This window comes from Erithacus rubecula (genome assembly GCF_903797595.1).
Source record: "Erithacus rubecula genome assembly, chromosome: 4".
NCBI lineage: Eukaryota > Metazoa > Chordata > Aves > Passeriformes > Muscicapidae > Erithacus > Erithacus rubecula.
In genome coordinates this window covers 5,125,485-5,188,724 of record NC_136686.1, presented here as the reverse complement: position 1 = coordinate 5,188,724, position 63,240 = coordinate 5,125,485, and the positions used below count along the sequence as shown (strand labels likewise).

Genomic DNA, 63,240 nt, shown 5'->3' with positions numbered 1-63,240 from the left:
GCTCCGAGCGCCGGTCCGGCCGCACCCGGGAGGAGCATCCACCCAGCGAGCGGAGCTGCGCCGATCCGCCGCTATTTATGGGCGGGGCCCGCACAGGTGTGAGGGGCGGGGCCTCACGGGTGGGAGGGGCCGCACAGGTGCGCGGGGCCCCAGCGCGGCTGCGCGGGGCGGGGCCCAGAGGATTTAAGCCCCGGGAACGGGATTAGGAGCCGTGTGTCCGTCAGCGCGCGGAGCGGGAGGCTGCCCCGGCCAGAGCTCCATATTTCTTTCTTTTTTTTTTTTTTTTTTTTTTTTTTTTTTTTCCTTTTGTTTTCTTCTTTATTTCTTTTTTTCTGCACCCCTTCTTCTACCCTCTCTTCCTCCGCTCCCCCACCACCTACACCTACCCGCCCCCCCCTCTAGCCTCCCCCTCCCTCTCCCCCAAATTCTGCCTTCCGTTTCCCCCGGCCCGGTCCCCCCCGGCCCCTCTCCCTATTCCTCTACACACCCCAACGCTGCCCTATTCCTCCATCCTCTCCCTCCTTCCATCCTTCCTTCTCCCGCGGCTCCCCCCGTCCTCTCTCCCTGCTTCTCTTCCCCCTCCACACCCACCTTCAGTCCTCCTCCTCCTCCCACGATTCCTTCCCACCCCGGCTCCTCCTGCTCCCTCTCCACGATACCTTCCCCCCACACCTTCCTCCTCCTTCCCGCCAGCCCCTCCCCTGCTGCCCGCACACCCCGATCCCCCCCCCGTCCTCTGTCCCTGTCACCCTTCCCCGACCACCCCCTCTGTCCCCCCATTCCCGTGTTCCATCCCCCGCTCTCTTTTTTCCTCCGCAGCCGCGGGGCTCGGGGTGCCGGCGGATAAAGCCCAGAGGGCCGGAGCCCGGCGCCCCCTGCCCCGCTGGATCCCCCACACGGGCCGGGACCCGCTCGGCGGGACCCCCCATTCCGGTCCAACACAGCGCCCGACACCGCCGGGGCTCCGGCTCTCCCTACATCACACTGGGGTCAGGGAGGGAACGCCCCCCTCCTTCGGGGGGGGTCCGGGGGTGAGGGTAGGTTGGGGGGACCCCCTCCTCAGGAGGGGTCGGGGTGAGTGGGAGGGGGTTTGGGGGGGCTCCCTCCTTAGGAGGGGGGCCCGTGTGTGGGGTGGGGGTTAGGGTAGGAGGGGGTCCTGGGGAGGGGCGGAGGGGGGCGGGTTGGGTGGGGTGGGCAGGAGGGGAGGGGCCGTTCGTTTGTGCGACGATTTTTTTTTTTCACGCTGTAGAGTGACGTGACCCTCTCTGCTTCCCCCCCACCCCCTCTCCCCCCTGGCCCCGTCCGGAGGAGGTGGTCCCGGGGAGGGGGCGGGGCCAGGAGGGCGAACGCCCCCCCTCGGCCCCTCTCCCTCCCCCGGAGGCGGCCCCCGACCCCCCCCAGGGACCCCCTCCTAAGGAGGGGACCCCCTCCCACCCCCCGCCCCCCTCCGGAGCAGGGGGCCCTCCCTGACCCCAGTGTGATGTAGGGAGAGCCGGAGCCCCGGCGGTGTCGGGCGCTGTGTTGGACCGGAATGGGGGGTCCCGCCCCGTGTGGGGGATCCAGCGGGGCAGGGGGCGCCGGGCTCCGGCCCTCTGGGCTTTATTCGCCGGCACCCCGAGCCCCGCGGCTGCGGAGAAAAAAAGATAGGGGAGGACGGGGAGAGATTGGGGTGAAGAGAGGCAGGGAGGAGGTCGGGGGGGGAAAGGAAAGGAAATAATGGGAAAACTCTCTGGATCAGGGAGTGTCCCAAAGAGCTGCAGTGCCCAGCAGAGCCCTTCCATAGTGTTCTGTGGATCTGCAGTGCCCGGCATTCCTGGCTGGAATTTGGAGGTGACAGCACAACCCCTCTGTGCTGTTCCTGTGTCTCTGGCACTGCTCCCCATCCCTGCCCAGGGTTTGGGGGTTCCAGCACAGCCCCCAGCACATCCCACTGCTCCCTCAAGTCCCCTTTAACCAGGATCCTTTTCTGGGCTAGGGGCGCCCAAACCCAGTGGCTGTAACCAATTTTGGGACATCTCCCCTCTCCCCTCCTCACTGAATTCCCGCTGCCAAAACCCAGCCTGAGGCTCAGCTCCCCATCCCCTCAGTGTCCCCAGGGAACTGCACTTGGATTTCCCAATCCAGCAGGGCAGCAGTGCTGCTCTCCTCACTGTGCATCTTGACTGCAGGAACTGCTTCAGAAAGAATTCAAAGACAGTCAGAGAATGAAGAGACAATAAGGAAGAGCTGCCAGCTCCACCAAGAGCTGCTCAAACCCCTTCTCAGTGATTTAATTAATTAATCAATGCAAACGAACCAAACAACATTGATACAGTTTTATTATTTTTAATGGAGTTCTAGAAAAACATTGCAGATTATAAAAGAACATTTTTAACCCCAAAACTCTTCTAGGAGATGTACAAGGCAGGGCTGCACTGCACCCCCAAACTGAGAATTGGGAGAGAAAACAAATCCAGACTGACATTCCTGGGAGATTGGTGCAGCTTCTGCCAGCCAGAACAATCCTTTTATCTATGGCTCTGGTCCCCGCTTCATCCCTAGGGAAGGGATCTCTCCTCTCCTGGAGCAGTGGAGGAGGAAGACTGGAAGCAATTTGGGAAATGGGTTGCAACTCATCCTGTGCACACACTAAGGGAGAGAATGAGGAAAAACAGAATAACAAAAATCCCCAAACCCCATCCAATCAAGAAGCTTTTTCCAAAACAAAATGGGGAATTGATGTAGACGAAACATTTTGTGGATTCCTGTCTGCTCATGCAAAAAAACCCAACAAAACCACATGGGGAAACAAAAGGAAAGAGTCAGAGAAGAGACAATCTCTTTCTATGGTTTTGATGAGTCTGTTGAGTTTTCACTTAAGTCAATGTAAGATGTCCTTCACTTGAAATGTCTCTGATTTGAAATAAAAAATCACTTATTGGGCTGTGTTAAACCCCAGCCTGCTCCCTCAGCCTGCTGCCTTTGCTGCTGGGCACCCACCTCCAGACTGCAGGAACCCCCTGAACCCAGGAGAGGTCCTCAGATCCTGCTGCCAGATCCTGCAAAAGCAGCAGCTTCCACTGAGAGAAGAGAGGTAAAAGCATTAAACAGCATTTCCATGGATGCTTAGAAAACTTGGGGGAAAAAGCCTCTTGCTACTGAATTGCTGCATCAGCTCTTCTCTCTATCAACCAAATTTGGTCAGAGCAGCTGTTCACCCTGAGCTTTCCCTGGCACTGAGTGCCACTGAGTGTCTGTGGAATTGTGAGCAGCAGAACAAGGAATGGCCTCAGCTCTTCTGTTTCACCACTACTCATCAAAAGAATCCAGTCTCACATGCATGGATGTGCAAAAAGTCCTGACTTCTGCAGAAGCACAGCCTGTTTTAGGTGACCTTCAGCCTCAGACCTGATTCACAATGACAGCTGGGCTCCTCTGGCTGGAGCTGGACAGCAGAGGTGTGAAAACACAGGCAGCTACACCAACACTTACAGTCTCCTGTGCTGAGGAGTCACTCAGCTCATTCTTCCACTGCAAAATCCTTCTAAAAAATATCTTGAATGGCTCTGGAATTACTTCTCCCAGCAGTAGGACAAACTGATGTGGAGCAGATCAGTGACAGCATTAAAGCAAGAGCACAAGATTCTGTTCACAGCTTACTTGGGGAAGGAGAGCACAGGACACAGAAGTAATCCTCATTCTGATGTTTAAACATTTTTTCTTTCAAATGAACCATCAGAAATAAACTCAATGAAATATAAAGTATTAAAAAACCCTATTTCCTGCTTCCCTTATATGCAGTATCCTTATAGGATTTTAAGAGGCAAGCTTAACTTGCATGGTTCTGCTGCTGCTGCTGTTTTTGAGAAAAGTCAATTGTGGAATGGTGGGAAAAAGGAATTAAGGAAAGAAGAGCTGCAACCAAACACAGCTGGTGACCAATGCCAAGTCTCCCTCAGAAACTTGCCACAAAAGCATTTATACATACATATGTTTGTACTTTAACATCTAGGAGTGGTTTGCAACAATGTATAAAACCAGGACACAATTACTGAAGTGTAGCTGATGTTACAAATTGTAACAACAGAGGAACCATGAGAGGAGACAGAACTTCACCTCCTTACCCTCCCCTGCCCTAATTTAAGCATCTGCATCCACCCTCAGAGGTCTGAATATGTAACCCAGACACTGGAGGAGCATCTGTCTGCAACTTTGGATGCTTTTTGTGTATCACAACTCCAAAAAGTTGATCTTAATTATTTGTAATAAATTTATGTGTACACTCAAATGAAGAATGCTTTGAAAGCCAAAAACTGCTACCTATAACTAGGGAAAACCAAAACATGTCCTGAGCACTAAATTTTTTTGTTACATTACCAAAATCATCTCTATAGGATGGGAAAGGAGGTAGGAAAGCAAATCTTTTATTGCAAAGCTTTACCATTAGGCAGAACAAATGGTCATCTTGGAACTCTCTTAAGAAAGGTAATTTTTGATGAATAAATTTAATAAATCTAAACCAAACAGCCACATGAACAGGTTACCAGAAGTGGGAATTAGATTATGAGGCAGATAGAAATTAAATCCCAAATACAGTTACACTGTTAACTGTATTTAACAGTATCTCAGTTCAGTAGTTTATTTTCTACCCCAACTTTAGTGTTTAGATTTCTAAATCACTACAGCAATTTAATAAGAAAGCAAGTTTAATTACCTGAAACTAAAATTAAAAGCTAATTTTACCAGACCACTCTATAGACAAAAAACAGATGACAGTGTTTAGAAAGCTGGATACTAATGACCACACATAGAAATTGAATTCAAAACTGAGTTTATATCAATTGTTTTTATTAGATATCAGCAGTTTACAAATTTGAATTAAGAAAATTACAGAACAGAATTAACTTGAATTCATTCTTGGTTGTAAAGTTTTTTCTTTAAGATCATAATAATCTTTATGCAGGATGTCATCAGCAATAAATTCTAGACTGTCTAAAACACAGCCCCACTATTTCCTTTTTCAGTAATTGATAATTTATCAAAAATCTAAGATTGTGCTAAACATTTTAACAAGTATTTAATTAACTACTCTATTAGGCCCTTAGTATATTTCAAGTTTTTTTTTTTCAATTTTTACACAATACAGAATTTTTAAAAGCACTTAAGGATTCCATATTGCAATTTTTTTTGTAACTTTCAAAACTAGGAATAAATAGACAGTCCCCACAACAAGGTGAAATCCACTATTCAGTATTACCACATTTTGACTTGTCCACACTTCACATCTAAGCACAGAACCTTCTAGCTGGAATACTGTTTTAAACCACTAATTCCCCACCATTTAATGCACATCAATTTATGACTTCAAGAGCTTTTACTTCCTGGCAAGCACAGGTTTAATTTAAATGTGTATTCTGCTACAGCCTACTAAAAACCACCACCTCCTTTCTCATTCCTGCCTCAGACAGAGCCAGTAATGAAATAAAGCTCCCAGCTTATCTAACAATAAGGTTGTTAAGAAATAAAGACTGGAGAGGAAGAAAAAAAGAAAAAAGTATATGCAATGTAACAAGTTGCTGCAAGATTTCTGCTCTGTTAAGATGAAACAGCACTAAGAGGCTGAGTCAGAAATTTGCACTAAGAAACAGGTAAAAATATCATCAGTCTTAAGGCAACCTTCATTTGAATCAGCAGAGTGATTATTGTGTGCCTGAAGAAGAATCCTTCTTGAGCTTCAGGAACCATATCGATCCTAGAAAAGCAAAAACAGCAAACCAGGTATGAGTGGGTTCCCATGGAAAGAAATCAGTTTTACTTCCATTTGTGCAATGAAGGGCAGCTGAATTCTTCAAGACTTTCAGAAAATTGACCAGTGCTTCCCAGAACTGGAGTTGAGGGCTGAATTTCAGGATAATCAGCCCGATTTTCCAACACCTGAGAGCTCCCAAGGAATTGCCAAGTGACTGGAGCACAAACCATGCTGAACACTGAGGCCAGGATGGCTTATTTTGTGCAAAAACAAGGTCAATGAAAGAGCCCAAGAACACAAAAGTTGGGCTGGATGATCACTGCAGATCCCTTCTAACCAAACTATTCCATCCCGAGTTAGGAATAGTGATGAGTTTAAAAACAGAGTGACAACAAATAAATTTAATTATGGGATTTTTTGTTTTAATTGAAAAAAAATTATTCTAATGATCATGAGCTAGCAGGTAAGATTTATTTTTTTAAATTATAAAGATTTACTGTCTACTTTGAGAGGTCTACAGAGCTCAAAACCAAATTCATTCTTTTCTCTCTTAAGATAATTCAGTGGCAGGATCCATGGTACTAAATCCCTACAGAAAGACCTCAACTGCTGGTTAATAGATTGGGACATTTTTTACTCACCTGTATAGATGTCATGACTCCATTAGCAAGGACAGAAAGTTTTCCAGCCACGGATTTCACTCCTTGTTTAAACTGAGCTATATCAGGAGCTGAAGGCAAGACATTGGTAATATTGTAGCTTCCTAAAAGGAGAACACACATGGAAGAAACAGAATTTTATATTAAAATCAACCTTTTTCTTTTCCTCCCTGAAATACAGTGTATGACTAGGAGCACTAGACAGATCTCAATGTCTTAAATGCATCTTCCTTTGGATTGTTTTCAGGTTTTCCTAATTGCACCTGAGGGTGTCATCCTCTACACTCTACATTTCCACTAAGGAATTCATGTTGGGATAGCAGATGACCTGTTCTGTACTTCCAGTCTGTGACAAGCTTGTTTTGTATCCTCAACAGCTGTTACCCCTTGCAATTAAAAGATGAATGCATTTCAGAGGTGGCTGAAGTGATGAACTCTATTTGTGTGCATGCACAGAGGGGTGATTTCCATGCTGTATGAACACTTGTATTTTGCCTTCCTACACCTGAGGCTTGGAAAAATCCACAGAAATTACAGTAAATGTAAATAAATTAGGTTTTAAAACTCCAGAACAATGCTGGCAGTCTGGCCTTCCTTAAAGTCAATATATAGTTTGGACAGAGTTAGCTCTGCTGTTATGTGAAGTACAGTTCTAAAGGTAACAGAAATCAAAGATAATTAATGAACTACTCTAATTGCACTCTAAACTAATTGCATGCTACATATTAACACGCTAACAATTACCATCATCCACTCATTGGTGAAAATAATGAAAATAATCCCAGCAAATACAGGATTTGTGCCTTTGACAGTATCCAAGTGAACCAGAATCACAGAACTGTGATCACAGAGTCAATCATTGAATGGCCTGGGTTGGAAAGACCCTCTAAGATCATCCCATTCCAGCCCCTGCCATGGGCAGGGACACCTTCCACTATCCCAGGTTGCTCAGAGCCCCATCCAGCCTGGCCTTGGGCACTGCCAGGGATGGGGCAGTCACAGCTGCTCTGGGCACCCTGTGCCAGGGCCACACCACCCTCACAGGGAACAATTTCTCCCAAGTATCCAATCTAACCCTGCTCTCTGTCAGTGTGAAGCCACTGCCCCTTGTCCTGTCACTCCAGGCCCTTGTCAGGAGTCTCTCTCCATCTTTCCTGTGGCTCCCTTCAGGCACTGGAAGGCCACAGTGAGGTCACCCCAAAGATCCTGGGAATAAATGTGGCTCCATGGAGTAACCATCCCAAACCAGATCATTTTCCAAATGGAGACTCCTTTTAGTCTTTCAAATGGGGTGGAAGAGGAAGAGAGAGGAAGAGAGGGAACCTGTAGGTCCCCTGTCCTGCCTCTTTAGCAGGCTGAGACAGACAATCCTGGAGATCATTGGTTTCCCCTAAGATAAGAGGCTGGTTTGTAGCACAGATGCCTTGTCACATTCAGAGAACTTCCCACTCCAATCCTTCAGCCCAGCATGGGTTTATAGATATTATAGATCCTCTTCACAAATTATCTTCAAGATTTCCCTCAGACAACCCTATTTCCGAGCTGTTATTTGGTCTTCTTATAATCTATTCCACTCATCAAATGCTTCAGGCATTTTTGTTGCTAAAATCAGTCACAGAAATACAATTTGCAGCTATAAATAACCTGAGAAGCTCTAACCACTTCTCAGCCACAAGAATTCTCTCATCATTTGCTGGTTAAGTTTGGTTGGTCTGAAAAAGTTCCTGTAAACTTTGCAGGAAAGCAACTGCTTTTCTTGTGGTTTCCTTCCAAATCAGCACCTTCAAGTCAGCCACATGACTTTCATAAGCATCAGCTTTGAAATAATGCAAAAAGGCATTTTCCTGCAGGCCCCTCTTTGGTTAAAAACCTCCCTACAGCATTCTGTACACAAGCAAGGAGCCCACACTGTTCTACCCTGACATCTCACAGTGCTCACAAAAACAACCTCAGATGCAAAGCATGTTTTGGTGGTTTTGCTGACAGTGTCCTGATTATGTTTATTTTATGGAACTAATGATAGTCAGGGCATTAATTCCACACCAGACAAACTGTCAGTGCAGTAGATTTCTCCAAGAAGGGTGACCCCTCAGTTTTTGGGGTGGGTGGTGTAGCAGAAACAGGCAGGAAAGGAAGTTTCTGTACATTTGATATAGTGTGAATTTATGACACTATGTTGCAAGTGCTCTTTCAAGTGGTTAAAACAACTTACTGTGATTTCTGCTTGGTATCTTCTTCCCTTCTGAACTTTTTCTTTTCACATTTCAAATTCCTAAACCCTGGTTTTACTTAAGCAGCTGGTAACAGGAGTTGCTTCTCTGCTAACCAGTGTATTCAAACTTTCAGGGGAACAAAACTAAACTGTCACACGTTCTGGGGTTTTCCCCTCCTACTTTTCCAAAGTAAAATCAGATGCTGGACATTGTTTGTTATTCCAGCCTATCTGAATAATTACTCACAGATTTCAAGTTCTTCAGTAACTCTTCTTTTTCCAATTAGTTAAGGAAACTGAACTGATTAAGCATATAGAATATTCCACTATTTGCCACCTTTTCCACTGCACATTATTGCACAATCCAAAAAGTGTTGGAAAGAAAACATGAGACATTTTCAGTACCCTAAGGGGGTTCTTTTCACTCAGTCTAATCTTCCTCCCTTTCTGATTTGATCAACTACACTCTCCAATGTGAGGGGCTCCAACAAATCTTTGAAACAGACAATCCAAGTGAAGATCTTCCTTAATGATTTTGCAAGGCCAGAGGTAGAAGCAAATATCCCACTGAATGGGTATGCCAGGCAACAGATGACATGGGAATTTCAAGTCCACTAACATTTTATTAATGATTTTTCCTAGATCCTCTATTATTAGGAGAACTAATAAGCTACTTATAGTAACTCATCAAAAATACTACCTGAGAGTCCATTTAGGTGTTACCTCATTGGAAAACATTAGTTTTCCTTTGATAAATGCTATTTACAAAATAGTTTGTTATTTGCTGAACTTAGAGAATCAAAACAGAAAACTTGAAATTCAAGGGGTTAACTTTTACACCATGATAGACCTGCCCTGCCTGTTGGATTATCAGCATTTTGCTTGCAGAACACAGTGATGATGGCTGTGGTTAGAAGCAGAGGCTGCATTCCCACATGCTCCAGTTTCTCTCTCTGTTTGATATGTACCTGTTGGTTGTTTTCTCTGGTCTTCAAACAAGTCAGCTGAACTGATGGATGTGCTTCCAGAAAGCCTTTCTAGCCGAGCCCTTGCTTCATACTGGAAAAGAATTGAGAATAAAAGGATGTTATCAGCTTGCTGCCACCTTCTGAAGTCATGTCAGATAATCTGAGATTACATTTAGAACTGAAGTGGACCATGCTGAAAGCTGTGCCCATTTCAGTTTTCACATCACTTACACTCAATTTGTCACCATCCCATTTCTGAGTTACCCAAGAGTGACATTTATCACTGCAACCCCAAGGGTCCCACTCTCTGTTAGTTAACCTACAGCTGCTGAAAAACTATGCAACCATTAAAACAACAAAACTAAAAACAACAAAACAAAACAACTAAAAAATGTGAAACAGAGGGTGAAGCATTGCATTTTACATTCTGCTGACCCTTCTAACCACATGACTCTTTTAAGTCAATTTTTCCAAGTGCCTGCAAACATTAATTATATTTTTAATAAGTATTTGCACTGCTAGTTTTCCATTAAAAATCTCACCTCCAAAATGCAGCACAATACTATATCTTTTTTTCTAGGCAGATTCAACTCCATGCAATTCACTGAGTAATTTATTTACTTAGTTAACTTTGTAACATTAATGATGTTTTCATGTAGCAAACACACCACAGGACATTTCAGCAGCAGTTTGTTGGCATCAGTTTGAGAATCTAGAACAAATTAAGCCTGATTCTATAAAAAAAATCTATCAAAAAGGAGTGCTGAATCATAGTCTACCAGGAAAGAAGAATGATGATGGAGGTGTATGGTCAACTGCAATTGCTTAAAATTAAATTCTAAATGATCAGAAATTTGTACATTTCCATCAAACAGATAATCAAAGGGATAAAATTCTATAAGCTCACTAATTGTACCAATTTTAACTATTTACTGCCTTCTCTCTCACTCACAAGAATACAATTTTTACAATCAAAGAATATTTTAACATTTAAAAATACTTCTCACTGTTTCCTACTTACATCAGCCTGATCTTGCCTTCCAAAGTACATGTCTGATGAAATGGCTTTGACATTGCCAAATTTTTTCTGTGCCTCATCTGTGTTTGCAGGAGGTTCATATTCAGGCTTACGCCGAGATGCAGGCCTGGAAAGAAAACAAAATAAAATAAAATAAAATACATCAGGGAGAGAAACCTCATTCAGATTGTGCCAGAATGAAAGGAATCAAACAAGAAGCACTGAAGTGCTCCAACTGTAGCACAGGTAAATGAAAAATATGATTTAAAGTAGAAAGAAGAGAGGCAGACACATCAACCAAGCACATCCCCCCTTCCTTCTTACGTTTTCTACTTGGTTACAAAGATAAACATACAGATAAAATAAAAAATACAGATAAAAATAAAGATTTTTTAAAATTATTATTATTATTATTATCACAATCAGGCCTGTTGTTTGTGTCTCCCAAATTTTCACTCATTTGCTAACAAGGTTTCTTTTGATTCATCCCACAATAAACAAAGCAGGTATGTGCTCAGAACAGGGCAAATATTTGAGTTTCTCCCCACATCTTTTGTCTACTTCCTCTTTTGCTGAAAGTGTTTGGGAATTACCTCCAGTGCATGAACTGAATAGCTCTGAGCACAACAGACAGTGCTTAAAATATAAAGAAGAAATTCAGTTTTCAAAAGAAATTCAGTCAGGAAATCACTGGACTGCTGATGGAAGCTCTGGCCAAATTCTCCTTCCACTGACTGAAGAAAATCCCAGTACTATGACCAAGACTCAAACCACATTAAAACCTGGGCATTCTGGACAAAAATCAGTTCATTTTTCTTGGTGTACCTGTCTGCAAATCCCGTGCTTTTTGAAGTTAACAATGTATCAATGTCTTTACTATTATTTTCTTTCTTCCAAAAATCATCTGAATTGTCATCCCATTTAGAGAAAGTGCTGCTCCTCAAATCTGAAGAATCATAGTACCTAGAATAAAAGAGAGAAAAACCTATTGAAAAGTCAGAACTTTGCTGATTTATTGAAAAGTGGCAATATATTTATATGTTGTTAGATAATGACTGCTATAAGCAAATATGTTTTCACCAAAATTACAGTTGTCAGTGAGTAATCTGGATTTCACAATACTGCTTTAGAAAATTTGTACAGTTGAATCCAACAGCTCAGAATAGGCAGGAAAGCCTTTATTTCTGGTTCTGTATTTTTGTAAATCCAAATATTAAGAACTTGTAGGTTTTGCAGGACATTTTATTAAATGCTACAAACTCGTTTGAAAGTGAGTCTGAATTTAGTCAGGCAATTTTTTCTTCAAAACTGTGGGGAAAACACAAAATAAAGAAAAGGGGAAAAAATGAAGCATCTCTGTCAATTCTGTTACATGATTTGATTTTTTCCCCTTTTGATTACTTACACATATCTCAGCATATGTGGAAAGTATTAAAAAAAAAAAAGCAACACCAAAACCTATTAAAATGCCAAAGATTAAAATTTTGTGCTTGAAGAAATTTACCTCAAGTTTGGCTATGACCAGGATGGGGAGAAAGATGATCAAAACCACAGGGGCATAAGAGAATGAAACCATTCAGTAGAACAATTTAGGATATTAAAATATCTGAATTTTGTGAAAAATACTCTTAAAAAAGCAAGTTCTCCATGTCTGTACTGCAGCAAAGTCTCAGCACTGAGCATGGAAAAGATGATGGACAGATCTGGAATGAACTTCTACAAAAATCAGGAGCCTCTCTCCTGAAGTTCCTGAAAAAAAGGTTTCTTTTTTTTCCTGACAAAAAGAAACCACAGCAATTTTATAAATTCCATAATAACAAACCCACAAGGTGTTTTTAAGGATTTGAAGTTTTCCAGTCTCACAATGCCACCAAAACCATGGCATTGGGCAGGGCCTGCATGAGCTGATTTGAGTAAAAGTGTTTATTTTCAGATTTTTGTGGCTTTGCAAAATAGTTCTTCAGTATTTGGGGTGGGGGAGAGAAAGAAAAACTGCATTTAACTGAAAACAGTTTTTTATGTTGTGACATTAATACAGATTTTATGAACTGTAGCAAAAGCAAAATATTAAAATTGAGGACTTTTAGAGGCTTTAATTTGATGTCTAAACCTTGAGACCATTACCTTGCTTAATTCACTTATCAGCACTCTAACACCCAGTATGATTATTTTGCTTTTGGGCATACACTAAGATGATGCTAAAGCCACTATTTCAAAGTCACAGCTTGAAATAAAAGATAATAACACCCTTAACAAGTCCAAATCTGACTGTTCTTTCTTTAAAGAGAATGAACTTGTGTATCAACTCCAACTAAATCCTCCCAGCTCCAACCAGAAAAACAAGAGCAGGGAACAGTCAGGTTACAATTTATCCTCTCATCATTGAATTGCAACACATTAAAAAGCCTCCTCCATAATTCATCCTTTGCCTGCTGGTAGCTGATGAATAATTTGAGAGCAGTAACAGTTCTTTTCAGGGAACAAACAAGGCAAGCACTGAAATGTTGTGTTTTATTTTACAAGACTGCTGGCACTTTCCTTGGACCCACGTTTGTGTTTCTGCTGCAGTGATTACACTACAAAATAGTGACACAAAAACCTTTGTGCTTTTATTTGCCTGTCTACCAGCAATTAGATACAATTTCTCATGTTGCTGTGGCACAGATTCAATAAAGGCAGTTTATGAAAGCAACACCTGCTTGTATCTCTCAGTCCAGAAACAGCTGGTTCATTGCAATTAGCACCTCTGAGATGTAATTATTTTTCTTCTCCCAAGAGCAATATTTTATAGTGTGCATTGCATTCATCCTCTGATAACAAATGTTTCAATTACTTTTCTCTTCCATTTTATGTTCAGATACATAAAGGTCTCTGAAATAGGAACACACCCAGCACAACACCTCAAAAAGATTGAAGATTTTGCATTTGGCATGCAGAGAATGATGCAACTGTAGTACATCTAATATCAGATTTCAAGGCTTGTTTAATTTGAAGACAATACCACAAGAAAGAAAGAAAAAAGGAATGAACAAAACTCATTCTGACAAAAAATTCACCGGATTTGGAATACTGCAAATAAAAGTTTATATGGAACTGTCTGTGCAAGCAGAAACCAGAATCTGGACAAGATAAAATCTACAAACACAGAGTTCAGACCACTTTCCCAACAAAGCTACCTCCCCTTCTTCCCAAATCCATCTGTCACTGAGGCAAATCCAACTTTTCCACAACTTTTCTGATTCAGATTTCCCTAGAAAACATGCTGGGCGTGTACACAGGTTCCAACTGCCTTCATCTCAGCTTTCAAAAATACTGTGCATATTATTATGGAACTTGCACATACTTCTGGGCTCATCCAAAACCAAAAGCTTACAGAATACCTTGAGCTAGAAGAGAAGTAAGAGTCTTCCACATCATCCACATACTTCTTCTTTGGCTTTGCAATTGTAGGTGTTTCCTGCTCTATTGTTTGCATATCTGAGGCAACTGAGTGGGAGATGTTACTGGGGACAGGAAGAAAACAAGCATGTAAAGAAACGACAAAACTCACACCCTGGAAGAAAAAAAAAATAGTCAAAGCCCAAATCTAGTTTCTGAAGCTTGTTGAGAAAGCTCAAGCTATACAGACATTTAAGGGAAGAGGAATTAAAAGAAAGGAAACCCTTGGAAAACTGTTCTCTCAAGTAGGGACAGGACTTCTGAACACAAAGCCTGTTCTGACAGCTGGAAAACACAATCTAGGCTGACCTCTGTCTGCCAGGTTAGAACTTAATCTATCAGAAGCTTCCCCTTGACAAAGAGATTTTTTGCTGATATTGCTCAAGTTTTCATAACATGCTCAAGTCCATTTCTTCATTTCCTGTGTAAAATGAGAGATAAGTGCATAAACCACACACCACACAGTTTCCAGAACTTCACATACCTCCTGTTGCTGCCCAATCCCATGCCAAGCCTCTCCAGTTCTGTTTTCTTCTTACCAGAGAGGTTCAAGGTTTCTTCTCTTGCTTTAATATCAAGATCTTTGTAGGCCAACCTTAGTGATGACACTCTGTAAAAAAACACAGTTGCCAGAGAAATGTCCAATGCTACAATGAATGATCAGCCCAGGAACATTAGGAGAAAATTAACAATATTTATTGTAGCACTGTATTTTCTAATGTCTTCCCTTCAGGCACATCTGGGCCCAGGTAAGTCTCCATCCCTTACCTCTAAACCATCTTTTTCCAGTCACACCAGTGCAGCAGAGGATGAGGTTTTACATCTTGATTACAGAATTGCAGTAATACTGCTTAAATTTAATTTGTCAGGTCAAAAGGAATAAAATTTTTATTAATTTTAATGAGCAACTCAGCAATATTTTAAATCTTAAGTCTCAAATGGCATGAAGTACAAATGAACTATCAGAAGAAAGGCATATGAGATTTAGGATGCTGCAGGTAGATGTGCTGCAAAGCAGAAATGAAAAACTGATTAACATCTACTCAGCACTTCAGGCAGTAAGATTAGCAGCCCTTCTCAGGAAATCTATTTTATGAACATCAAAATCTTATTTGCTGTTGATTAAAACAAACGGGAATACTGATCAAGTTTTTTAAAGTAATTTTAGCTGTTCTTATCAGTGCACAGCAAAAGATAAGGAAATTGTCTACAGATTTAAAATCACATTTAAAGTTTCATGTCTCAGAACTCTTCCTCCTTCTAAACACTGAATTACAATAGAATCCCTTCCACTCCAGCCACATAACAAAGTCATATTGAATTAATTTAGTAAATCTTATTACTCAAGCTTTTAAAATTAAAACCACCACACAAATTAGTTAGAACCAAATGCAGTTTTAGCAGAGCTCACCCTTCCTTTCATTTGGTATCTGCTGCCACCTACAGTTAAAATTCCCAAATGATAATCTCAGGGAAATACAGTTCTCTTGCCTCCATTGGGACTGGATCCACAAACACAGTGTATGTGCATCCCTTGTGTTCAAAAGCATTTTAGAGGGTTTTGCTACTGCAAAGTGCTTTTAATATAAGTTGGCTTGGATCTTTGGATTTATACATTTCTGACACAAAACCCAAGACACTACTTGGGACTTCCTTCAAAACTAAATTATACAACCAGAGACAATATTGATAAAGAATAATACTACATGAACAATCATTTTTTTTATTATTTAGTTGTTACTTCAGAGTCTCTCCACTGGTAGCTTTTGGAAATCATAAAGAACCATGATGTTGTGGTTAAAACACTTCAAATGTTTAAATCACAATCCCCTTGTGACTGGCATTTTTAAAGAAACCAAAATATTCATTTCTGCAAGGACAACACAAAAGTAATGGGGAGGAGATTATAGACCAAAAACCATGAGCAAAAGGTGATCCTTTGTAACAATTCAGAAAATTTCTTAAGAGGTTATAGGAAGGATTCTCTAGTACCTGACAGGATGTTAAGCTCTGTAACAGCATAAGTGTGCACTAACCAACTATTTAGTAGTCTAATTTTGATGACAACAAATGAAATATTAAAAACTAGAAGCACATAGAGAAATGTGCAGGAACAGCACCCTCTGTAGGGCTGAGTATTTATTAATTAAGGTGGACCAACAGATTAAATGTCTCAGACAGAATTGTTCAAAGACTTTTGGTGAAATGAAGGCAGTTCCAGTACAAATCAGTGGAAAATTCCATCAGACAATTTGAGACTTACTTAAACTTCCTCTGCTTTTACCCAGTAAGCACAAGTTGAGCTGAATATTTCCTGTGCTCTTAGAAAAACTGTTTTCAGCAGTATTGAGTACACTACACCAAAACAAAATCAACTAGGTAACTAGAATGAGATTGAAAAAATTCAAGAACCAAGAATCTTCTAAATACTTAATTTTCTCCAGTAACTCATCAACTGTATAAGTAGATATTTAATAGCCAAAAAAAGGCACTGGGAGAATTACTGCTTGGTTCATCTTAACCATGTCTATTTGGACTTTTTTTTTTTAACAAGTTTTACTGGCATATGCTAATCTATGGTAGTATTTAAAATGCTGTCAATTAGCTCATTAAATTAAGCATCATAGTTTACCATTGTATAATTAATTCATACTTACAGTGGCTCTTCCTTCTCAGTTTTCTTACTACTGTGAAGATCCTCTTGTTCCTTCCTTTTATCTACAGCTTGTGCTTGTTTTTCAATCTCATTAAAGCTTTGGCTGCTCACTTTTTGGGCTCCCAAACCACCTTTTTTGGCACCAAGCTGAAAAACAACAAACCAACAGACCCAATATTACAACTGAGACAACCAGCTCAGCTGACTCAACAGCCAGATGTGCAAGCACCAGCAAACACTACACCCTGTCTGGGAACAGTCCCTGCACAGCAAGAACAATTTGGAGCAGAGAAAATACTTCTTTCCATATTTTGGACTTGAAAATTCTGCTCCTGCTAATTGTTCTTACAAATTTAGTTAGCTTTGCAGTGAAGTCCCACAGAAAAATTCAAGTATTTGGGTTTTAGTTGTTCAGAGATTGGCAGGCTCAAATAGATATAATACATAGAACAACTCTGGTTTCTTTTGTTGCATAGGAATAATATAATAAATTTTGTTGCAATGGAACCATTATTTGATTTACAAAACATTAATGCTGCAAATATGGATGCAATGGTGCATACTCAGATGGTGGCACAGCCCTCAAACTGCTGCTCTTAGTCTCCTCTGTGTTTAATTCCTCACCTGCAACACTGCAGCAACAACAAAATTCACAATGCATTTATCTTCACTTTTTATTGCTTTAAAGCCTTTATGTAAAAGTCCAAGCCATGCACACATACATCACAAACTGTACCTGCACCTGTCAACCCAGTTCTGTTGTTCTCACTGGCAGGGAACAGATCTGCACAAACCACTCAGAATAAAAAATTCCTCTTGGGTATTGGGGTCTTCTAGTGGGAGCACAAAATCATGGGATTTAATCTAAATTATCTGCTCTAATAAACCTTTAAAATTTTCTGCCCTACATTGGCCCAAACTTAAAGGAGTGACTCCCTGCAACAAGCTGTCACCCTGATATCCCACAATTAGGGTGGCATTAGGTGACTATTAGGGTTTTTTCTTGAGTTGCAACATATCCAAAACTTCAGCTGCCTTCCCCAGTTTCCCTTTGCCTTGAACCATCACTGTGAGACACTCAATTCTCTTCATGCCTTTTTACAGAGACCAGATGCTAAAAGTCTTAAGATCCCATGCAGAAACAAGTTGGTAAACTGTCTTTAAACTATCTTGAAATAAATGACCCATAACATAGTTAAAACACTCACTGTTTACATACACTTACCCCCTTCTTAGGTTGATTTGGCTTCTTTTTTATGAAGGTGGTGCTCTCTGCAAGGATTAAATGTGCATTAGTTAACATACAATTCTTATTCATTCCAGAACTGCACAAGAAAAATTCCATAACATCAACTGCAAAATAGATTTTGCCATTTATTTTCATGTCTTTCTACACTGAGGGGCTGAGATGCTAAACAGAGCTACAGAACAGAGCTGTGAATATCTCCAAGAAAATGTGGGGGGCTACCTTTGATTGGCATCTCTTGAAAACATACAATAGGAGTAAAATTGCAGCTCAGCTGTCTGCTGCAGGTTCCTGCTAGCTGACAGAAAAGGAAAGCAGGACCTGCTCTTCTGAATCAGACTTGAGGTCCACCTGACCTCACATCCAAGATGAGTTTTTTCCTGTCTAGAAAGGCACTGGATGTGTTCAAACCCACCAGTGACACACAGAAAACATAGCTGCATCACTAGAACACCACAAGCATTATGAACAGCTCCTATTGGATGTCTGTGCACACACAAAAACCACTTTGGGCTGAAATTTGTGTGGAAAAGGGCAAACACAGAACAGAGATTCTTCCTTTAAGACAGAACTTGTGATGTGCAAACCAACCAAGAAAAGCACTTGCTTTAGGAGAACATGTTAAAGATACAAATGAGAAAAGCTGGAAGTGCATCCAGTGAAGTTTTTTTAGTCCCCAGCTCTAAAATAAAAACCCAAATAAAAACAGTGATGAAGACAATACCTGCCTAAAGTACAGAAACAGGCCCAGACAGCATTTCTTTACTACCTCTGTGCTGCTGAGAATCAACACTTTGTTATCAGAAACCTGCTCCTGCAGAACAAGCCTCACAATGACAAATCACTCTCTTTATTTCACTTTCTTCTATTTCCATCAGCTTTCTTTCCTTACTCACAGTATGATAAACTGTTCAGTGTTAAATATGAGAGGCTGGTCATTGAAGGTATTGCAATACCAACACAGGATTTCTCCTGTCCAAGTCTTTATGTTCAGATTTCTGAAAAGGGAGCAAAATCTATTTCCACAGCTCTTCCCAGGCAGGCATTCTCTGTCCAAAGGGATATTTGGGTTCCCTACACTTGCTGTTCTTTTCTGCTGCTTGCACTCATTACCTAATGCAGGCTGTGGGGATGAGCTAAGGCCATCAACACTTGGTCCATGTTCTGGTCCTAAAAGATAAGGAATATTAAGGGTTAGAATATCAGAAGGCTCTTTAGAATACATGAAGTACCAAAACACATCTCACTGTACTCAGGGTAGTGCCTGGCAGAGACACCATAATGTGCTATTTCATATTTCATAATGTGCTATCACAGCTTTCTCAGTCACTAAAGAGCAGCAGGCACCCCAAATTCTTGTGTTATTAATAATGGTTAAGTTATTTAATTAATAGCATTATTATTAGCTATTAAAGCAGGGTAAAAAGAGACTAAACTTAGAGAATATCAGAAAAATCCAACTTATTGTTAACAGAGAATCAGCTGTACCTTCACAGGATTCTGGAATGTTTTCTGAAGTTTTCTGCTGGAGAGAAACTGGTTCTGGCAACATCCACTCTGTATCCTTTGCCTTGGGAAAAAACCCCACAAAATCAAAAGTGCACAGAAAATAGAATACAGCAAATAAATATGAGCACTTAGCTAAAGACTGCCTAAGCATCACTGGTTTCTTAATACTGAATTCTTACAACTTTTAGGATTAAAACTGTACTCCGAAGGGCAGCTATTAAAATTATAATAAATGCCTCCCTTTACTAAAAACAAGCTGGTTTCAATCCACTCCTGTGCACTTTTATTTCCCATCTCAGGAATTTTGCTTACCATATGTTTACCATCAAAAACAGTAAAATGCATTTAAAGTGTGCTTTAGATTTATTCATTGTATGCAAGATGATTAACTGTCTGTGGTGGTTTGTAAAGATTTTTTTTTAATTTTTATCTCTTAAGACCTGAGCAGTTTTTTTGGAACTTGACAAGGACTAACTAGGGTTGGATTTTTAATTCTGACACATTGTTACACTAATGAGAAAGTTTGTGTGTCTTTGTGAAACACAAATGCAAAAATAAAAAATCTCAGGAAAACTAACTAATAATAAACTAATTAGTTTTTCTGTATGTTGTCAGTGTAAAAAAGAAGTGTGTTAAGACAGAAAAAGTATTCCAAAATTTTTAATCTAAGTTTTAGTCTTTTTTTAACATAATTTCTAATAATAAAGTTTTTAGTTGTACTACTTAAAGTTAAGCCTGTTTTGCCTTTCTCCTAATCCCATCTCACAACAAAAAAATTTCAAATTAACAAACCAAAACCACTACACAAAACTGATGTTTTCTACCCAATTAAACCAAAACCACAACAGTTAGATATACTCACCACACCTTCTCCCCACTAGAAGCTCTTGCACTTTCCATTTTCTACACATTTCATTTTTGATTTTGAATATCACAGTCATCCCTGGTGTCCTCCCACTCCCTTCAAATACATCCCCCTCAACAGGCAGTTTGTGACCAGGTCACAATAAATGTTATGAGAACTATTACACTTTGCTGATTGAAAACCCAATGTACAACACAGAACATTTATATCACAGCACTTCCAAACAAGAAATCCTGGCTCCAAGTGGAATTGTTCTGTCTACAAAAAACCAGATTTTCAGTCCACATTTAGCTACTATTTGGGGCATTTAGGATGCTCATCTTACAAAGTGGTTCACATCCAGGAAGAATTCTGAGACTCACAGAAGGAAAAGCAGATACACCTTAACTCCCTGACCTACCTTTTCTCTGTAAGTTTTCTTTCAGGGTTTAATCTTCACCACAGAGCTCACAGTCAACAGAAGTGTTTAGAAAGCAAACAAGAATTAGACAGGTAATTTGTACCTTGGTAGAAACATGGGATGCAAAAAAATCTTCCTCCTCTTTGCTTTGAGGTGATGCTGGTGGCATTCCACACCCATCTGTCCACAGCTGAAATTAAGGGACAGAATTTTACAGGTTAATTGCATGAATTAATGCATTTATAAAAAGACTCTGTTTTGTTTTCAGGTTAAAAATGCATTGATTTTTTTTTTCTTGTCCATATGTTTTCCTTACAAATTTTTCCAATGTCCAATAGATGATATTCCTTTTTTTAAAAATTAAATTCATACATATTTCATGTATTCCTGGTGGACCAGCCAAGAGCTCTGAGCAAATCCAGATCTCAGGGCTGGGGTCCCCAGAGTGCCACAGGACTGCAGGACAAACTCCAAGCTGTGACCTGCACTTCAACATTCCTCACAGGTAAATCTTTTCTCATGGCTCTTCCTACTCCATGCAGGAATAATGACCTCTGTCAGAAAGGTAAGTGAAGGTGCAACAAGCCCACCTCACCATACATGCAGTACATTGCATTTACTTGAACACATTTTACATCTTATGCTGTTAACTAAGTCAAAATAATTATTATCTGAGCCCAGTGATATGAATATTGTCCATAGTATGAATAATTAAGAATCATCCATTGAATTCCATGCTGTTTGATGCACAGATAAGAAAAAAATCAAGTTTTCTTGCTTTTAATTTCCACTCATCTGATCAACTTCACATGAACCAGTCACAAACTTCAACAACCTGAATTAAACAATCAAAACATGTTTTTTGTGCATAAAGAAGAGAACTGTTTTCAAACTTATCTAACATTTCAGAAATCAATTCTGGATACTTTGCTTAACTCCTGTCAGCACCTAACAATGTTTTGACAGCTTGCATGAACTGCCTCAGCATTTCTGATGGAGAACAGCAAGTCCTACACAACTTACTAATTTGCCAAATATTAGTTTTGTAGGGAAAAACCCTAAAAATACACATTATTTACCTGTTCAAAACAAACCCCACTTAAATCATACACAGTCTGTAATTAATTTCACTACAATTTTTCATGCTGTAACTCCTCTAAATATTCAATTTCAGATAAGCAAAGACAAAACCACTACACGGTTCAAGGAGAAACAGCCACATTATCTGAACACTGAAAATCTTCAAACATCAATTTGAAGTGACTTTATAGGGAAAGAAGGTGAGGTTTTTCAGGAATCTCCAGGCCTCAGGACACACACTACTCACATCAGTGCCATGCTTTCTCGTGGCCTGTGTGGCAAGAGATTTGATCTTCTCCTTGTAGAGCTGAGCAGCACGGCTGTTGTACTTGGCGTTGGTGTCATTGGTTGTGCACCCATGTTGGTGGAAAAATGCAGACTGGAAACCAGAAAATGATGTGAGGAACAGGCTTAAAAACATCTGACATAAAAATACATTGCAATGCAGCAAACTACTCTGCTCCTCTGCCTAAATTTAAATCTTTTAAATGATGGAGTCGAAGTAATCTGCTTCTTAGAAACCTTAATTCCATTCACCATAGAGATCTGATCTGAAAGCACAAGGATCCAAGGACATTTTGGATTTTCTAGCTACCTAAAACACAGCAGGAAGCTCAGGACTGCTGCTATCCAGGATTCAGCATCATCAGCCATTACAGAACACAAAAGATTGATGTCAGTCTAGCAATGCTTCTACCCATTAGTTAGTAAAACTGGGATTTGGTATTTAACTGGAAGCAAAAGGGAATGGCTTTTTAGTGCCATTAAAAGAAAAGTCTTAATTTTACTTTAAATGTCCAGACAATTTACAATCTGTTTTTTTAAGTTTCAAGTATTCAGCTTCTGAAGTAAGCCAAACCAGACCACTGAAAGTTTAGGGTGTTTGGGGAGTTGCTGAGGGTGTATTGCACCCTCTTGATACAATGTATGATAGGAAACAGTGACATCCAAGCAGGAAGACAAAACTCCACAAAATTAAACAATTAAGTTTTATTGTTATTCATCTGCTAACAGGTTTTCTAAGATTACCTGAAGACTTTTTCAGACTTTGCCATCTCTTCTTTCCAACAGCCTCAAACCCTTTACATAGCAAAACTGATACAATTTAATCAAAGCTTTTAAGCATTTGGCTAAAAAATAAACTATTCTCAACATGAAATCTCCCTCCTCTCATTAGTCAAAACTGTGATTTTCATGTACCAAGTGGCATAACAAACCTAATGAGGACATTCATAAAAAGGAAAGTAATAACTTAGCAAGGACAGGCAGAAGAAAAAGAGGGAAAAGACACTGTGTAACTGCTCAGATCTGTAAGCCTGAGATAATGACTTGCTGCATGCCCAATTAAAAAAAAAATCCTTCTTTGGAAAATACAGAAGTGTAAGATAAGTAACAATGACCCTGAACTCGGCATTTTTTGTATGTAAACAGGAAAAAAAATAGAAAACTCCTAAAGACTTAAGGAAAGATGGTTAAAACTGTCAAGGCAAAGACTATGGAAAAGCAAGCTTGGGTGAAGCTGCCTAAAGCACAAATGAAAAAATGTAAGGGATAAGCATTCAGGGAATTAAAAGAAAAGCAGAAATTGCTTTTGGAAGTTCCATGTCCTCACACTGAGTGGACCAACTTAAAGAAGCACTCTCAGTTAATTGTGGAAAAAGCTGTGAAAAGATAGCCAAAGAGCTTACAAAAGAAAACAAAAGGGGAGATTGAGAACAAGAAGTTCAACAGAACTTCAATTTATAAACAAGTTGTGTAAGTACATGAAAAGTCCAGCTGAAAAGAACAGCCAATATGAATTGGCCCAAACCATGACACTGCTAGTCTCCCTCCAGCAATGCAGCTTGTCTTATCTTCAGTGCTCAGGTGAAGTCAGATCTTGACTCCAGGGTGGCTTTTGGCAGTTCCATGGGTTTGGCATGAGCCATGGAAGGAATGATGGTCACACAAGAGGCCATGAGCTTGCTCCACAAGCCATCTTTGAGCAGCTGCTAATTAGGCATGTACTGACAAGGAATCTAATCTGGCCTTTTTAGTGATTTTCATCACTGACTTTTAAGAAAAAAAACCAAACATTTTCAGGCTACACTAAAATGGAGAAGTTGCAAGAACGGAGGATAAAATTAGCAGCCAGAAGAATTCTTAAAAAATGGGGAGGGGTGGGCTGTAACAATGAAAAAAGACTGGAAAAATAAAAATGAGCCCAGGAAGAGAGGTAGTAAGGACAAACAACATTTTCCAAGCCTACCAAGCTTCAATGTGCAAAGCAAACACTCAGGAGCACTTACAGCATTTGCATTTCCTCCAACCTGCATGCATCTCAGCTGGAACCAGGACCAATTGGAATCCAGTTCTGTAGACCTGAACACAAAAAATGTTTTTAGTGTTACCACCAATGCTATTTAAAATCACTCTGCTTCTGTTGGGTTTTTTTTTGGGGTTTTTTTGCCAAGTGTTTTTCTTCCCCCCTTTGTTTTTTGTAATCTACAGTTACTTATCAGACCCCAAAAGGCCCTGAGTCAGGAGCTGGGACATTCACCTGGAATAGGACAAGCTCAGGGTGCAGATTTATTGCATCATTGACTGCATGAGCTCTACTCAAGTATCAGAACCACAGAATAGTTTGACTTGGAAGGGCAGAACTCAGCTGCTTCAGGAAGCAAAGGTGGCAAATTGAACACAATTCCCAAGAAGCTGTGAGACACAGCAAAGCCAACACAAACACTAAGAAAGGCTGAATCAGAAGCTGAGGGAAGAATGGGTTTTCCTCTCTGAGCAGATCTGTGAACAAACAAAACCATGGGAAGATGGATTTTACTGTCCAAACACACCAGAACTCACCGAATGAAACTCAAGTGAACGCCAAGGGACCGGTGTGTCCCTGAGCAGTCGATACACAGAAACACTCCATAGGTGATGCTTGCCCAGCTGGGGTTCTTTGCTCCACAGTCAAAACACACCTTAAAGCAAACAAACATCAGTGGCAGAACCTGAGCAGAACCAGGCCTTAATCACAGGTCAGTGTAACCCCCCTGCAGTGATCCAACTCCCTTAACTCATTCTTAGGGCGTGTGTTGACATGACAACTCCACATACCCTAATTTTAGACATCTAAAGAGGAGTTACACAATCTGCCCACATAACTACAGCCTCCCCATTCCCAAAAATAGCCACTGCACACAGGTGGAGAAATCAGGTCAGAGAACCCACATCAGCCTAGTTCAAACACAGTGTTCCCAGCACTGCTGGAACAGCAAAGTGGTTAAGAAACGTTTCCCAAGGGCAGGCTCTCCTCATGCTGCACCTGTGAGCCCCAGAAGGTTATCAGCAGGACTAATGCCATCATTATCTACTTTCCTATATGGAAACCTTGACCTTCAGGGCAAGCCATGGCAATCCAGCTGTGAGAAGAAGGGCTCTGAGCACAGCCTACCCAGGCAGCCTCTGCAGATATTTGCATGATTCATCAGACACCAATTGCCACATCAGCCTTTCCACGCTGGTTAAAAAGCAACCAGGTCCACAATTACTGCATGGACAAACCCAGGAATTTCCTACCCTCTGCCACCACGCTGGATCTCTAACATTCAGCCAAAACAGCAAGAGCTGAGTCTGTGTGTGTCTCACACACTTTGCAGGCTGGCAGATGACAGCTTTCAAGTCCTTTTTCAGCTGAGTTTTGTGCTACATTGACCAAGGAAAGCAAGGACCAGGAAAAAATTACCTGATACAAATCAATTATCAAATGCAAGGAACACAACTTTAAACAGAAACAGCTATTCTGAGTTAATGCCACATGTACACATCTATTCCTGCATGACAGGACTTTATCTGATCAATGCTTTTTCAGAGGTATCTGCAAAGGCTGCAGAGTATTTTTACAGTAAAAGTATCCACCTAATGCCACCTAAAAGTGGCACCTAATAAGAAATAACTCCACAGAGAGACAAGCTTTTAGACAGAAATTGACAGCATTCCAATTTGCAACTTCATCCTTTAACATCCTCCTATAAACTTAATGCATCCTCAGATAGCAATGGAAGTTCTAGCTATATGCAGATATAAAAAAATAAAGTTTATTCCAAGCCAAGTGGGGACATATGGAACAACATAAACAAGCCACATTGCTTCCAGCACCTCCTTACCAGGCTGAACAACAAAATAAAAATAAAATGGAGATGTATTCTTGCCAGAAACTCCCTCTGTAAACCTGGATAGAGATTTTTGTCTCTATTTTTTTGTATACACACAGTCAAACAAGCTCCGAGTCTGGGCTCAGGTCATGTCACCCATCATCCTTCCAAATTAATATCAAGTACATGCCCAGGAGCAGTGTGAGGCTAAACTCAGTTCAAATTTATCAGGTACAAGCACAATTCACCAGCAGATCCAGCATTAATTTTTCCAACAACTGAACACTTTGAGGATGAGCTTCAGTTAGGGCATGAGTGGTACACACAGAAATCATGGGGAACACAGCTCCTGCACGTGCAAGTCTTGCCCTTCCCTCTCAACAGGGACCTAATGCTTAATTATAATTTATTTTTAAATTTATTTTATTATTATTGACATATCCCACTCCTGTGTGTGGAAATGGGGCATTCACTGGCATACAGCAGGAGTTAAGGCAACACAGAATGGGTGACAACAGGAGAGGTTAGAGTGAGTCCCTGGAACAAGCTCAGGTGGAAGAATGGCACAGAAGGGGAAAAAGAACAATGAGTAAGACTTCATGTATGCCATATTCTAAGAAAACACACAGCCTAAGTAGTCAGAACTCGTTTTTTTTTCTCTCAAATTCTTCGAAACAGGTCCTTAAAAACCATGAGACTCATCTTCATTTTAAATTTACTATTTCAGTCTTTTTCTTACAAGGCCAAATGAGGATGGGAACAACAAAAAAGGAGAAGATTCTACTTGCAACCAAAGCCAACAGAGCAGCCCTGGTCTCACTTCTGATACAGGAGACCAAAGCTGACTTACAGCTGGAAGTCTTGTGGAAAATCCCTGGAGTACAAATGGGAAATGAGAACCTGGAGTGGGTGGTTGAAAAAACCTCATGTTTTTAGAAAGTCAGTCATAAATATACCTGAAGATTCTCCTCTTTTCCCTTTCCTTTCCTACAGTTATGAGCACGTTGTAATTTCAACATCTTAAAGTCAATTGCATCACCTTGGCATTGGCTGCCACAGCTCAGTAGCTTCACTCACACAGGAATCCCTACCAGCCACCTCTGGAGATTATTCACAGGCAGAAAAATGGACCTTCCAGGACTGAGATGCAAGCAGGAACACACAATTTTCTTCTGAAAGCAAAGCAGAAACTGCTATTTCCATCAATGCTATGTAACAGAAATAGATGTGAGTTTCATTAACATTTAGACTAATTTTGCTAAGCTTTCTCAATTTTTAAAGTGCTTCCCACCACATAAATTTTAAGAAGAATCAGGGGAAACAATTAAAATCAATTTCACAGCCTTCCTATGAAATTGTTTCCATTTTAAAAACACACAAATTGTATTTTCTGCACAGATTAAGGTGAACTAAAATTTTTAAATATTTATTAAAAATATACTTGAAGGATATGCTTAAATAATCTAGTGCTTTCAAAGTACACTTGCATGCTTTATGTTTATTTTGTGTTGAAACACTTCACAGTGTAGATCCAGTAAGAATCACTTTGGAATAAACCAGCCAAAGACCTGAGATGTCTGTACAAGAGCAAACACAGAGATTTGGGTACAATCCACAGCAAGCAGTCAATAAATTATAAAACATCCAGCTTGCACAAAACACCTACATTAATAAAGAAATAAATAAAATATTGACATTGGCTATGAAAATGCAGAATAATGCTATTTTTGGCAGGAGCAGAAGAGGTGAGTGGGGTCAGCAAGAGCTGGGTCAGGGTTGCACAGGGAGTTTCAGCCCCACAATCTGACCCTGCCCTGGAATGGGGCACATCCACACCTGGCCATTCCCAGGCTGTGGATCCACTGCCTGAACACCAACCCAGCTGGAACTCAGGAGGCAGTGCCACACTGCCAGGGTGATCTAAACCCCAGCAGCTCCTCTTAGTCACCAGCCACTGTCCCCAGATATGCTTTCCTTCTTCTCTTGCATCAGCACTAACAGTCACAGCTGCTGATCCCGCTGGGAAGCAGCTCTGGACTCAGAGCAAAGGTAGGGACAACTCACAGCACAGCACCAGGCCAGGAATGCCAGCTGAAGGGAGGGAACTGCAGGGCTGCCCACGGGAAGGCAAGAGCACTGCTCCTTGTGGAAGTGGCACTACCCTAAAATGACTTCAGGGACACTACAAGATAGTAGAGTCCATCCTGGGGCAAAACCCGACACAAACAAAACCACACCCAAACACGCTGTAATAGCAAAACTCAGCTACTGATAAACCACCAGCACACACTCACACTGGGAGTCCAAGCACAGACAGGAATACCATCACCAACCGAAGTGGAAAAGCACAAAAAAACCAACATTTTCAGAGGAACAGATCTATGACAATAAAATAGACTTTCAGCACAGCCTGAGTGTACAAGTCATGAAAAAAGCTGAGCTGTAAAGCTCAAACACTCAAGTTACCAATATCAAGTGGCTTAAGGACTATGAACATTTTTATGGGTACAAAATACATTCTATTTAATATCTGTAACATGTTTGTTAAGTCATCAGGCAGCTGATCACCAGTCTGCTGTCATCAGGCAGTTTGACATTATGGGACACCCAAAGACACCAAGAACTCAAAACCTGATCATAAAGGGAACTAATATCGAATTAGATGTTAATTTCAAGCTAATTATTAAAACATCACTTTCAACACACTCTAACCCACTAATTAAACTGCACGTTTATTAAAATGACAATTTTTTTCCTAAGCTCACGTGCACTGAGAACTGCTGCAGAGCACCCAGAACAGTGTACATGCACTGACTAGAGCAGGCAGTTCTTCCCAGGCTCTACCCATAAACTGCACAGTTAAATCAAATTACTAAGCTTTTAATCCAGAACCTTGTTCAATATTTGCACTTCCCCGTGTCTTTCTTCCCCAACACAAAATAAAAAGACTTACAAATAAAAGGGGCAGACAGACTGCTTAAGAACACAACAGAAAGGAAACAAACAGAAAGGAAACAAACACGAGAGGAGAAACTGATGGAAACAGCTAGCTGATGGAAGAAACAACTTTTACTCCAGGAGAACAGGCAGACAGATGGACATGGGAGAGCTGTGAGATCTAAGCTGCTGTTTTGCACTTTCCCTCTGCCTTCTTAGGTCAACCAGACCGGTCATCACCGCATTGTTATCGAGCTCTCTGTGCCTGAGCCACTTCTTTGTCCTGGCAGCACACATTGTGCTTACATTGCTAGGTCAACACTGAATTTCTATGTGGCATCTGACACGGGGACACAGATACACCTGAGCAACCACAGGTACCACATCCATGGGATTAAACCTTCACAGGAACGAGGAGTCCAGCACAAGTACTCCATGCTTGCCAGGCAGGGCAGTACTTTCTCCTGTGATCCCAATACAGAAAAAGCATCACAATAGCCCCGAGTTACTCAATTTTCAGGCAGAGCGCCAATTAATTTCAGGAGCTTGTAAGAGATCTTCTCTCATCCTCCTTGTTGGGACTAGGACTTTACTTGATAAACTTTTTACCTCATTGCAAAGGCAAATTTTAAGAATATTTTTGTAGAAACTGAGCGTTCACCTCTGAGCTCTGCTTTGAGAAACCAGCTCCGTACAGTCTTAATGAATTGCGTTCAAAGAGTGGAACTCAGTTTTGGACCACGGACAGACATCCGGATTCCCATTCCCAGAAAACAAACCCAACGTGTTCCTCCGTGAGGCTAATCCCAAGTTTCCTGGTGGGTGTTTCACAGGTACACGGCAAAGCCAACACAAACAGAGCGGCTGAAGGCACTCGTGCCGACACCTGGCCAGCCCTCACTCCACACCACAGGAACACCTTGGCACCGGGGAAAAACCCACCGGAGCACGGGACGAGACTGAAAAACGACAAACTTATCACAGGATTAAAAAAAAAAAAAAAAAAAAAAAAAAAAAAAGAAATAAAAAAAGAAACACAGGCTCGGCTACGCTGCAGCTGGTTGGGAACTTGTTTATGCGCCAGCGGACCCGAGGCACCGCACGTCGCCCCCACGGGCTCATCCCCGGTACGGAGGGACGGGGCAGGCGGGGAAGAGCCCCCGCTGCCGGCTCGGCCTCCCCGGGCCTCTCCGCGCCGTGCCGGCTGCGGGCCCCGCGCCTCCCCCGCCCGCGGCCGTGCGACGTGTCACCGCGGCGGAGCCGCCCGGCCCGGCCCGCCCGGCCCCTTACCTTGTTGGTGGGCACGGAGCGCAGCCGCTTGAAGATGGCGGCGATGTCCTGCTTGCTGGGCTCGCACATGGCGCCGGCAGAAGCGGCAGGGCCGCCGGGGGAGCCGCGGGCGAGAAGGGCCGGGGCTGCCGGCGCTGCCGGGGCTGTGCCCGCGCCGCCGCTGCCGGGACGCTCCGCCCGCCGCGGCCCGGCCCCGCTGAGGGCGGCGCGGCCCCGCCCGTTACCGCGGAGCGCGGAGCGCGGAGCCCGCAGCCAGAGCCCCCGTCCTGCAGGCACAGCGGCGCTCGGCCCGCGGGGCTCCTCGGAGAGCAGCGAGCCCGACCTTCGGATGCTCCGGGCAGGGGGACTCCATGAAAAAAATCCACCTTCTGTCCAAACGCAACCTTTCCAGACTGCGTCCTCTCGTCCTGGCGCTGTCCCCTCCTGTCAGGGGCTGTGCAGAGCAATGGCCCCCCCGAGACTCTTTTCCTCCAGGTTAAACACCCCCAGCTCCCTCAGCCCCTCCTCATGAGGGCTGTGCTCCAGCTCGTTCCCTTCTCTGGACACTGCAGCCCCTCAATGTCCATCTGCAGTGACAGGCCCAGAGCTGGACACAGCACCTGGGGAGGGCTCAGCAGTGCCAGGACAGGGGGATGGACAGTCCCAGTCCTGGTGCTGTGTGGCCACACCATTGCTGACCAGCCCAGGTGCCACTGGCCTTCCTGCCCCCCTGGACAGAGCTGGGGAGCAGCAGCTCCAGCCCTTCCCTGCTGGGCTCTGCCAGCCACTCTTGCCCAGCCTGGAGCTGTGACTGACCCTTGTTGTTCCTTTGGTCTCACCCCCCCTAATCCAGCCTGTCCACATCCCACATCACGGGCTGTGGGAGTAGGACTCAGCCCCTCTCAGACCTCCAAGAAATTTTTTGACTAAACTAGGAGGCCTGACATGATTTTTTAAATTATTTTTAAGATGATGAAAAGGCCAGAAATAATAAAAAAATCATTTTTCCTGTCTCTCCTTATACTTCACAAAGGAATAGGCTACAAAGCCGATATCCATGAAATTATCATAGAATCAATTAATTTTTCCTCTTTCTCTCTACAGGTCATCACACACTGTAGAAGGCTGAGGGCTTTAGTTGTGAGGCTGTTGGCTGAAGACATTTGCAAGCAGAAGAGTAAAAGAAATGGACCTCCCTGGGGATATCAGTCACGTAGCATTCCTTTTCCTACACCTCTGAGACAGAGTTGTATTCATCTATTAAAAAAATATAAGATTATTAAAGGTAATATTGGCAAATTTAGTTCTGACATCTCACTGATTGCCTTCTGTTACCCCCATCTTGCACTATCTTCCACCACCCATCTTGTATTTTTACCAAATGTCCAGTCTCATGATTTTGTCTATGTCTTGGGTCTAATTTCTGGCTTTTTGGGTTTTATGTGCTACATTTTTATGTGAGGGCAAGGGTAAGTCTGAAAACAAAGAGGGTAAGCAGCAATATCCATGAAACAGATGTGCCATAAACAGGTTACCACACAAAAATTGACACTCATACAAATACTAAATGTTATTTTTCCTCCAGTCTGACTAACAGAAAACTGGAGGAAAACAAACCAACCAACCAACACAGAAGTGCTTTACTGAATCCCTTTATTGACTTCTGTGCATATTATTTATTATAAAGATTCCATTGCCAACAGCAGCAACATCTGAAGTAACAGGTAACTTTTGATACAAGAAATATTTTACAAATATTTGCTACACAGGCTCTTCCTACTCTAGGTCTGCAAATCCTCTGCAGCCTGTCACAAGGAAGAAATGGATAAGATCCAAAAATAATATAAAAACAGACAATAAGGTCATAATTACAAACAAATGCATTTGAACTTCAGGTGCCTCAGTTCCAGTGAAGGACTCAGTTTTAACTGAAGCTCTGGCATGTGGGGAAAAAAACCAACAAACAAATACAAAAATCAATTACTGCCCCAAGACAGTATATTGTGAGATGCTCTTCTGGACAAGTGGAGCAGAATAATTTAATTCAGGCCAATGAGGAGATGAAATTGAGACTTCTCTGCTAACAACATTTCATTTCTTGAGCCTTCAATACCCCTTTCCTACCAATCTAACTAAAGGCTGTCAGAAGAAGAAAAATCAAGTTTATAAAGCTCAGGCTTTATAAAAAAGCTCAGTGCAACCTTTCACATGCCCTGTTTGGTCCATGAGTTTTTTGTACTTGCATATAATCCAGAATCTTATCTGCATTCCACATCAGTGCAGAATCAAGTCAGATGGGAATTAAAAGATATCTCCACCTGGTCATTTTTGTTGTCTAACCTGGGCCCAAATCCACCTTTTGATGCAGGAGCTTAAGCCCATGTCTTGATACATGCACTGATGTAGTTGGATGGTTGCTGGTATTACAGGATTGAGAAAATTCCAAATAAAATTAATATATGTCTTGTCCATGTATGGAGAGGTGAGAGGTTTAACAGAGATCTGGGATGGCATAACAGGAGACTGATGGCATGTTTTCATTTTGTCTCTTCAGCCAAAATGATGTCAAATGAAACAAGCTCTTCATCCCATTTCGATGAAGCAGAACCTTCCTGTGCTGATCTATCTGGAAATAAAAGAGACAAAAGCTGCTAGAATTAGAGCACCACACTGAAGCCCAACCTCGTGGCTGCCTAAAAGCAGCAGCCTTTGGTTTGGGAGCTTCCCGTGCTGAGTGCCAAGGGATTGCATGGAATCCCAGCAGGGCTGGGAGCGCTTACCCCGTGGCAGCAGGTCAGCGGCTGTAGCACCTCACTGCCAGCAGGATGACTGCGAGGAGCAGAAACACGGCACAGAAACACAGGGCGGCCACAACCAAGCACCAGGGAGAGCTCTCCGAGCAGGTCCCTGCCCAAGGGACAGGGGACAGCGGGGTCACTGCAGGAAACTTCTGTTCTGAGTTACGGGAATATGGGAAATCATTGTGCCTCCTGCTACACACACAGCAGCTGTGTATCTATGTATGCAAACCTGTGTGTAACTATTAAAATCACACTTTCAGGGTCAGAAGAAACATTTTCCTACATTTTATCATCACAACTGTTGAGAAGAATCCTAAAGACAGGACCTCTTGCCTTTAGAGGCAGAGCACAGCCTTGCCAGCCCTGCTATGCCAGCATTTTGCCATGTGCACACACAGCACTGCCAGTGCTTCCCACTGGAATATGCCCTGGCTTTTCCTTGGAAAATGGTTGGCAGTGGTTCTGCTATCTTGTGTTAATTGTCTGAGGTTACACTACTGAAGACCCACAAGGAAAGCTAGAAAGTCCCATTCAGGCTTTAAAAAAAGATTCTAGACGTAATTTGAAATTCTGGAGACTCTTCCCAGATTACCATAATTTTCAAGCACAACAAAACACCCTTGTTTAATTGGTCTTTAAATCTCTGCCCCCATCATTTTCCTCTCCAACTTTAATCCTGACTAGGATCACTGTGTTCATTTGATCCCTATTCCTTAATACTTTCCATTTAAAATGCTTCCCAATCTAAACAAGAACCAGAACAAACATTTGGCTTCTGTGGTTTTGAAGAAGTTCCAGCTGAGAATGTGAAGGGACAGAGCTCTCCTAGCAGCATTTTTCCATATGTAGAGCATATATGGATTTTGATATTCCTTGAACAAAATTCTAAAGACCTGGATGGTGCAGCCAGAATCAGAGAAAGGAAGGGAGGAATTGAGGACTGGGATGTAAAAAGGAGCCAAAAAGCAGACAGGTCAATGGCCCTATATCAGAACAACACTTCCCATGCTGCATTCCAAGCCTGGATTCACTGGGATAAAATCATAGGGCATTTCAATTAAGCCAGTAAATTAATTTTGTCTTTGCAACAGGGTCTCCACCTGGCCCACTCCCTTGTCTGCTTGACTGCCACTTTTATTCAGAAAAACCATCTGAAGCTTTCAGTTTCTTTTTCCTCATTTTGAGGCCAAATGAAACCCCAATGGAAATATTTGTTTGCACTAGCATTTCCCCACAGCTAACATTATTTCATATATATATTAATTGCTCTTATGCATCACATGAATGCAATATTTTCTTCTTCATTTCCACCTCATACACAAGAGTCAAAACTCATATCCAGTATATTATTTCACTTTGTGGAACAAAATTTTCTTTCAGGGCTGGCTAAATGGTTTGAGGAAGTTTAAAGTATCTTAAAATTTTAATTTAAGAAAAGACAGACACAATTTTTCTGGAATTGTCAAAAAGTTGTTCAGAAGTTTTTCTTTTTGGCTATTACTTTGCAAAAGTGACTCAGTCTTGCTTTAAATGCTAATGTTGGCCTGTTCATTCACCCAACATTCATTTGGAAGTAAAAAGCAATACATGGAGATTGTTGCTAAAATGAATAGAAGTTTTCAAGGGCCTCCACTGCAAAATTAATTTTAAGCACGTTCTGAGCATCCTTTGGGAGTGGGGAGCAGGAAAAATGGATTGAAATCACCTGCAGCAAAGACAGAAAGTGACTCTCTCCCATACTCTGGAAAAAGATGATGTTTGGCTGCTGAAATACAACGAGAAAACACGAAGTGTCCTGTGGTGGTGCTGTACCTGAATGTGTCATTTCGGGTGTGCTGTCAGGTGTGTCAGATCTCCATTTCACATTCACCTCAGCATATGTGACTTGATCACCTAGAGGGACAAAAAGTGCTGAAAGTACTGCAAGAGTTCTGCAACTGGCTCCTCAGTGCAGTATTCCAAATAAATACATACATGCATGACATTAATTTATTATATTTTAGACAATTTTACAAATCCTTCTAGGAGACTCTCAGTTACCATACACTGAACTACTCTAATATGAATTCTATTTTTTTCCTTCTCATTCCATGTCTTACATACCCATTTATATATTCTGTCAGTCTTTAGGAAGAAGTTAATAATTTGCAATGTTTATTGGCTAAATTACTATTTTATTCTCTTTACTTCTTAATAAGCCACAAGCAGAGTGTGACATGGTCACAACCAATATAAAAAGTGCTTCATCTTGTGTTACATGATTTCTGCAATCAACAGGAAACATAAAAAGTGTTGTCGGGGTGTGCTTCCCCAAAGGTGTGGAATGTGTCAGTACCCCCAGCAGTTTTTGGTAATTGAGGCAGCAGAAGGAAGGAAGAAGTTGTATTTTTATATCAACTGCAACACACCACAGCCTCCAGGGTTGCCTGCTTTGCATGTTTTGCCTCATTCCCCAGGAGCTACTTTAAAAAAATTTGCCCAATGATAGTGCATGAAATCAGATATTTTTGCCTAAAGAAAAGCAACCTCCTAAAGGTGCCAGAGCTGCTGAGATCAACCTTAGATTTACAAAAAAATATCAAATCCAACCTATTTTCAGAATTAAGCATCTTTCACAGGCAACATCATCTTTTACAGAACAATTCAACAGCATTTGGCACAAGGTGAGGGTTGGGTTTCCTGCACTTGTGCTCTCAAGCAGAAAAGCAATGAAACACACAAAGAAATGAAAGAAGACTAAGAATATATAGACATGATTTTATATCTATAAGAACATGAAAAAATATGAATTTCTTAGGGATTTTTTTCTGCTGTATCTCACTTGGAGACACTGGTGCTATTAATAGGTGCCAAATTCAAGATTGATTTAAAGTATGTCTTCAAGGAAGATAGTACACTCACTCTGTGGAAGTCTTTCTTTTAGGATGCTATTTAAGTAAAGCATTTATTGGGACACCAACAGGGATGCAAGATTCACAGAAGTGACCAGAATATAGATATTGCAATTGAAAATATTTTAAAAAAACTATTATGACAGCTAAACACTATGCTAGCATACTCTAAAACATAAGAAAAACACTTTGTGTGAAATTTGGTTACTTAATTAGCCTCATAATTGGCCATTATAATTTTTTAGATTGTGAATTTCCATGCCCCTTATATTGGCAAATTTCAGAAGTATGATTTTGGCTTAGGAGGCTCTCAAAATAATTTATACAGCAATTTCTAAGCAAGATTCATTGAAGTCAATTAAAAGTGTGAAAGCACTTAAAGCTGTAACACATAACTGGAAATTAATAAAGGGAAAGGGACAGGTGAGGAAAAACATAAAAATCGGTAGAACAGACTTTTATGCTCTCCAAGTCTGAGACATTTTCACAATGAGCTGTACTGGGCATCTCCAATAAATCCTTAGGGGACAGTTCTGCACTGAGTTCCAAGGATTGTCCTGGCAGTGCAGCTCTTCTGCACAGAACTGATCAGATAATTTAAGGAGCAAGCTGAATTAACAGTGAAAGCAGAGATTTCATACCTGTACAGGTGCTTTTTATACTCTGTTCCATTGATTGAATACACATATCTAATTTTTAAGAATAATTATTGCTTTACTGGCATACTCAGGACATATTTTGCTTTTCTATTGGAACCTCTGAATATTATAATTTAAAATAAATTTTCCCTGATCAATTGTCTTACAAAAAGAAAAGATTTTTGATCAGAATTAAAAAAAATAAGTGTCAATACTTTTGTTTTAAAACCATGAATTCTTTTTTACCAAAATCCATTAATGTCTATATTTTGCACGTTATTTTTTTGCGAAGAATTTTTCTAAGCAAGGCAGTTTTATAGTTGAAAGTTGTATACAAATTGCAGTACTAATAGTTTTCAAAATTATAAAAACTTCTGTTAAATCTTGACTTGTATTTTTCTCAACTTTTAAGAAGAGAAAGAAAGAGGGACAGAAAGAGAGAGAGAGAGAAAGAAAGAAAAAGAGAAGGAAAAAAGAAAATAGAATCAGACCCATCACTTTAAAATTTAAAAATATTTCCAGTGTCTAAGAAACTGAATCAAAGTACAAAATCTAAGTGGACTGCAGGAGAGAGAAGTCCATTCAGTGAATTTCAATTATCAATGAGTTTCCAATAATCTGTATAAGGATATTCAATGTCTGAGCGTTGAGCTGTTTAAGAAAGATCCTATTTCAGCCATCTTACTGAAACCCAGAATGGGATTTTAAAGGTCAATCCTCACTTTTGCTAGAATTCAGCATTCATGCTACCAATAAACATGAATTTGCCACTCCAACAGATTTATATGTTAAACAGAGCTGGGTATTAATGGTTAAAAAGGCTTTCCACATGACTACAGCTGCTTGAGAACGATTTAAGAAAGAGTGAAAGTTCTAAGAATGTGCCCATGAGCAAAAGAAAAATAAATAATATTAAGATAAACTTTTTTTTTTACCTGTATCTGAATCTTCTGAAGTAAAATTCACTCTTTCCTTGTGGGACACCTTGGCATAGAGCACCTCACTTGCCATTTTGAGGAGCTGCTTTCAGCTCTCAGGTCTGCCATCCAAATGGACTCTGAAGAAAACCCAGCCTTTGTTTCTGACCTCCCCCATCCAACCACATTAGGCCAACAGAAGGGTTTAGATGTCTGCACAACGGAAGGAAACCAGAACTTTTTTTATAAAATGTAAATTCTCACCTTGTAGCTTTTGATAAACAATTCTTATGTTCTTCTCATGGTGTGTGTTCTAATAAAAAAATTGAGATTTTGATCATTTTTTTCATAAACTGGAACATTCAGCCCACACATAATTTTCATTTACAGTCTGAGCTGGCGACATGCTGAGTGTGTTCATATTCTCCTCAAACCAACTGGACATTAAAATGTGTTTAAACAGAAAAATCCATTAATAATTATTAGATTGCTCATTTTATGATTATTAGATTGCTTTGGTTTCTGATGGCCAGATCACTTCCTCCTAAACCTCCATAGTTCAGGGTTGAAAGTAGAAAGCAATGACATGGGGAGGAAGAGGAAGAATAACTGATATTGCTGAAAAAACTAACTTAAATATTTTTGAAATAATGTTCTCCTGAATTTTAATTTTTAAAAAAGTATTTTATATAGAATAAAATTATTTTTAAAAGTTGGGTTTAGAAACGTTTCTACAAGGGCCACTTCTTTTTTTTTTCATTGGACTTTCCTCCCCATAGAAGTTTCTAAATTTTGGTGGTTTTTTTCTACTTTTTTGAGGTTTCTGGTTACTTAGAATGATACCAAAACTTTGAATTCTTTTCACAGAGGAACTTCTGCTCTTCAACCAGCTCTACACCTCATGCTAATCCTCACATCCCTGGGGCACTGCTGAGCTCAGAATTAAACCAGGGCTGAGTCTGACCGATGCTTCCTTTGCATGAAGATCTTCAAATTTTCTTAATAAAGGCAGAAAACGTGTTTTTTTGGAGTTACCATGGTGCTAACTCAAGGAGTGTAATATTTTGCCCTCTTGGACCAGCCAGAGAAGAAGGATAACACTTTGAACAAGGAGGAGCAGTTTGGCCTTTTCATCTTATATCTCTGAGATATTTTGAGAATGGGCCTTCACAATCTTGGTCACTGAAAGGTTCTGCATTAATCATTAATGGTTTGGATTTGAATAGGCTTTAAGGGCTGTGTGATTCCAACCCCTCTGCCATGGGCAGGGACTCCTTCCACCAGACCCAGCTGCTCCAGTCCTGTCCAGCCTTGAGGGATGGGGCAGCCACAGCTTCTCTGGGAAACCTGTGCCAGAGTCTCACCACCCTCACAGGGAACAATTTCTTCCCAACATCCAAACTAAACCTTCTCTGTCACTTTGGAGCCATTCTCCCTTGTCCTGTCACTCCAGGCCCTTGTCAAGAGTCTCTTTCCATCTTTCCTGTGGCTCCCTTCAGGCACTGCAAGGCCACAGTGAGGTCACCCCAAAGCTTCTCCTCTCCAGGCTGAACAATCCCAATTCCCTCAGCCTTTCCTCCCAGCAGAGCTGCTCCATCCCTCTGATCCCTTGGTGTCCCCTGGCTCCAGCAGCTCCCTGTCCTTCCTGTGCTGGCCCAGGCTGGGTGCAGCCCTGCAGGGGGGTCTCAGCAGAGCAGGGAAGAACCACAATGTCCTTCTTTCATGGAAAGGACAGCAAAGAGAGAAAGTGATGCTCTCCCATACCCTGGAAAAATGTGCTCTTGGGCTGCTGAAATATAATGAGAAACTTTGAAGCATTGCAATACCTGACTGATCTTTCAGGAGGAAGTGGGAAGGCTGTGGAGGTACCAGCTGGAAAGCAGAAGTTTGTGAAGAGCTGAGATTTAGCATCTAGGTGGGTGAGCAGATTACAGAGCTAAAGATTTTCTGTCCAAAGCAGCGTGGAATCAAACCCAGGACAATTTGGGTTGGAAGAGCCCTTAAAGACCATCTAATTCCAGCCCACTTCCAGGTCCAACATCTTTCCCCTTCCCTCAGCAAGCAGGTGATGGTTCAGTATAAAAAGACATTTTTTACTGGAAATTGCATCTAAGTTGTTCTTCAACAAAGTAACATGAAGAAGGGATTTCTGTTATTACTTAGGCCAAACTATCCTCAGTGCCAGTAATACAAAGCCATTCTAAATTTATTTTATATATAGAGCTGTACCTATTGTTAGAAGGCTATTCAAGAAATTGGAAGAAGTTTTTCCCCTCCTACATTAATGCTTTGCATTTGAATAACTCAAAATAGTCACTAGATGTCTCTACTTCACCATAAAATGCATCAGAATTTCTATTCCATTTAAACTGATGGATATCTGGAGTGCTTATGTAGCCTTTTTTTCACAAGTATGAGTTACATAACACTGATGTTTGATTCCTTGAGTTCTGCAGATAAACCTGCTCTGTCCCAGCACCTAAAGCTCTGCTATAGCTCCCAGTTAAAGGAAATCCTCTGGCTTAGGCTAAAAAACACAGCATTTTCCCTCCCTGAAATAGATAATAGCAGTTGTTGTTCCTGTACTGGGCAGAGTAGAAAGGGGAATACCTCTCTTTACTGTTTTTGAACTCTTCACTATGGAGAATAAATTCATATTATTCATATCCCAAACAAGCACATTAATGGATGTAAATCTCCATGGATATAGGCCATTTTCACTTTAGGTTTCACTTTAAGTTTTCAGCTTTTGAGTATAAAATGAGAGCTGACTAAAGCTGAACAAGCAGAATAAAAGCCACTGAGAATAGTATCTAAAGAGTATTTTATTTTTCTCCCCATTTTTTCCCCTTTTAAGCCATCTGTATGAACTGGCAGATGCAAACTAAGTATCCCTGGATAAAAAACCCTGTATTTTCAGGAGGGTGGAGACCTTCCCATCTGATAATTAATCACTTTCTTCCTTAAATGTTTTACTAAAAGGATTATAGAAAAATACTTCAAATTCAAGAGTACTGGATGTACTTTCAAGATTCCTCTGATAGCCTTATTTCAAATATTTGAAGATCTTCCTGAGCAGATCAATCTACAATGTATATCAAAAATGACAAGGATGTGATGCTGGATTGAAATTAATAATCATCTGCCTTCTGCCAAAAAATAATGCAGTATTTTGTGCACAATGTTCAAAAAGCCTTGATCTTAAATGCATTTTAAGATGCATTGAGATAAACTCTGAGTGGTTGTGAAATCCCACTGGAAGCATTGATACTTTAGGCACATTTCCTGTAAAAACAGGTAAATGAAATTTTGGATAGATTACCTGGAATTTCTAAAACTGCAGCAAACATCATATTCTTGCAGGAGACATCAGAGTTGTTTGTTTTTATTCTTATTCCATGCTGTCCCAGTTTGAACATAGGCTTAAAAAGCTAAACTACTGAAATCTGGTCCATCCCTTGCATAGCTAATCTAAACTGTCATTTACAAGTTTAGTTTTGATTGCATAATTTTGAACTAGTATTATTTGCATGTTAAGGAATGAAAAGATGTATTAAATGCAATAAATAAATTCCCCTATTTTTTCCATTGGTCACAAGAAACACTGAGGTGGACCTGCTGAGAAAGTCCTGAGGGTCCCACTGATGCCAACTTCACACCCAGGAATTTCCACAACCAACTGCCCTAAGGTCCTCCCTGCTTTACTCTGGTGTAGCTGAAATCAGAGCTCATAATCTGCATTTCAAGAGCTGTGCAGGTGGTTTATGACTTATGGAAATCATTAATTTTGATGCAAACAGTGTGCTAAGAGGAATGCAGTGAGTCTCAAGCTTACCTTCTCCATGCTGGCATTTTTCAGGGATCATTTTTATTGTTATGACAAAGGTTTCACTTGGGCTCAGCAGCTTTCAGGCAGCTGTTTGGCCTCAGTGATATTTGCACACACTGTCCTTCTGCTTGAAATGCTGCTCAGGGTCAGGGGCTGAGGACACAGAACACTGCACACAGAAAGCTACAACGGGAGGGAATTATGCAAGGGTGACTGAAACAGCAGCAGTGACACATTCACGCAAGTTCATGTTAAATATCAAACATTTCCAAACCTGATGGGAAGGTCTAAATCATGCAAGATCCCTTGGAGTCCATCAGAATTGTCATTTTTCTTATAAGTTTCATAAGAGCTCATCAAACAGATCCTTTTCTTCTTGCAAACACCCCATTTCAGCTATTTTCCAGCCATGCAAGGTAAACTTAAAAAATAGGACACACTCCTCAGAGATATCCATCTCAGAGCCCACAGTCATTCAGATTGTCTTTAGTTGTCAATTATTTCTATTCAGAGGTTGTTGGACATAATCCTGTTCCTGCTGGCACCGACTGAAAACTCTACGGAAACTTGGTTGTAGGGAGCTACTGTGTCCAGAGGATTTAGGGTACAGAAACTGCAGTGCCCAGCAATGCTACCACAACCTCTCCTGATGTTGTTCTGAGGTTTTTTTGTTCTCAAAGCCAAGAGGGTGAACCTCACATCCTTCCTGATCAGGCAGGGCTCCAGGATGGGTATCACCACAGCAGCCAGGCAGCTGGGCTGCCCCATGGCAGGGGCACACTGATGGTGGCTGCTGGGGCAGGGCTCTGACAAAACCAGCAGCAGCTTTTTTCCCCTGTGTCAGGGCTATTTGCACCCACAGACACCTTCCTTCCTTCCCTTGTTAACCCCAACAGCCCTCAGGGTTCCTGGAGGATCCCCTGACAATCCTCCAGGGTGGAGGGGTCGTGTAACATTTAGCACAGGAACAAATACATGTGAGATCTGTGCCTGAGGTCTCACATTCCAACTTCCTATCCCATTTGTAAAGATCCCTCCTGCAAAACACAAAGAGAGCACCAACTGGACATAAATGGCAAATTAAAGAACTTGTGCTGACTGACACAGAGGGTGCTGCAAATGGAAAGTGTGAGTATAAAGAAGAGGGGGGTATTTGTCAAGACTAGAGACACTTTCAGCTCCACTCTCAAGGCTTCACCTCTTTGTGCCAGTGGATATGCCATCCAGCCTTGACACAGCTGGAATGCCATGAGGCAGGGCTCACCTCAGCCCTGGCAAGGAGAGAAGAGAAGCTGCCCATGTGTACAAGTTACCTCCACTTCCTGCAGCAACCATTTTCATATTACTCAGAGGCTTGAAGGTTGCTGAAAGCACAGTACCATTTGCTGGTGGCTCAAATCAGGTCGTCCAAGAATTTTCTCCCACTCTATTTGCATTTTTTTTTCTTAAAATCATCCACAAATAAGAGGAGGCCGCAGAATGGGGACTTATTTCCCAGGAGGAAAGGTTTAGAAGGAGGTGGTTGGGAGCTGAGCCTGTGTGGAGCTCTGTGGATCTGCACAGGACAGGAACTTTTTGGGATGCCTGGAGGAGGTAGTGGAGATGCTCTGGAGTCTAGAGTAACTCTCCTGTGAGGAAAGGCTGAGACAATTGGGGCTGCTCAGCCTGGAGAGGAGAGGGTGTGGAGACGTCAGAGCTGGATGCCTTCCAGTGCCTGAAGAATGTCTGTAAGAAACTGGAGAGGGAAAGTCAGTGACAGGACAAGGGAGAATGGCTTTAAACTGAAAGGGAGTCAATGTAGGCTGGATATCAGGAAGAAATTGTTCCCTTTGAGGGTGGGGAGGCCCTGGCACAGGTTTCCCAGAGAAGCTGTGGCTGCTCCATGCCTGGAAGTGTCCAAGGCCAGGTTGGCTGGGGCTCTGAGCAACCTGGGACAGTGGAAGGTGTCCCTGCCCATGGCAGAGGAGTAATGGAACAAGATGGTCTTTAAACCCAAACCATTCTATGATTCCACAACACATGGAATAGCACATTGCTCCAGACTGCTCTGCAGAAAGCAAAATAAAAATGGAAATTGCAGAAGAAAGCCCAAGGCAGAGCACAGGATGGAAAAAGAGGGTGCCAGCTTTGTGCCCACAGTGCTGCCAGACAAGCATGGTTTTGAACTTGTGAACCTCTGAAGCCTGATAAGAGCTTCCATTGGAACTAGTAAAGTGAAATACTTGCAAAATTTACTTCCTCTGATTTTTGTTCTGACTGTATGAGAGCATCTACATTCCATTAAAGCACCTTTAGTGTCCTTTGATCTGTATCATAAAATCTTTGGGCAGCTTCCTGCTTCTTTAGATGGTGCCAAAGCCACTTACAGGAATTTTGATCTTCATTTACATGAAATATGTTTTGAAGGAGAATTTTGAGAAGTGGAGGATTATTAAATGTTGCACTTAGTATGTTCACAAAAGTCAATGTTACTACAAGTCAGGGTTAAACAGGTTGATTTTCCCAACATATCTGAGTGATAATGAACCATTGAGACCTGCTAGACCTGTGGTTGCTTTCAGGCATGCAAAGAGATTTCTCAGACAAAGCCCAAACATTGCAAAAACTCTTCACCAGCTGTGTGACCAGAAACTGAGTTCTTGTGGTTCCGGATTTTCTTGATTCAGGTTTCACAGCATTTTTATATTTTATGGGCAACATTACTGACCTAACAGAATGTTAAAGCAGTTAGGAATTGGATGCTTCCTAGGTAGAAGAACAAAATAGGATGTCAAAAGGAACAGTGAATTTGCACATTGTGCTGTCTGTTGCCAGTCTGCAAACTTAATCCCCCCTCCTGTCCTGTGTCCAGGTCATTTACAAAGATGTGGAAGAGTACAGGGCCAAGGATGGAGCCCTGTGGAACCCCACCAGTGACAGGTTGCCAGCCTGATAGAAATTATAGTTCTCTCATTTTCCTTCCTTTCAACATCTGCTTTTTTGGAGGCTGGCTTCTTGCTGTTCTTGCCTGGTTGCTCATCTCTGCCATTATTCGCTGGATCTACTATCTCAGTAAAAGGAATATGAATATCCTTCTGAAATAAATGAAAATCCCAATGTTTCTGCCTTGGATTCACAGCACCACGTTGCCAAGAAAGGATTTGCATTTCTCAGAATTGCTCTTTGTTTAGTCAGTTAAAGCATGTGCTGGACTTCACAAAAGAAAAGGAAGTGATATAGCATTTTATATATGTGTGAGAGTGGCTTTGAAGTTTTCTTTCTGGTGAAATAAAATCTGAAGCGTGAAGTGTGTCTGAGTAACAAGAAGCAGGATGGAAAACAAAGCCAGTACTCTGAATGTGCAGAAGAGGAGCAAGGTTTGTGACCTCTAAAAACACTGTGCACCAACTGCAGGTTCACACCTACTCAGAAAATTCCAGAGGAAAATTATGTTTAAATGTAAACATGCCTGTGTTTTCCTGGACTGCTTCTCTTTGCGACCTTCATCCTTCTGCTGAGACAGTGCTCTGGGTTTTCAAGGCTTGGCACTGTGACCTCCATCCTTGCAATGCTGGTATCAATTCCTGCTGCCAACCTGTGAACAGCCTGGAGCTTAACTTGGGTGGAGATGAGAGGAGTGTTACTCTTGTCAGACTATTGGTTTTCCTTTCCCTGGATGGGCTTTCCGCTATCTTTATGTGTCATTTCATGAAAATATTTTCACTTCTACTCCAAACTTGCAAAAACTAATTTAAGAATGTAAAGGGGGTTTAGTGCAAGTGAAACAAAAGACTAAAATATTTGAACAGCTTATTTAGCAGGTGCCTGGCTTTTAAAACTGGTTTGTTCCTGTTCAAGAGGATAATTCACTTAGGAGTCAATTTCTATCACTATTCCTATGGATGGTCTCTTGTTATATTTTTAAGAGTTTATTGAAATAACCACAGGATCTACTGTCTTTGTTTTATTAGAACTTTACAGAGCTTAGCATATAGATATAAGAAAAAAATTGAAAGGTAATATTCTGGTAAGATGGTTATGATGGATTGACCTTTGCTGGCAGCCAGACACCCATCCAACCTCTCTCATTCCTGCTCTTCAACATGACAGGGAAAAATAGGAGGAAAAGGGTCATGATAAAAGCAGATAAATCACTTATCAGCTACCATCATGCACAAAACAGGCTTGACTTAGGGAAAGTGAATTACATTTGCAAATTAAAATAGATTTGGATAGCGAGAAATGCAGACAAAAAGATTCAAGCAACACCTTGCTCCTGCTCCTTCTTCTTTTGATTTCTGTATTGTTTTATTCCTGGCTTCACTCCCCTCCTCACCCACCACCCAGAGGCACAGGGGGATGGGGCAATGGGATCAGTCCACAGCAGCTCCTCTCTGCTTCTCCTTCACCCCACACTGCTTCCCTGCTCCAGGGCTGATCCTGCATGGACTGCACTCCCATGATTTATCACCACTAGACACTCTGTGGACACATTAAAGGTGAAGCCAGGATGTAATCCTGGCCTCCAAAAAATCCTGGTTGAACCTTGCTGAATCTGACAGCAGACAGAAATCATTATAACCATTTCAGAAAGAAAAAAAACCATGAACTTTCCATGGAACCCTCAATTTCCAGAAAGAAATATTCCAGTTAAAGCACTTAAAAGACCACCAAGGGCTTGCTAAAATGCCCACTTTGCTTTTGTGGAAAAGACCTTGCCTGTGCATTTCAAAGTTAACAAATCTTTGCTGTTAACAAAAAGGCCAGGCTTGTCCTTTTGAAGTGCAACAGAAATATTGACAACTCCAGGGATTAGAAAGAGCTGCTTCCATAATACCAGGTCTCACAAATCTCCATTTAAATAATGGCATTAAGCTGTTCAAATGTACTTACAGTTCCTCAGGTGGACAGGAACAAAGCAGAACTAAGGATCAATACATGTATTTTAATGTCTTTTCCAGCTATTTAATGAGACATATGCACACCATCTTCTCTCAGTAAAGTAAGAAGCAATTTCCAGAAGTTGAAAAAACCCCAGAAGTTAAGGCAGCTGATTTTAATGCAAGATAAATGAAATTAAGTCCAGCAATCCAGTAAAAGGGGGTCAAATCTGTTCTCCCTGCAGGAAGGGGTGTGTGTGCATTGAAAGAGTGATTTTGAAGACAGGTTGCACAGGAGAAAATGCAGTTTTAGAACTACCTGTTAGAAGGGTCTGGAGTTTATCAGGAAAAGACAGAGGAAGACAAGAGAAAAGGAAGAGAGAAAGAGAGAGTTCACTTGTCTGTGCCATTTCCACTGTGCAGTTTCTTTGCTAGTCCTGCTGCTGTATGGCTTCAGTTCAAAGCACAGTGACCATCTGCAGCTCCCTTCTTCAGCACACTCAGAGCCACACTTGGAAGGGTCCTTAAAAATCATCTCAGTTTGGATGGTTTTTATAGGTTTTGGGGGATTTTCTTTGTGTGTGTTGTTTGCTTTTGCTTTTTGTTTGCTTGGTTTGTTTCACATTGGTTTGTTTGCAGGAACAATGTCTAAGGAAAATTTAAGAATAACTGAAATTAACACTGTAAAATAGTAACTTAGTGTTCCCTAAGCTCTTTCCAACAACTTATGGGGATTTTGTCAAAACCACCAAGAGCAGCAAGGGGCAAAGTACAAAGATTTGTGCTGAAAGGCTTTCAAGCATCTCTTGCTAAACTTTATTTCTTTGAAGTGTTCCAGGGAAGATCCTCTCAGATCATAAAATTCCAACACTCAAAGAACTTAGGCATCCAGTTTCCAAACAATTAATTAGCTCTAATGTCCAGGTCATGAGCAATACTGGCTGGACATTTATTTTAACAGGAGAAAAATCAAGAGCTAACTTCAATTACTCAGCATAGCAGGATAAATTGTGTGCAGTGTTATTGTCTATTATTACAACTTAACTGAGAACTCCTGAACTGGCAGGAGTTCAGAGGGTTCCACTTGAAGAGGAGGCAGAACTTCTGTCCTGTGCAGTGACTGAGCCCTAAAACAGAGAGCAGAGAGTCTCCCAGAATTGGACACAATCCTGTGCCCTGAGATGGCCCTGCTGGAGCAGGGAGGTGGGACCAGCTCACCCACTGTTGTCCCTTTCAGCTTGGCCCAAGCTGAGATTCTCTCAGTAGAGTTAAATTTAGGATTGAAAAGGATTGCTTGTTCTTCTGTACTGCTCTTCTTTCTACTTCCTTGTTTTTCCATATTCAAGGTGCACACAACATTGGGCCCTCCTGTTAACACCCTGCTTCTCACTTGCCTCCTTCTCTCCACTGCTGCAGTTCACTGGTTGCAATTTTTACAGCCTGGAATAATTCCAGTGTGTTCATTACATCCAAGCAACACACAATCTTACTGCTCATTCTCACTCTTTATTGCTCAAGCTAGATTCTTATACATCAAGCTTTTCTTAAATTTAAACCCCTTCCTCCAACACAAACATCATAATTTAGGAGCTGTATCATCTGCATTGTTATACTAATCTGTTCTGAAGCCAATGTGAGAAGAGTTTTTGAATATTGAAATTATCAAGAAAAAATCATTCATACTTGCATTTCTGCCTCCTGGGGAAAATGTAAAGATGGCACATACTTGTAAAGAAATAAGGCTAGAGAGCACTGGAAGTTACGTGAAAGGGAGTCTGTTCTTCATTTCTGCCACTTCATTTCTGCCAACTGGAAGAATTGTAAGCTGTGTGTGCTTACAAACACCATTAGTCCATTTAATCTACAGAATTTATAGATGGTCACTTTTACAACAGCTTTGCTTCCAATTTCACAAGCAGAAAGGAATTTTTTTACCCAAAAGCATTTTGACATAAAATAAATGCATTAATGGCTAAGGGATTTCTAAGTCTGAGTGGGTATGTAAATCCAGAAAGATCTCTGGAATACATGTAAAGAAGGGAACTGATGAATCTGGTTTTACAGTTTTTTAAGCAACAACCCACAGATCTATGAGGTATCAGCAATCAGCCCAACCTGCTGTCATGGTTAACCCCATCAGCAGCTCAGCCCCACAGAGCCACTGACACCTGGAGGATGGGGAGGAGAACCAGAAGGGTCAAAGTAAGAAAGCTCATGGGTTGAGATGACACTCTAATAGATAAAGCAAAAGCTGCACACACAGGAAAAGGCAAAAGAAGGATTTAACTCACAGTTTTCCAGGGGCAACAGGTGCTCAGCCATCTCCAGGAGAGCAGGGTTCCATCACACATAACTCTGATGTGGGAAACACCAGCACTCACAACATGCCCCCTTCCTTCTTCCCCAGCTTTAAATACTGCTCATGGTGCCATAGGGGGAATCCCTTTGGTCAATTGGGGTCAGCTGTCCCCTCCCAACTCCTGTGCAGACTCCTGTGCTGGAGTGGGGTGAGAAGCAGAAGAGATGCTGTGTTATCACTGCTCAGCAGTAGCTGAAACATCCCTGTGTTACCCACTCTGCTTCCAGCACAAATCCATAGTAGCTCCTGTAGGTGAGATGAGCTCTGTCCCAGCCCAAACCAGCACACTTCAGAAAAGGGTGTTGTGCTGAGGGACAGAAGTGCTGAGCAGCCTTCTAGCCCTGCCCCTGGCCTGCTGATGGGCTCAGATAAGTAGTTTTATTTTTGCCCTTCTACCTGCATCCTGGAATTGATGCCCTTCTTTGCTAAGTGCTCACAGACCCACAGGTTAAAGTGATACCCAAAACCAGACTTTTTCAGCCATGAGGATAAGAGATAGGAGCTCTACTAGACCTGAAACAAGGCAGGCTGTGTCTGTATGGCAGAATACAGCACAACAGAGAAGGTCTGATAAAATAAATAAATACATTTCAGTCAGTGAGTTTAAAAGTTTAAATGATGTAATTTTTCCTGCTGCAGTGTGTGATAACCACACACACCACCACCTATTCCTTTATGGCAATAGGTGTCTCTGATAGTGCCTTCTGGGTGCTGCTTTTGCACCTCACCTACAAACAGGTTCTGTGTGGCACAGCAGAGGCTTAGAATTGAAACCTAAACTGGACATTCACTCATGGGACTCCCTCAGTTTGGGCTGGAAGCCTCTGTGTTGCACCTCAGCCTTTGGGACTGCATTTTATTTTTGGACCAGCAGTTCAAATTCTTTCAAAAGTGCATTATGAGGCAGCTGGAGTCCTGGGCTGAGCTGCCTGTTCTGTAGCAGGAGGTGCTGAATTCTGCTTTGCTGCATTCTGCTTTGCCCACATCACTGTTTTCAGTCTGCCTTTGCCTCCACACAGTGAAGGCAATGCTGTCACACCCACAAAAGGGGTGACATCTGCAGTTGTCACCACCTTTGGTCTGTGCATGGCTGGAGCTGCTGACTGTGCTGACACCAGAACATCACCCAGTGAGATCAGCCAGGCTTAGCAGTTGGAAGAAGGGGGGTCTGTGTGCACCCAGGAGCACGTCAGGATGGGGAATGACACGAGCTCACATCCCTTTGCCTACCCCACAGTGTCCCTGAAGCTCCAGGCTGTCAAACTCTTCATGATGCGCTGAGAAATCCTACACCAAAACCCCACCATCTTTCCTTGCATGTGCTGCAGGAGAGTCTGGACCCTCAGACATCTCCATGTTCTGCCAAAAAGTCTGAAAATTCAAAGCTAAAACACCACTTCTCCCTCCCCAGATTCATGGATGTTTGATACACAGCCCCTGATGCTTGAGGGGCCTCACAGGGTTCTGTAAGCTCTGCATATTAACCCAGATTTATTTCCTGGGAGGAAAGAAGAGGCCGAGGCAAGGATTTACCTGGAGAACCCAAAAGACACAAGGCAAGGGTGGATCATGCAATAAACAAAACTCAACCCAGATTACAGCTTGTGAAGAGGGAGCTGAGGGAGCTGGAGGGGCTCAGCCTGGAGAAGAGGAGGCTCAGAAGGGACCTTCAGGCTCTGCACAACTCCCTGACAGGAGGGGACAGCTGGGGGAATGTCAGCTCTGCTCCCAGGGAACAGGACAGGAGGAGAGGAAACAGCCTGTACATGGTTACCTCTGGATGGCTGTGACTGGTTTAGGAGGCAATCATGTGAGAGAAGAATGCTGAGGTGTGGGCAATGATGGAAAGGTACTGACAGTTCAGACAACCTGTTTGGCTTTCTAACTCTCCTTTATGGACTAAAGTTTCAGAAAAAAAAACCAAATAAGGAAAGTGGGATTTGGCTCAGAGTTGGGTTTTGGTTGGTTTTTTTTTATTTTTTTTTTTTTTTTTCCATTTTGGAGCCTAACTATCCTGCTGTAAAGGATGCTGAGAAGTTCAGGGGAAAACTGATTCAGAGGACAAAGTTGTGTTTGATGTGAGGCCAGGTGATCTGACTGCTATGTAGGTGTCTGTGAAACAAGCCTCACCAGGCTCTAGTTCACAGTATTGATTTATGATCAGATAATAAACCCAACATGATTTAGATACGTTGCTTATAAATCATACTTGGGCAGCACTTCTGACTAATCTGTTCCATGACTATCAAATGTTGTTTTTTTTTTTTCCCTAAACCTTTTTATTTCTGCCCTTAACACCATTACCAGCGTTGAGCATCGGAAGGGAAAAATCAGTAATATAAGCTTACAATCCCTAGCTTTGGCTTTTTCAGGTCCCTTTGAATGTAACAAAAACCTGCAAGCATCCTGCATAAACATTGTTTTCAACAGACCCATGTAGGTTTGTGGACCTTCTCTGTGTTGAACTTGGAGGGAATTTTCTAAGTGGGAATAAGGTACAAACCCAAGAGTGTAGTTCTTAGCATGAAATGTCATGCACAGGACTCTGTTTCTGAGTGTTCTAAATGTATTTTTAGGTTTTAGAAGGTGTTTATGTTTCAATTAAAATCTGTGAGGTTTCCTCCACACCTGAAATAGAGAACAAAAACATTGTCATCAAGATATCCTGCAGCAAACACATGGGTAATGAAAAAGGAGTTTAAGGTAATAAAGGCAACTCAGGTTTTCCATCTGTGGAGTTGTTGGCTCAAGTAGGGAATAGTTCAAACAATGTAGGAGCAGCAGTTCCTTGAACTACTGTAAGAGTAAAGTATGGAAATATTCTTGCAAAAAGTGTTGATCATATTTTTTTAAATCTCATTCTGAGTTCATGTTAATGCATCATCAGTATAACCTAAATTCAGCTGTTAAACCATTAAAGTACTTTGTGGGTGGAGCAGGTTAGAATTTGAGTTACATTTTTGAAGTTGCCTGGTTGCAATAAATTAACCCCAAAACCCCAGTACATACTGTTACATGTACTTCTTGTTTATCTTTCTTTCAGGTGGATAGGCAAGATCATGCACAGGAGCACAAAACAGCCACAGCACAAAAATCATGCTCTCTATTCTCATGAGAACCAGCAAACCTTGCATACCTGTGTAAGTCCATTTTTGGGCATTCCTTAGAGAATTTCCTCTGCTTTGACCAACGAGATTTTTTTCTTATATATTAGTGAAAATGATGTGGTTTAATCTTCATTTTCTCCTGTGTTCTGAAGGGCAAGAAGAGACAGAATGATGGCTGAAAACAGGCTTTGAAGCTGCACTGAAAGAAGCAATGTAGTGACTTCCTTTTTTTTTTTGTTTCTCAGCCTTCCTCAGAGTCATTGCAGTGCGTGTGTTTTGGAGGCAGGCAAAGCTGAGACAGGATGCAAATGACTGTGCTAGAGCTGCTTTTTCCATAGCTCAGAGGGCCAGGCTGTTTCCACAGCTCTGAGGGACGGGCTCACGGATGGCAGGGGATGTCACCTACGCCGCCGTGGCGATGCTGCCCAGGGAAAGGCCACGCGCTCCCCCAGGGACATCCAACCCAGGTAAAACCTCTTGGGCAGGCAGGTGAACACAGGTAAAACCTCTTGTTTGCTGTTTGAGCTCTCTCTCTCTCTTTCTCCCTTGCATTTTAAACTGGGTGGATCTAGAAGAATGCCATGGGAAGGGCAAGGAGTTGGAAGAGCGGGCGAGATCCTCGCAGTGCAGATCAGCCAAGCTGCTCCCAAATCACAACACCAAGGAGCAGCAGCTCAGGTCTGGTCCCAGGCTTTAAGTGACAGAATGAGAAAGAAAAAGTGTTCATTGGTTGAATCACAATCATTATATTTATTTTTAAATGAGTAACATGATCAAGGCAATGCTCCACTGGATTACTACCTGGCCCACAAGTCAGATCGATGGTTATGTTCATGGAAAAGGAGCAGTAAATTAATCAGTAAACCAGGAAAGCTGTAGCAGCCAAAAGTGCAGTCACTGTCCCTGAAGGAAGTACTGAATGTCCCCTAAAAACTTCCTGCTCTTTCTCTTCAATTTTCCAGTGGTGATTTTACAGAATCAAGTTATCAATCTGTGATCACATCATATATTTGTAGAGAAAGTCCAGAGGATTAAACTGATATTCAGGGTAAGGAGATGATTTTAACTAAATTTTCTGGAAAAGTGAAATTTCTACTACTTGGGGGAAAAAAAAAGTAATTCATTCATGAAACATTTAGACAAAATTCTGGATCACACCTAATACGAATGACAGCTTATTATGAGCAAATAGGAAATGCTTCTGGCATCAGACTAAGGATACTTTCATGCTTTCATTATAATTAATGTATTCAATCCCTTAAGGAGACAACATTGTGTAATGAGCATTTTTAGATGTTCTACTTACAATGGAGATTAATAGTGATGATGGTGCTCTGAATACATGCACTTAAATGACAGAAAATAATACCTTTTATATATTTTTACAAGACTGGTAGCCAAATACAAAATGATAAAAATACTACCTTAGACTGTGTGTTCATGCACCCCTGGATGTTGTTTGCACTGCTGTAACCTGTGCAACACAAAGAGGGTTTGCCTGGAATTTTATCCACTATCCAAAGTGATAAAATGTATTTGTGAAGGGAGACAGACATCAAATCTTGATTAGAAGATATCCAAAAGTATTTCTTGATCATGCTGCCCAAAGGAAAAGCTCAGTTTTGGACAAGCCAGTTCCAATGAAATTTATCATTAATGTGTGGATGGCTCTTAGTAAACTTTTGTTGAACTGATTTTAACTTTTGGTATTTTCTTACATGAAGTTACTGGCCCTGGTAATTAAGTGATCTCTCAATGCCCTTTCCCTTTAAATATTTTACTTCTCAAAAATGCTAATCATTTTTGTGGATGTTCTTCGGTTCATACTCCAATGCTTCCATCTCCTTTAAAAAATGGGCACCAGAGATTCCACCAGTATTTCTACAAGTCTGAGTTGTGATGTCTTAATTATACAAAAATCTCTTAACTAATCTTTTCTTCACTGTTTATAGCTCCCAGTCTCAACTCTCCCACACTTATGTCTGATTATACTCAAATACATTTTATTTGATTTGGCTTAGACTTAAGAGTTGGACTCCAGCTGTCACTCAGGTGCTCTGAAAAAGAAGGACAAGGGGATTCTTGGATGCTCTGCCAGAGTGTGTTGAGGATTTAGCAATGGCACTATCTGTGCACAGGCTTTGCTAGGTGCAGGTTTTACTGTTTTTACTGCTTTTACTGTGCATGTGCTTCAAAAGTAGAAAAGTGTTCCCAAATCCCAGCAAGGATAAAGATACCTGGGAATCCATTTTCCAGCAGAAGACTCCAGCAGCTTTTGTGTCCCAATTCCCTCACGGATAATTTGAGAATTGCCTGGTTATTAATTGTGAGTGGCTACACAGAACTTTAACTTTCCCTGGGAGAAGAACAAACCAAGGAGAGTTCAATTCCATCACCAAACTAACCCACAAGTGGCTGTAGCCTGCTATTGGTTGTGCCCTTAACTCCTTGTTCCCCTCCTTAACACCCTGGGCTGCTCCAGATGTTGACCAGGTCCACCTGGAGCCTCTCCAGCTTTCCCCAGATTCCAGGATGTGCTGACCCACATCTGGACATGACATTCCCTAATGGACAATCCTCAGGAACATTCCCTGTCTGCACATTCACCAAGCAGAAGCTTGCAATAAACAGATGTTTTTCTGCACCTGACAGCAGGCACAGGGAAGTGAAATTTCAGTTTTAGTGACTGACAGAGATCTCCACCTTGTTGTTGAATTAGGTGAGGGTGTAGAAGCATCCGGCAGAATTAAGCTTATGTGATATTTTTAAACCCCCTGCTGACTTCTGAGGACTTCACATTCAAATAACCATACACACTGTAATAGAAGGAATGATTTTGTTCAAATATTCAGCTTGCATAGATGGGTTTTTTCTTACAGACTTAGAGATATTCTTTGAAGGAATAAATGTGCATTCGAGAGACAAATTATATAATTGTAGCAGAATGTCTAAAGTACTTATTTCAGAAGTACCTCCATTTACAGGGCTAGTGCATTTAAAAGTTTAAAAGCCCTGAGTGTTTTTGCAAAATTATTTACATTCTAAGAAGAAAAACTTTTAGGGCATTTGATTTGAGAACAATTATATTTAATTTACAAATTTTCTGTAGTTCATTGAGCTAATAACTTGAAATAAAGCAAACAACCAGGTGCATTAGGTCAGATTCTCTAAAGCATGGATTTTCTCCTGTATATCAATAACCCTTATTTGCCAATCAGGTTCTCAGTGATTTTTTTTTTTTTTTACTGTAAAACCTCTCCATACTTCAGCAATTCTCATATGAAATGCTGCCTCATTTTAACCTAATGAGACTCTCTTCTTCTGCCAAGTTTTTCTCTGATCAGTGAAATTTAATACAACATTTCTTTTTAAAAGCCCCACTGGTCACAAACTAGGGTGGTAGCACAGAAGCTTATTTTTGATACAGATGGATAAAATCTCTCCATTTGTGGAACCAAAAGCAGTGTCCCAAAGGTTCAGATACTTTCCATAGCATTAACTAGTAGCTCTGCAAAATACCCAGGTAAATTATATTGAAAAGAAAGAATCCACATGCCTTGAACCCACACTGTGAGATTTTAATGCCATTTTTGGTTTTGTTTTGGTAATGTGTTTCTGGAAAAGGATGTCCATTCCTCTGGTGCTACAGGCACCACCTGAAATATCCTGGGATAAACACTCACAAGTCAGGAATGCCCCAGGAATTACCTTGCTGCAGCAGTATTTCTCTAAGTGCTGGTTTTCCTTTTGGCATGTCTCTGCCCCAAAAGCAGTCGTGGCTCTGGTGCCCCTCCAGCCCCTGGTGGTACCTTCTGAGATGGCTCAGCCACAGATGGGATGCTTGCCATGGCTAGGATCCAGGTCTTTCCCATCCTTCAGCCTGTTTGTCTGGCTCCTGCTCCAGCCACACAGCAGTTCAAAGCTTATGGAGGAGGTTTCTCCTGCCTGGCAGCAGGAGGAAGTGGTAAATCATCATCTTGCCTGTCGTTGCCTAGGAAGAGGAAAATGCTGAACAAGCAGCCCTGGAAACACACACCCCTTTTCATACAGGCTCAGCCTTTATTGTTCCTCCATTTGGTGATTTGCACAGCCACAAATGTCAGTGTTGACCTTTCCTTACAGGAAACACGATCACATATGCTGAGCTGCATGTGAAGCCCCAGCCCCGAGGGAACAGCAGAGCAGAGACTTCCGCTCCTGGTACTGTGCAATTTTGTTTGGTTACTAATTATAGATATAGTTTTTCCTATTGCCCCACAGTGAAACCTGTTACCAAGAGCCTTTATGTACACTCTCTCAATGAAGGGATGATCTATTATTTCATCTGCTGCTTTTTTTCCCTGGGCTCTCAGATTTTACACTTTCCTTTTAAAAATAATATTGAGAGATGTTTTAAAAATAATTTCTAAAAAAAGCCTTTGTGTCCTACATGGAAAATGTAGTAAAGCAAAATATAATTCCATGGTTTTTAGAATCCTCATGGTGGAAGAGTCCCAGGGATGCATTTGGCTTTGGAAGCAGGATAATGCCCAGATCTCTCTGTGCCATTAGTACCCTGGTGATTCTCACCCTCCCTGTACTGAAGGACCTGCCTGCCAGGGAAAGGGAACATTGCACCAGATAGGTCAGGCAGCCAGAGGGTGGAGCAGTTGCTCATCTGATGCAAGCAAGGTCAGGGAAACAGAGGTTATGGCAGTGCAAATCTGTGTCTCGTGGAACTGGCACCTTGACCCCAAAGTTCCTCAAGTTCTGCAGCTTCCTGAGTGTTTCCCTGTGACACAGGGTGAATGCCAAACTGCTGGAGAGATGCTTGCTTTGATGCACTTCCCTGTGCCAGGGGCTGTCAGTACAGAACTTTTTTTACTGTGCATTTAGGGAAGTTATCTTTGAGTTGTGGGAGCAGGGAGCAGAGAGGAGGAACACAGCCCATCCCTGACACCACAGCCCATCCCTGACACCACAGCCCACCCTGGATACTTTCCCTGAATTGCTCTGCAAGGTCCTGCAGAGTGTGTGTGGGTAGGTGGGAGTAGGCAATGCTTGAGAAAAATAAGTCAAAGGAGAAAAGGCAAATTCTTAATGGTTGACAATTGCTCTATGCGACCAAATATTTTGATTTCACTTCCATGTAAGCAGAATGGATGCAGATTTTTAATAAGGAAGATGCCGCTGCATCCTCCTGACAGCAGACTGATTTTAGGAAGATGATTTCTCTGCTGTTCCCTCAGTGTAAGCTTTAAGAGTGCCAGGACCTTAAGCTGCTCTTCCTCCTGCCTCCCTGCAGGCTGCCAGCACAGGTGCTCAGCCTGGTTCTACGTGGCACTGGTCCTGGCATTCCTCGTGCTCATCCTGCTGGGAATTGTGGCCATACAAGCCAAGCTGGGTGAGTAAATCCTACCTCCTGCTTCATCCCTTCATTGCAGACATGGTTAAACCTCTGAAAGAGCTGGGAGAAAAATTCCCTTAGTGTCACACTGAAAGGTGTCAACTTGTGCACAAATAGAGGAAATGAGAGACTCTTTACAGCAATCTGGGGTGACAGGACAAGGGGCAATGGCTTCACACTGACAGAGAGCAGGGTTAGATTGGATATTGGGAAAAAACTCTTCCCTGTGAGGATGGTGAGGCCCTGGGACAGGCTGCCCAGAGCAGCTGTGGCTGCCCCATCCCTGGCAGTGTCCAAGGCCAGGCTGGATGGGGCTCTGAGCAACTGGGATAGTGGAAGGTGTCCCTGCCCATGGCAGGAGATGGAATGAAATGACCCTAAAAGTCTTTCCAAGCCAAGCCATTCCATGAACATCTTCTCAGAAGATGTTCAGTTCTCACTGAATTTGCTCATAGCTGTGTCTATACCAGGCAATGCACAGAGACATCCTCACATTCACAGCACAGCTCTGAGTACAAAGACTGCATTTTCTTATCCTTGTTGCTAACCATGACCTCTCTCTCTTATTTTATTATTTCTTTTGGCTTTGGCCTCTTCAAGTTTTGAAGGGCAGAGTTGGAAAAACAGAAAGTTTGCCCCAGTATGGTCTGAATAGCACCAGCAGTGACATTTCTTCAGAGAGGACTGTCCCAGCAGAGCTCCTGAAATGGCTCATGGAGGAGCTGTGTGAAGATGGACAGGGTGAGGCACCTTAGTTCTTTCCAGCATAGAGGACATGTGGTGTGCACAGTTCTGTTGTCTCTGTTCCCATTTCTCTGACATCCTGTGGTTTATGGGAACTCACTGCTGCTACCCAGGAAGGATGGTGTTCCTGCAGAGCAGTGATAACAAAATCTAAACTAACATTAATCATGGTAGTCTTGCTCCTCTTTTGGCATATACATTTCCTTCTGCCAGGAGTTGCTGTCAGAAATGCTACATATCCTCTTGTCCTGGAGAACACTTTCCAGACAATGGTTCATGAACAGGGGGAGGAATTCCATCCTTTGTAGGAGCTAAATGTTCCCCCTGTCCACCCACAGGGACAAGGTGTGAGCTGTGTCCCCCTGGGTGGCAGCTGCACAGGAGCAGATGTTACTTCTTCTCCGAGGAGGCCAAGAGCTGGGAGGATAGCCAGAAAAACTGCCTGGCCAGGAAATCCCAGCTGCTTGTCATTGAGGATGAAATTGAGATGGTGAGTCTTGCAGCAGCCCTAAAAACATGTCACAGGCCTCAGCTAAACATTTCTCCAAGAGTCAATGTCCTGGATGTCAAAGAGTACATGGTAGACAAACATGAGCCCTGTCAGGGAAAGGATCTGACTCCCTGCACAAAATCTGGGTTTGGGAATGTCAGCAGAGCAGAGCTGAAGAGAAGCACAAGAGGTGCCAAGTGGAAGCCAGAGTAGTTTTGACTGGGAAGAAGAAATGCCAGGGACTTTCCACTCATTTCCAGCACTTGGCTCTGGGAAGAGAGGAGGCTGGTCATGTGTATGGGCTGATGTAAGGGGCTGCTCTGCCATGGCTGCAGCCCTGTCCTTGCTCTTCAAGAGGAAATAAAAGCTGTGCATGAGGCAGGACCAAGATCTGGGCACAGCAGGAAAGCTCTTCTGTCAGGTAACATCCTTCTAATCATTCCACAGGAATTTTTAGACAACAAAGACAAAGATACCAAATATGTCTGGATTGGCTCGAACAATGGAGACCTGGAGAAAACATGGAGTTCAGTGGAAGATCACAAAGTAAAAGAAAAGAGGTGATGATTTGTGGGGGGAGGATGTCTTTGGGAAAAGCAAAGTGTGGTATCCCTGCTTGGAAACACAACTCTGAATCTGAGCTAATTACTCAAAGCACAGATCCAGCCCTGCAGGCTCAGGTATGTATTCAGAATCTATTTCATGGCCAGTTTCAGGTCAACAGGTTCCTGCTGGCAACTTTTGGAAACTGATTTCTGCTTCCAGGACCAGCCACAGCCACAGCTGATATATTTATTAATGCAGAGATATTATGACACACTTCTGCTGAAATCCCTGCCAACAAATCTCTCACTTTACAGACCATGTGCTGCCTGCTCTGTTGAAGGTGATGCCTGCCACATAGCTCTGGCTGGGATTTGTGCAGCTTTCTTCAGCATTATGGCTTCATGGGAAGGATCTTTATCCTTGCACCACCAATAATCCCAAGCATCCATCCTTCAGAGTCCTGCAGTTCCTCTGCACAGCTGCTGTGCTTCAAGGGGGTAGTTGAGTGGGCATCATCCACCCCTCTCATTCAGAGCACCACCAGGATTTTTCACCAGTGCTGAGTTTAAACCTATTGCATCCCTTTTTGTCTCTCAGCAGGACAGCTCTAAAAAGCATCGAGGCTGACAAGAATTGTGCTGTTTACAGAAGGAAAAACGTGATCCAGGCAGACAACTGCCAGACATTAAAGGAGTGGATCTGTAAGAAGAATGCAACGTTGCTGATGCTCTGAGTCACATTTCCACACAACAGGCAGAGCTTCTTGCCAGAACCATTTTACAGACAAACCAACTTGTGATGTAAATAATTCTTATCAGACTTGCAGGGAAATTTGCACTTTGCTGTGCTGTGCTCCCTAAGAAGTCAGAAGACAGGTCCTGCAACAGGACTACAAGCTGGCACATGAGGATTTTGGGGTGCTGAGCCTTCACACAGATTTTGGCAGCAGCTGCCTCAGGAAGGTCAGAGGAGCATTGTGCACATGGCCTGTAGGATGTGCAGGAATTATGGCCCCTGTGGGGGACAAAGGGTGTGCTGGCCTCACTGCTGTCACCTCTGCCCTGCAGGCAGCTGCTGAGCTGAGGACTTCTCATTTGGGTTTTAGTGTTTTCTGAAGTCTGTGGTTTTGGTTTTTGGTTTTTTTTTTTCTTTTCCTTGGGGTATAATTGTGACTCACAGAAGCCACTTGAGGGCTGGAAAAAAAATGCACTTATTGGACAGTGTCTCATTCAAAGCTGCTGCACAGCTACTGGGTGTGGGCAGCACACCAGACATGGAGTGACTTGTGACACTTGTGGTTGATGTGCTGATTGCTCCCATCTTCTTCTGAATCTGAGCCTTGGAACCTGAAGGGATTGACTAGGGAAGGGGCTTGGACTGAAAGATAACATTGCAGTGCAAGGAAATAGAGGTGATAACCTTTCTCCCCACCTATATTTTGTCCCATTGTAAATTCCAGCCACAGTTATGGTATGATGAGGTACCAGAGAAACAGAGTGGTGAAATTAATGCCTGGGAATGCACTCAGTAAATGCATTACTTAGGCATTGAAGTGTCATGAATAAATGCTATTTCTGGGTCTAGAACACAAAAATGCTAAGAGCAGTCTGACCCAGTGGCTTTATTAGATTTACATATTTGACAAGAATTAAAAAATTTCATGAATTGAAGGTGCCACTCTAACAAAAATGACACAAACTGGAATTTAAGTCCTTATAGCAATAAGAAACTATTTTTACATGGCTTTTGGGATGGTGAGCCTTTACCTCATATTTGCTTGATTCACACAAATAAAGGCAGCTGCAGTTTCACAGAGATGTTGTTTTCACACCAGCCAGGAGAGGATTAATGTCCAGCACTTTAGGGCTGCAGATTAAAAAGTGAACTGTACCCTCAGGGACTTCCCTTCAAACAACAACAACAAAAAAATCCCAACACAGATTTACCCTGCAGAATGCAGCATCAGCAGCTCAAGACTCATGAGAAACTGCTGTTATGTAAGAGGAAACAACAAAAATCCCCCAAACTCAGCACAGCACGTGGGGGGAAGAGGATTGTTTCATTTGTTCTAGACAGAGAAGCAAAGAAAAGGAGAAAGTCTGAAATGAGTAAGATAATCATCTATACCTCTATAGTACATCTTTATAGAGAGGTAATTTCTCACTGCTGAGAAATTTTCACCTTCAGGGAACTCACAGCACACCCTTCTCCATACAGAGGAGTTGACAATTGCTGGTTTTATGGCAGATCTTTCTTGATTCATGCTGAATTTAACAAGAAAAACAAACTCCTGCATGCTGGCTTCTCCCAATTAGTTGTGATGTTTAGGTTTTAACAATATTCATGAAACATCTACTATTTGGGCCTTCTTGCTGTTATTCATGTAATTAAGCAAGTTTTTGCTAGGCCTTACTGAAGCTATTGCCCACAATTTAAGCAATCACTTATTTAAAAAGAAAAAGAAATTACCATTGAAGTACTTCATCAAATGCCACTCTGAGTACAGCAAGTTGGCAGAGTTTACAGCTTCACTTCTTTTCTTAACATCACCAAAGAAGATGTTCATTGCATCCCTGAGGAGTCAGATTCCAGAAGAGCTTTCACTGTAACCTTTTGTTAAAAGTCTGACACATCATGAGGTGTTAGAAAGGGAAAAGCATTCTTTTTGGATCAAATGTCTTGTTTCATGTCAGCCCCAACATTATGAATAAAGATTTTTTTTACATGTTCAAAACCTGAATATTTTACTTTGCTTCAGATTTTTTTTTTTTCACTGAAATGGTGCCTGAAATAAAAAAAAAATACTTTTAATGTCCCAATATTAAGATACAAATCACTGTAATTCAGGGGGTCTGTAAAGATATTTATTAAGTATCTTTTCAGTACTATTGCACATACCATATCCTTCAGAATCAGGTTAATTTAAAAATATTACAGAATAACACTCTTCCCCAGCATATAAATTAATTCATAATTGAGCTTTTAATACTGTAGAGTCCTGTTACTTTGCCTATAAAGAATACAAGCAATTAAGAAAAGTGTAATCCAGCAAAATTAGTGATTATATTTAAATAAACATCTGAAAGTTGCTGGCAGAATCCATATGCATGGTCCTGCTACAGTCAAGTCCTTCTGTTGCAGAAAATAATGAAGGTGAACTTCCCATTCTTCCTTCTGTAGAAACTTGATAGTCATATTCCTTCCAGGAAAATTTGCTTCCTCTGGGTCAAATGACACTTCAAATCTTTGGATAACTTGCTAGACATGAGTGGGACTCAGACAATCAGGGGCTTTGTGCCCTAATTCTGTTCAGGCTCCCAGCAATCCATGAGCACTGGAGGCTGCTGCTGAAAATGACACCCACACAAAAAAACACTGACTGTCCATCTGGAAATGTCCCCCTTGCTCAGAAGCCTCACACCATTCCAGGCACAGGGCATGAGGAAAACAGAGAAACATCCCTTGGTGTTAATTCTCTGATTCCCTTCTCCTGATTTTTCCTCCTTGCAAAAGGACTATTTCTACCTTTACACATTAATGCTCACAGATTTACTGCCACTCTTCCAAATCCTCTCCCCACCATCAGTGCAGATGTTCAGGTAAATAAATATTCTTATCTATGTGACCTTTTTTTTTTGGCTAAAGAAACTGTTGTGAGAATAACTTCAGGTGCAGTGCAGCTACATAAGTTAGTTTGACAGCATTATCACCAGGATTTAACAAAATTAAAGTAACATAGCATTGACAACACATGGAATACAATGCAAGGTGCATCCCATTAAATGGAAAGAGAGGAATTTGCTGTTCCTGTTTGAAACAACAGTGTTCACTTCTGCATTGCCCTGTGCCCACGAGGCACTGGCTGCAAACAGACAGACCCACTTCACCCCCCATCCCTGCACACAGAGCCTGGCAAAAGGAAAAGCAGAACAAGAATCTTCACCTCTTTCCAAAAAGGAAAGAAAGAGCAGCTGCTCCTACATGAGAAGAGTAAATGAAAGAAATACTGATGGCACAAAAAAAATAAACTGCAGCTGGGCAGCACCTGGAAAAATGGGGCAAGGAAATGACCTCAAGATGCTGAAGAGAACCTTTTAAATAGTATCTTTAAAGCCTTCCTGCATGGGTGGAGAATTCTGGCTACCAGCAAAGTCATTCACCTGCAGGTAGGAGCTGGGACACATTCCCAGGTTCCAAAGTCCAGACATAGCCTGTGTAGGCATCATATCAGAGCTCTGAGTGTCAGGGGTGGTGGCTTTGTCCACCTTCATTGTGCTGAGTTGATATTCAAGCTACAGACCCATTTCCTGGTTAAATAGCATCCTGAGGCTGAGACTCCTTTGGGCTCCAGATAGGCACAGCTTCCAGACCCTTTTACTTCAAACCTGTCAGGGAGAAGGGGAGACAGTATTACTTGGACACCCACAATCAAATATTGCAATGGAACAAAGGGCATCCCAGGTTCTCTTTGAAGAAAACCTGATTTATCTCAGGCAAGGCACCACAGGAGGGTGATGATTTGTGCCTTGAAGAGAACACCATGGAGATTGTCTTT

General features: G+C 41.8%; 3 protein-coding genes and 1 long non-coding RNA gene across 8 annotated transcripts in view; 1 reads left to right on the top strand and 3 right to left on the bottom strand.

The window, feature by feature from the left end:
- Positions 1-4,806: 4,806 nt before the first annotated feature.
- On the bottom strand, positions 4,807-30,335 carry ARFGAP3 (ARF GTPase activating protein 3). 2 transcript variants are annotated; one of them, XM_079304233.1, is made up of 16 exons: positions 30,140-30,333; positions 24,621-24,739; positions 24,068-24,140; positions 22,027-22,158; positions 20,803-20,889; positions 19,414-19,495; positions 19,039-19,095; positions 17,905-17,951; positions 16,681-16,826; positions 14,508-14,633; positions 13,966-14,088; positions 11,411-11,548; positions 10,589-10,712; positions 9,568-9,658; positions 6,370-6,491; positions 4,807-5,731 (listed from the first exon to the last, which is right to left on the bottom strand). In XM_079304233.1, the coding sequence occupies exons 1-16, from the start codon at positions 30,206-30,208 to the stop codon at positions 5,714-5,716; spliced, it is 1,554 nt and encodes a 517-aa protein (XP_079160359.1). In that variant the 5' UTR covers positions 30,209-30,333; the 3' UTR covers positions 4,807-5,713. The 2 variants fall into 2 exon arrangements, with proteins under 2 accessions (XP_079160359.1, XP_079160360.1); XM_079304234.1 differs by lacking the exon at positions 11,411-11,548 and having other exon boundaries at positions 30,140-30,335.
- Positions 30,336-31,755: 1,420 nt separating this feature from the next.
- On the bottom strand, positions 31,756-37,703 carry LOC306801317. The gene is made up of 4 exons (XR_013774048.1): positions 37,384-37,703; positions 34,732-34,812; positions 32,899-33,025; positions 31,756-32,744 (listed from the first exon to the last, which is right to left on the bottom strand). It is a non-coding gene; the product is annotated as an uncharacterized lncRNA (long non-coding RNA).
- A 13,060-nt stretch (positions 37,704-50,763) lies between these two features.
- LOC306801311 (killer cell lectin-like receptor subfamily F member 1) lies at positions 50,764-60,091 on the top strand. 4 transcript variants are annotated; one of them, XM_079304265.1, is made up of 8 exons: positions 50,764-51,552; positions 51,765-51,986; positions 55,642-55,719; positions 56,804-56,902; positions 57,506-57,646; positions 57,988-58,139; positions 58,587-58,699; positions 59,283-60,091. In XM_079304265.1, exons 2-8 carry the CDS (start codon positions 51,905-51,907, stop codon positions 59,416-59,418), a joined length of 801 nt encoding a protein of 266 aa, XP_079160391.1. In that variant the 5' UTR covers positions 50,764-51,552; positions 51,765-51,904; the 3' UTR covers positions 59,419-60,091. The 4 variants fall into 4 exon arrangements, with proteins under 4 accessions (XP_079160391.1, XP_079160392.1, XP_079160390.1 ...); XM_079304266.1 differs by having other exon boundaries at positions 50,764-51,986; positions 59,286-60,091; XM_079304264.1 differs by having other exon boundaries at positions 50,764-51,986.
- Positions 60,092-60,191: 100 nt separating this feature from the next.
- LOC306801316 (C-type lectin domain family 2 member L-like) overlaps positions 60,192-63,240 on the bottom strand; it is a 6,470-nt gene continuing 3,421 nt past the window's right edge. The window contains exon 5 of the mRNA XM_079304273.1: positions 60,192-63,070. Within this exon, the coding sequence (XP_079160399.1) occupies positions 62,953-63,070 (118 nt within the window). The 3' untranslated portion in view covers positions 60,192-62,952. The remainder of the gene's footprint in view (positions 63,071-63,240) is intronic.

Excerpts from the sequence above, each read along its gene's own strand:
- ARFGAP3 (XM_079304233.1), bottom strand. The coding sequence starts at position 30,208 with ATGTGCGAGCCCAGCAAGCAGGACATCGCCGCCATCTTCAAGCGGCTG. Across the intron at positions 22,159-24,067 it reads TTGGAGGAAATGCAAATGCT|TCTGCATTTTTCCACCAACA; the intron begins GTAAGTGCTCCT and ends TCTGGTTTCCAG. Across the intron at positions 19,496-20,802 it reads CATCCCATGTTTCTACCAAG|GCAAAGGATACAGAGTGGAT; the intron begins GTACAAATTACC and ends TTTTTTCCCAAG.
- LOC306801311 (XM_079304265.1), top strand. The coding sequence starts at position 51,905 with ATGGCAGGGGATGTCACCTACGCCGCCGTGGCGATGCTGCCCAGGGAA. Across the intron at positions 51,987-55,641 it reads CCCAGGGACATCCAACCCAG|GAAACACGATCACATATGCT; the intron begins GTAAAACCTCTT and ends CTTTCCTTACAG. Across the intron at positions 58,140-58,586 it reads TTGAGGATGAAATTGAGATG|GAATTTTTAGACAACAAAGA; the intron begins GTGAGTCTTGCA and ends ATCATTCCACAG.